Below are 52,500 nucleotides of genomic sequence, written 5' to 3' on the forward strand. Positions count from 1 at the left end.
CACAGAGTCAGAGGACAGAGAGTCACAGACAATCAAAGGACAGAGACTCAAAGAGAGTCACAGACACTGAGAGGACAGAGAGTCACAGAGACTCAGAGGAAAGAGAGTCAGAGGACAGAGAGTCATAGAGAGTTAGAGGACAGAGTTGTAGAGAGTCCAAGGACAGAGACTCCCAAAGACTCAGAGGACAGAGAGTCACTTACAGGACAGAGTGTCATGAGTCACCTCCCTATATTCTATGTGATGTATTCACAAGATGCTTTGCATCGACCATGTATGGTTTCATGTGGGCTGGTAGGGGGCGGAGTTAAAGGTGGTTTCAAGTGAAAACATTTCTAGGTGGCTTTGATTAATGTCGGCCTAAACCTAATCGTCCTGTTTGTCTGTTTCAGTGCTAAACTATGAGAATGTTCTGGAGACGAGCTCAGAGACCGACGAGGACGACAGGACGCTGCTCTCTGAGGACAGCAGCCTCACTAATGGAGGGGGGGCAGGAAGAGGTGTGGACCATGATGAGGTGGGCAGTCCAGCCGGCATTCCGGCTCCGGAGGCATCACCCCGGGTTGCTCACGCTCTACTATCCTATCAGGAGGCATCTGAGAGGAAGGAGAACCAGAACCATTGCTGGAGGCTGGGAGACACAAACAGTCACCTAAACGGCTCAGGTGAGAGGAGGAGGAGGTGTTTCGCTCCTTTGAAGGCTGAATGTAGTGTGACTCCTGTTAAGAACGAACACAATGAGCCTCAGTTTTTAGTCCTTATGTAGGAAAGAGGAGGAAGAGGAGCAGGAGGAGCAGAAGCAGGAGAAGCAGGAGGAGAATAACAGTGGTTTCTGTGGTTTTCTCTCACAGAGGACAGGAAGGAGGAGTATGACTCTGTGGGTCTGGAGGTGTCGCTGCACTCTTCTGTGGGAAACTCAGCAGGTGAGATCATTTTGTGTCCCTGAACTCATCACGTGTGTGTTTCCTGATGTCCCTGAACTCATCACGTGTGTGTTTCCTGATGTCCCTGAACTCATCACGTGTGTTTCCTGATGTCCCTGAACTCATCACGTGTGTTTACTGACGTCCCTGAACCCATTACATGTGTGTTTCCCGTTGTCCCTGAACTCATCACCTGCGTGTTTCCTGATGTCCCTGAACTCATCACTTGTTGTTTCCCGATGTCCCTGAATTCATCACGTGTGTTTCCTGACGTCCCTAAACTCATCACGTCTTTCCTGATGTCCCTGAACCCATCACATGTGTGTTTCCTGATGTCCCTGAACCCATCACATGTGTGTTTCCTGATGTCCCTGAACTCATCACGTGTGTTTACTGATGTCCCTGAACTCATCACGTGTGTTTCCTGATGTCCCTGAACCCATCACATGTGTGTTTCCTGACGTCCCTGAACTCATCACCTGTGTTTTTTTTACCCAGTGAAACGACTGGAAGGCGTCACCGAGCTGGATGAGTACTTCCTGAAACGCAAGCTGGAGGACGGCGACGGTCACCCGGCAACCATCGCCGAGTACCTGCAGCGCAGCGACACCGCCATTATTTATCCAGAAGCCCCTGAGGAGGTGACACGACTGGGTACGCCAGAGGCCGTGGGACAGGACGAGAGTGAAAATGGTGAGAGGCGGAGCCATGAGGAGGCGGAGACAAACACCTGCCATTAAAATCTGTGAAAAACAAAGAGAAAACAGAATAACTGCTGACATAGATTTTATAATATGATTTATTTCACATCATGACATTTCTCATTATCTGACAGTTTTAATGCATTCATGAAAATGTTTGGTTTGATTTTTTTATTTTTTATTTTATTTAACCTTTATTTATCCAGGAAAGTCCCATTAAGATTATTTTCAAGGGAGTCCTGGCACTTATTTAAAGTTTTTAAATGGATTTAAAATGGATGGATTTAAAATGATTCGATCATGAAAAGTGTTAGAATGAAAACAGCCAATGAAAGGGTTAAAGATGTTTAGATCGAAATAACTACATGGACAACAGTTAGTTAAAATCAGGTGCTTAGCTTATTATTATAATAAGCTAAGCACCAAGCTAAGACCTGCATAGCTTATTATTATAACGTTGAGTGTTTGCATGTCTGGGTGTTTTTTATTTAATATCATGCTTAATGAACCCTAATGATTCCATTGTGACTTGTTGAAGCGTTATGGGAGCCCGTCTGAAGACATGAACCAAACAGCATGTTTAAATGATCATCTCTGGATGAGCTTAAGCTTTAGTTCTGTACAAGTTCAGGATGTTGATCATATTTAGTGACAATTATTCCTTTTGGGTTTCTATGTTCCTAACACCTCTCCTGGTCACCTTTCTGGAAATCAGCTCCTTATTGATGAATATTTCTTTGTGTCTGTGAAGTTTAGACCAATGGATGATCACAACAAGACCTCTGCTCCCTCCATCTCAGGTGCTTAAAGATGGAGTGAGTTTGGGCTAACTTACTGTTGACCTTTTGACCTCTGTGTGTAGACCTGATGTCGGGCACACCTGACGACTTCGCCCAGCTGCTCACCTGTCCATACTGCGACCGCGGGTACAAACGTCTGACGTCTCTGAAGGAGCACATCAAATATCGACATGAGAAGAATGAGGAGAGCTTCAGCTGCCCGCTGTGTGCTGACACCTTCAGCCACCGCACACAGCTCGAGCGCCACATGACCACACACAAACCTGCCCCGGAACAGGTATGACACACCTTCAAAATAGTAATAATAAATAATTTAATTTGATTCAGACATGAAACATGTTTCTGACACTCCATTCTCTTATTATATCTTTTACTCTTAAATCTCATAATGTACACAAACTACAAAGACCCTAAGTCAGATAAACTCCCTGACTGAAACTGTATTGTATCAGAAAACAGCACCAGGTGCCGCTGTAATGTGATTGGTTGAAATGAGCAGCGTGTAAACACGGCTCAGTGTAATAGAATAATTATAATGATGTTAAATGTTTCCTGCACACTTCTGCTCACCGTCGCTCGGCATCCATCAGATGAAACCAGCAGAGAACCAATTAAACAGTAACACCCTGATCATACCTGCCTCCCCCCTCTGCCCCCCCCCCCCAAGCAGCAGATGGTCTGTTGTTGATCTAAAGAATCATAATCCTGTAAGGACCTTAAGTGCTTCATTATTCGTGTACTTCCTCTGAATTAAACTGTTAAAGAGAGACGAGCGGCTTCTAACCGACTGAGAGAAGAGGAACTAAATGTGTACCGTCATCAACACATACATACACTCACGCGCACACACACACACACACACACACACACACACACACACACACATACACACGGATAAACAAACACATGTACACACCAACACACACATAAACACACACACCACACAAATACACACACACACACACACACACACACACACACACGTGTGTTTGTTTGTTTATCCGTGTGTGTGTGTGTGTGTGTGTGTGTGTGTGTGTGTGTGTACGTACGTGTGTGTGTGTACATGTGTGTGTGTGTGTGTTTGTTTATCCGTGTGTGTGTGTGTGTGTGTGTGTGTGTGTGTGTGTGTGTGTGTGTACGTACGTGTGTGTGTGTACATGTGTGTGTGTGTGTGTTTGTTTATCTGTGTATTTGCATCTCTAACAGGGACCGTACCTTCACACAGACTGTTACCTCGGCTCAGCCCACTCTGTTTTCTTTTTTCTGAAAACTCTTGGATTCCCCGTCCACTCCTCTTCGCTCTCTAATCTGCTCTGAGACTCCCACTCGTCCTCACTCGCCTCATCTCTCTTTTTGGTTTCTGCCTGCAGGCGCCACTGCTCGGCGAATCAGCTGGAAACCGAAAGTTTAAATGCAGCGAGTGTGGAAAAGCCTTCAAATACAAACACCACCTGAAGGAGCATCTCCGGATCCACAGCGGTGAGTCGCCCCCCCAACACGCCATCTGACACATCTTTATCACTCATAACCTCCCGATCCACTCATGACTCATGACTCAAAGTGTCGAGTCAGTCAACCTGTTTAAGACGAGTCAACTCTGAAGTGAAACAACAAAAAGGAATCCTGTTTGTTTCTGATGATTCCTTCTCTCACTCTCATGCTGTTACAGAGCGTGTTGTGAGATTAACATTAAAGAGTCTTTAATCTAACTAATCTATACCAACGTGTGAGGAAACATCCTCGACACAAAGGAAAGCTGTGAAGTGTTCAGCCTCAGAGAGCTCACTGATTGGCCCTGCAGGAAACCGCTCACGCTTCAGGCTGCTTCAAGGAAAGAATTATAAGAAAGAGACGCATGGAGGTTCACATTAAATCAACTTTATCTAAAAAGTTTCTTCAATTATTCTCACTTTCATTTGAAAAACTCATCCAAGCACAAAGACATTCTGAAAGAGGCAGGAAGCTGACTGATGATGTCATGAAAAATATTGATTCAGAAACTTAGAAAAACCACAACATTTAGCAGAACGCCAACGTTAGCAGTAAACACAAAGGGCAGCTGAGGCTGTCGTTGTTGTATTGGACGCATTAATATGATGACCTGATGGTGGCGCTGTGTGAACAGTGGAGGATCACCATGTTCAAATCTTAAAAAAAAACATTATCACTGTGGACCTCACTCTGTTCACTCTGTAAAAAATTTAGGAACAGAAATGACAGATCAAAACTCACTCGAACAAACCCTCTGCTATCGGGTCTGGGGGTTTTTCAAGATGGGAGAGAGGTAGGCTTGGGGCGACCCCATTAGTCCCCCCCCGTCAAACAAACTGGACTTTAGGGTTGAAGCGTGCTTGGGCACGGTACGGATGGACAGTGTGACCGCGCCCTTGAACACACACACATGCACGCACGCTCGCACGCACGCACACGCACACACACACAGACACACAAAGACACACATTTACACACACGCATGCACGCACGCACGCACACACACACACACACACACACACACACACTCACTCACACACACAAACACACACACACACACACACACACACACACACACACACACACACACACACACTCACACACACACACACTCACACACACACTTAGCCCCCTCGTTTCCGCTCTTTTTCGTTTATGCCGTCTTAAATGTTAACACATATTATCACATCACATAGTATTGTTCTTGCCCTGTACTTTCCTGCATCACTAAATAAAAAAATGTGAAACAATCAAATAAAAGATAATTATAAAAAAAAACCTGACTGTGAGCTGACTTCCTGTCTGTGTTTGAGAAAATCAAATAATGGATACCTGACGTTGTGTTACAGGTGAGAAGCCGTACGAGTGCTCCAACTGTAAGAAGAGGTTCTCTCACTCCGGCTCCTACAGCTCTCACATCAGCAGCAAGAAATGCATCGGCCTGATCGCCGTCAATGGACGAGTACGCAATGGAAACAACGGCAAGCCTGGCTCCTCCCCCAACTCCACCACCTCATCGCCTGGAAGCCCCACCCTTGCCCAGCTCCGCCACAAACTGGAGAATGGGCGACCGCTCTGCCCTCCGGATCAGCAGGGTCAGTTGGACATCAAGGCTGAGCCAATGGACTTCAACGAGTACCGTCTGCTGATGGCCTCCCACCATGGCTTTGGAGGACCAGGGGTCTATCTGAACAGCCGTGGTGGGAGTCCTATGGGCCTCCATAGCTCCTCCCACAGCCCTGTCCAACACCTGGGGGCCCTGGGCCTGGATTTCCCCATGCTGGGCTATGCAGGAGCTCTCGGGAACAACCTGAGTGAGGTGCAGAAGGTGCTGCAGATCGTGGACAACACAGTGAGCAGGCAGAAGATGGACGGGAGCCCAGAGGAGATTTCCAAGCTCCGAGCCTACATGAAGGAGCTGGGGGCCCAGATGGAGGAGCAGAAACTGGTCCAGGCCAGCTTTCAGGTGGGGGGCCACGGTAGCCCAACAAAGAGCATCATTGACTACACACTGGAGAAGGTCAACGAGGCCAAGAATCTGATTGATGATTCAAAGAGGCAGGCAGACATCAAGAAGCAGAAGCCCAACCACTCGATGGACCTCAATGAGGAGAAATCTCACAACGGACAAAACCACTTCCTGTTCACCTGTCAGTTCTGTAAGGAGACCTTCACCGGGCCCATCCCCCTGCATCAGCATGAGCGCTATCTGTGCAAAATGAATGAGGAGATCAAAGCAGTCCTTCAGCCTGCTGAGACAAGTCCTGCCAGCCTCAGGGGGGCGCTGTCCTCTGATCTGTCCAGTACTGACCGGGCCACCAGCCCCTTGAACCCCTTCAAAGACCACGTGTCCGTGCTTAAGGCCTACTTTGCCATGAACACAGAGCCCAACTCAGAGGAACTGCTCAAGATTTCCATCGCTGTAGGACTTCCCCAAGATTTTGTGAAGGAGTGGTTCACCCAGTGGAAGAACCATAACCAACATGGAGGCAGTCTCAGGAAAAGGTCGCCCCCTCCTGACCACAGCTTGAGCCGGTCTCCGATGTCACTTCCTGCCTTAGATTTACACAGAGGATTCACTAATGGACTCACAAAGACCAACATGTTTACATCCAACAGGCAGATGATGGGGGACAAACCAATGGAGACCCTAGACCACCTGAGGAGCGACACTCCATCACCCCTGAACCTCTCCTCGACCTCCTCCAAAACCTCTCAGAGCAGCTCGTACACTCCAAACAGCCTGGCCTCAGAGGAGGCCCACGGGGACACACCTCTGGATCTGTCTCTGCCTAAACACATGGCTCAGAGGCTTGTCTCATTGGGAGAGAAGAGGCCCCGCCCCAATGGCTTTCTCATCCAGCATAACAGCGAGGCACAGGGGCGAGAACAGGTGTCTGCACCATTAGATCTAGTTAACATCAAGAAGGAGGTCCTGGCTCCTGAGGGTGGAGGAAACTCTGCCCACCAGCTGGAGAAAAGCACCAGTCCCATCTTTGGGATTAACCCCTTCGCTGGCGGTCCAGTCTACACCTCTCTGCCCCCTCACGGAGCATTCCCACCTCCCAGCTTCATGTCTCCGGCCCAGGCCTCCATCCCCGGTCTCAGGTCCTACCCAGGGCTCGACCCCATGAGCTTCCTGCCCCACATGGCCTACACCTATGCCACCGGGGCGGCCACGTTCGCCGAATTGCAGCAGAGGAGGAAGTATCAACGGAAACCATGTTTCCAGGTAAAACTACTCAACAATCCAGATTATCTGTGAAACTAAGTACAAAGATTAAAAATGACAAAATGTCAAATGGACTTCTTTGGTTTATGTTTGTGCACGGCTGGCGAGCCGAGTTCCCAGGCTGCAGATTTGATTCCAACTTGTCACCTGGGTGATCATAGAACCCCAATCAGCTGGTCTGGTGATGACAACATGGTTTTATTAAGACCAGCAATAATATCTTTAGCCCTTTAGTGTGTTTTGTGAACCAGACAGCGTCTTCCAGACTTGTTTACAGTGGGGCATCCTTTTGTGAATCTGGCCAGAACCCTGATTGAGGTTTTTTAAGTGTTCCAAACATCTGATTGGCCTTCCCTTTAGTTCCTTCCTCTTTTTTTCTCAGAGTAGTATCCTTTATTTGGTGGTGTCTTTGGTTCACCTGGTGTAAGTGTTTATCTGCAGAGACAATCCCAACACTTCATCCCAAACCTCCCCTCCCCATATGTCCCCCCATTTTTTTGACGTGTCTCCTGGATGAAGGGGACTTACCCAGGTCGGGCCTTAAGCCCTGTCCAGACGTGGGATCATGGGGCAGTGGGGGGTGGGAGCAGAAGGTGTGTCTGGTGGGGAAGTCGACAGGTGTGGGATTATCAGGCGTACTGAAGCAATGTGTTTGTGTTTCAGGGGGATCTGCTGGACGGGACAGCGGACTATCTGTCAGGCCTGGACGACCTGACAGACAGCGATTCGCTGCTCTGCAGGAAGAAGATGAAGAAGACTGAAAGTGGTATGTACGCGTGTGACTTGTGCGACAAAACATTCCAGAAGACCAGTTCCCTCCTAAGACACAAATATGAGCACACAGGTATATATCACATTTGGACACTTCTTTTTACCCCGCCCCCGATGCTTCTGTCCCCCCTCCCCCTTTTTTTTAATATGTCTACACAATTTGGTTTCATGCTCTCCTTATTATCTTTATTTTATCACGTAGCCCCCCCCCCCCTTCACTCGTAGTTTTTCTTTTCTCTGTTTTGTTCTCTGTAACCATGGCCTTAACGTGCTCCTTTCTTTTCAGCGGAGCGGGGGGGGGGGGTTCATATGCAGGATTACATAAACAGTCAGCGCCCCACATTCACCAAACACTCCCATTCAGACAATGTGTGTGTGTGTGTGTGTGTGTGTGTGTGTGTGTGTGTGTGTTTGTGTGTCTCTGTGTGTGTGTCTCACTGTACTGAAGATCAAACAGAAATATTAATGACAGCAGAGATATGATCCATTTCTTCCATTTCTGATGTGAACACAAACAGTTTGTGAATAAATCAGCAAACATGGAGCAGTTCATCTCTCTGTCACAAACACACACACACACACACACACTATTTCAGTCTCTACTCCCCGGTGTTCACATGGAAACTGTTTTTCTTTTGTTCTGACTATTTTCTCCGACCTTAGCAGGAAACGGGAGACTCTGATTGGTCTCCACACATTTCACTGTAACCATGTTTGTTTTGATGTGATCGTCATGTGTGGAACAACACTCCGTAACTCAAGACCAGTGACACATCAGAAAAGTGACGCTCATGTTAAGATCAGTGCGAGGGTTACCATGAGCCATAGACGCATATTAAAGACGTTTTTAAAGGGAGCAGGGAGTCCGAGACGCAGAGACTTCTTCTAATTTTCAAAGGAGCACATGACACTGAAATGTGGTTGGATGTTTTATTTTGGGTAAAGCCGTAATTGCACAAATTATTACAACATGTTCATCTCCATCTGCATTTGATTGAATCTGAAACAGACAGGATAACTCAGCAGCTGAATTCAGCGTGGCGACGTAACGAACATCATTTTTAGGTCAAATCCTTTTGCATCATCTTTTGGGGAATTTCTTTTCCTGGAAGCAGATCAGTGCGACACAAATCTTTGTGATGCAACATGAGATAAAACCTGCTTTCAAATCAGACCAAACTACAATTTGTGTTTTTGTCAATGGAGTTTGGTACAAACAGAACCAACTGACCTTTGACCTCCATCCTTTCACTGTGATGGAAACGTCTGCAGAATCAACCTGCTGTTGATTTGACGTTCCCATCCTGGCGCTGCTCGTTAATGAACATCTTGTTTCAGCGTTGTTGTCTCTTGACGGTCTTTTGTTGGCGGATCCTTCCAGAATTCATTGAAACTAAATATTGTGTTTGTGAGATTTGGAACAGAACTGAACTTTGACCTCTGCTTTTCCAGATAAACCCCAGGCAGACTTTAAGTCTCTCTGAAGACGTTGGTGTATTTGTTGACAGATTCATTAAGCGTCTTACTGTAGGCGTGTTCTGAACCGTAACACATAAACCTGCCGTTTAAAGCGGAGTGTTTTTCCAATGAGGTTTGGTGCAGAGAACACGCTGATGGTTTTACCTGAGACCTGCTCTACACCTTCATCGCTTTCACTCTGTTGCATCATGTCCCAGCCGTCGCTCCCAGCCCCAATCCGACGTCTCGGTTATTTTTGCCACACTGGTGGTGTGCGTGTGTGTGTGTGTGTGTGTGTGTGTGTGTGTGTGTGTGTGTGTTACAGAAAACTATGTCAGCTATGGTGAATGTTTCAGGCGTTCCAGGTCTATTTGTGGCCACGATCTCCCTGCATGTGTGTGTGTGTGTGTGTGTGTCTGTGTGCGTGGGTCGTGTGTTTGGACGGCATTCAGTCTGTGTGTTGGCAGCAGAGAGAAGCTTCCTGTTCAGTCAGATGGAAAAAAATTCAGCTCTATGGAGTCGTAGTAAACCAAAGTGTGTGTGTGTGTGTGTGTGTGTGTGTGTGTGTGTGTGTGTGTGTGTGTGTGTGTGTGTGTGTGTGTGTGTGTGTGTGTGTATCAGGTGGAGGTGTTAAGGCTCCTCGTCATGTTTAAATCAGGCGCTGTGATGTCATTGTTCGCCGCAGGTTCACGTTGCTTGCGGCGTCTCCGGCATCTCATCTCGTTTCACCGTCACCACGGCAACAGACGGACAGAGAAAGTGACCAGAGTCTTATTTTGGCGCTAACAGGCTGACCATGAGAGGGCAGAGTTTTAAAGTTTAAAGTTCAGAACAGTTAAAACATTTAAAACAGAGTCATCATGTAAGTCTGAAACAAACCAACCAATCACATCAGGCAAAATAACAGCCAATCAGCTGAGACATTAAGGCTGTGAATTTTTTTTTTTTTTAAACTCAGTGAATTGTCTTGATGAATAGTTGAGTATCTGAAGGTCAGCCTGTGAAACATGGAGGGATGTCTTTATATTTACCTGAATCTCTTAATCGAACTGAAACTTGAACGACGGTTTCATTATTGTATTCTTCTAAATCAGAACCTATGAAGGAATACAGAAAACTAAGAATGATGTCATCACTTCTTGTGATCATTGTAATAACTTCCTGTGATCATTATAATAACTTCCTGTGATCATTATGATTTCTTCCTGTGATCATTGTGATTACTTCCTTTGTCATTCAGAATGAAGAGAGACTTTTATAAAAAAAAAAACATAAATAAACCGTCCCTAAACAGGTGCTCTAACTCTCTCTGGTGTCTCTGACGAGTCTCTCCCTGTCTCTGGTATCTCTAACGTGTCTCTAATGTCTCTGGTGTCTCTGACGAGTCTCTCCCTGTCTCTGGTATCTCTAACGTCTCTCTAATGTCTCTGGTGTCTCTGATGGGTCTCTTCCTGTCCCTGGTGTCTCTCCCTGTCTCAGTTGTCTCTGATGTGTCTCTCTCTGTCTCTGGTGTCTCTGATGGGTCTCTTCCTGTCCCTGGTGTCTCTCCCTTTCTCTGGTGTGTCTGATGTTGTCTCTCCCTGTCTCTGGTGTCTTTCACTGTCTATGATGCGGTCTCTCCCTGTCTCTGTAGTGTCTGATGTCTCTGGTGTCTCTGATGTCTCTGGTGTCTTTGGTGTCTCTCCCTGTCTCTGATGTCTCTGGTGTCTCTCCCTGTCTCTGTTGTCTCTGGTGTCTCTCCCTGTCTCTGATGTGTCTCTGGTGTCTCTGATGTCTCTTGTGTGTCTGATGTCTCTGGTGTGTCTGATGTCTCTGATGTCTCTGATGTCTCTGATGTGTCTGATGTCTCTGGTGTCTCTCCCTGTCTCTGATGTCTCTGGTGTGTCTGATGTCTCTGGTGTGTCTGATGTGTCTGATGTCTCTGATGTGTCTGATGTCTCTGGTGTGTCTGATGTGTCTGATGTCTCTGGTGTGTCTGATGTCTCTGATGTGTCTGATGTCTCTGGTGTCTCTCCCTGTCTCTGATGTCTCTGGTGTGTCTGATGTCTCTGGTGTGTCTGATGTCTCTGGTGTCTCTCCCTGTCTCTGATGTCTCTGGTGTGTCTGATGTCTCTGGTGTGTCTGATGTGTCTGATGTCTCTGATGTGTCTGATGTCTCTGGTGTGTCTGATGTGTCTGATGTCTCTGGTGTGTCTGATGTGTCTGATGTCTCTGATGTGTCTGATGTCTCTGGTGTGTCTGATGTGTCTGATGTCTCTGGTGTCTCTGATGTGTCTGATGTGTCTGATGTCTCTGATGTGTCTGATGTCTCTGGTGTGTCTGATGTCTCTGGTGTCTCTGATGTGTCTGATGTCTCTGATGTGTCTGATGTCTCTTGTGTGTCTGATGTGTCTGATGTCTCTGGTGTGTCTGATGTGTCTGATGTCTCTGATGTGTCTGATGTCTCTGGTGTGTCTGATGTGTCTGATGTCTCTGGTGTCTCTGATGTGTCTGATGTCTCTGGTGTGTCTGATGTCTCTGGTGTGTCTGATGTGTCTGATGTCTCTGATGTGTCTGATGTCTCTGGTGTGTCTGATGTGTCTGATGTCTCTGGTGTCTCTGATGTGTCTGATGTCTCTGGTGTGTCTGATGTCTCTGGTGTGTCTGATGTGTCTGATGTCTCTGATGTGTCTGATGTCTCTGGTGTGTCTGATGTCTCTGGTGTCTCTGATGTGTCTGATGTCTCTGATGTGTCTGATGTCTCTTGTGTGTCTGATGTGTCTGATGTCTCTGGTGTCTCTGATGTGTCTGATGTCTCTGATGTCTCTGGTGTGTCTGATGAGTCTCTGATGTCTCTGGTGTGTCTGGTGTCTCTGAAGTGTCTGATGAATCTCTGATGTCTCTGGTGTCTCTGATGTCTCTGATGTGTCTGATGAGTCTCTGATGTCTCTGATGTTGTTTCTCCCTGTCTCTGGTGTCTTTCACTGTCTATGATGCAGTCTCTCCCTGTCTCTGGTGTCTTTCACTGTCTATGATGCGGTCTCTCCCTGTCTCTGAAGTGTCTGATGTCTCTGGTGTCTCTGATGTCTCTGGTGTCTCTCCCTGTCTCTGGTATCTCTCCCTGTCTCTGTTGTCTTTGATGAGTCTCTGGTGTCTCTCCCTGTCTCTGATGTGTCTCTGATGTCTCTGATGTCTCTGGTGTGTCTGATGTCTCTGATGTCTCTGGTGTCTCTGATGTCTCTGGTGTCTCTGATGTCTCTGGTGTGTCTGATGTCTCTGAAGTGTCTGATGTCTCTGGTGTGTCTGATGTCTCTGATGTCTCTGATGTGTCTGATGTGTCTGATGTCTCTGGTGTCTCTGATGTCTCTGGTGTGTCTGATGTGTCTGATGTCTCTGGTGTCTCTGATGTCTCTGATGTCTCTGGTGTGTCTGGTGTCTCTGATGTGTCTGATGAGTCTCTGATGTCTCTGGTGTCTCTGATGTCTTTCACTGTCTATGATGTTGTCTCTCCCTGTCTCTGGTGTCTTTCACTGTCTATGATGTTGTCTCTCCCTGTCTCTGAAGTGTCTGGTGTCTTTGGTGTCTCTCCCTGTCTCTGGTGTGTCTGATGTCTGATGTGATGTGTCTGATGTCTCTGATGTGTCTGATGTGTCTGATGTCTCTGATGTGTCTGATGTCTCTGGTGTCTCTGATGTGTCTGATGTGTCTCTGGTGTCTCTGATGTTTCTGATGTCTCTGATGTCTCTGGTGTCTCTGATGTGTCTGATGTGTCTGATGTCTCTGATGTGTCTGATGTCTCTGATGTGTCTGATGTCTCTGGTGTGTCTGATGTCTCTGGTGTCTCTGATGCGTCTGATGTGTCTCTGGTGTCTCTGATGTTTCTGATGTCTCTGATGTCTCTGGTGTCTCTGATGTGTCTCTGATGAGTCTCTCCCTGTCTTTTGTGTCTCCACAGGTAAGCGTCCCCATCAGTGTCAGATCTGTAAGAAGGCTTTCAAACACAAACATCACCTGATCGAACATTCACGTCTGCACTCGGGAGAGAAACCGTACCAGTGTGACAAGTGTGGGAAAAGATTCTCACATTCGGGCTCGTACTCACAGCACATGAACCACAGATACTCCTACTGCAAGAGGGAGGCGGAGGAGCGCGAGGCTGCCGAGAGGGAGGCCCGGGACAAGGGGGGAGGAGCAGGAGAACCAGAAGGAGGAGGAGGAGGCATGGAGCCCACAGAGCTGCTGATGAGAAGGGCTTACCTGCAAGGGCTCGCGCCGCTCGGGTACTCAGACCTTGAAGACCAGCAGGAGAATGGTACCATCCTGAGGGACAGCAGAGAGGGAGGAGGAGGACCAGGGGAGGAGAGAGAGCTGGAGGAGGTGACAGACAGACAAGAGGCAAGTTTGAGGGAAAGAGAGGAGGAAGAGGATGAGGAGGAGGGAGGCGACAGCATGAGGCAGATGGACTCCACGATGGATGAGAAGGTCAAAGACACGATGCGGCTGATGGACGAGAGTTTAGGAGGGAAGACCGACGGACGGCCGGAGGACGAATGATCAGTCAGAGAGGACAGATCAGAGACCTCTGATTGGCTGGCTTACTCGGACAGAGGAGACTTTTTTAAAAGGACTGTACACTTATTATCGGGGGGAGGGGGAGGGGTACAAATCAAACAATATTGACCTGTTTGACACCACAGAAACAACAACAGAAGTCCTAGACATCATGTGATTTATTGTCTGTAATTAAAAAAGGTGCAGCAAACTCCTGCACACGGTCTAAATTGTAGAAAAAGGTTGTGACGAGAGGGAGGGGCTGTAGAGGAGCGAGGGAAACTGTCAGCAGGTACGGAGACACGGAGAGACTCTGAGCCCTGATATGTTACAGAGTGCAGACGTCTTTACGTCTTATGCCCCCCACCCCCCAGATGATTTGGGTACAGTCCATGTGAGCGGAGGTGAAACTCGATGGCGGCCGACATCCCGTCATGAAGCTGGGTGGGATTGTTTAAAAATCCACATTATGCAAAAAAAAAAAAAGAAGAATAAATAAAGAAGTAATAATGATGCTCCTTGTAATGGAGCTGTGTTTAATGTACAGTATTATAAAGGCCTGAAAGCTGTGTGGTGCTATCATGTTCTTCACTTCCTGCGTCCGTGTGTTCCAAGACCCTCGTCAACATAATTGCACTTGACCCCCAAATCACTACGAACAAAAAAAGAGTTAAAAAAATAATGAAGAGGGGAGGACTCGGTGGCTTCCTGTCAGTGTTATTGTCGTGTTTGTGTCTCCTATCACTGTGACCTCTTTTGATTTGTCCTGTCCCATTCTACCTGCGGAGCGACCACACGGCGTTGGGCCTGGTGATGTTGGTCCTCTGTGAAGGAACATTTCTACATGTGATCTTTGATGAACGTGGACGAGAGTCTTAACGAGAGTACGAGGAATAAGGACAGAGCCTTTGTGTGTTCTCAAGAGAAAGCCTTATATGCAAACCTCTCACCTGTGCGTTTCTTAAAGTGCCATCCCTGTACAGTGATCACCTGTCCTCTGCTTCACTGTAAAGAACACCTTGTTTCACCTGTCAGTATTAGCTTATTAGCTCTCTGCTAGTTTACATCTGTTTGTGCACTTTTCACTATTTCCTCTTCCATGACAGTATTACTTTTTTGTTTTGTTGAATTTTCCAACACAAATGTCATTTTTTGTTCTTATTTGAGAATTGAGCGTTTTATTTATGTGACTCATTTTATATTTCTTAACTTTATTTATTTCATACTGTAGTGTACCATGTTAGACTTCCTGTCACTTAGTCCATGTTAGTGAAATGATTCTGTCACTAAACGAGCTAAACTATGAACACATGGCAACACCATCAGCTAAAGACTTTTTCATTTTCTGCTTTTCATTTGAAACTTCTGGAAAATTCAAAATTTAGGAAACTTTTGATACGATCCATGTTGTGAAACACGTGAAGAATCTGTTTTATTTACCCCGATGAAGAGCTGAGGATGATGATGGTGGAGATGATGGTGATGAAGATGATGATGATGATGATGATGATGATGATGATGAAGATGGTGGAGATGATGGTGATGGTGATGATGATGATGGTGATGAAGATGATGAAGGAATTCCTAAAATGTCTGAAGTATTATTATTGAATTTTTAATTTCGTGTTGAAATGACAATGCTCGAATAAATGTAGCCAAAATTAAATTTTAATAAACTGTGTAATTCTTCTTGTGACCCGTTTCCTTCATTTACACACACTCACTGATGAAGATGAATACATTAAAAGACAGAAGGAGGTACATCATGAAAGCAGCTCAGTGTTTAAATGAACCAAAAGAATAAGCATCAGATATAATCACACGCCGCCCCTCATACGAGACGTAGCTTAAGAGAAACAACCAATAAGGACGAAACACAAACAGGGTCATGTGATGGCGTCTTTAAACCATGCAGGAGTCAGCTGGATGTTCACCAGGCAGCTCCAAATACAAACAGCTGACTGAAAGCTTTTTTAGCTAGCAGGAAGAACAACCGCTGACTTAGTGGTTCTCCTCGTCTTTGAGCGCAGCGGCGCTAACTATCTGTTTACTGTTATAGCTTCAGCAACAACTACAAATCAGTCTGTACAGTTAGATTTATTACCTGAAAGAAGCAGAACATCAAGACTATATGTGTGGTGTTATAGTGAATATATTTACATACATTTCAAACTTCTATGAAACCTTTAAACTTCTATGCACCAATCAGGAGTGACTCTCTGAAACTCATCGTTTCCTGTTATTCAACGACAATAAAGGAAATATTAACGTGTCTAGGCCTACAGCTAATGCTAATGCTAATATGTCTAATGCTAGTAATGCTACAGCTTTTTAAAGATCTTTACAGTAAATACAACTACGGCTACTGCTAACATTGCTAATGCTAGTAATGGTCACACCTGTGTGTACTGTTGCTTAGCCCTGTAATGCTAATAGGCTACTACTGCTAGCTTATTCTTGTTTTGACAGCTCACACAGGTGCTGTCTGCTCTCTGACTAACTCCGTGATCACTTCCTTGAGTTCATACATTCAGACTCTTTATGAAATAACGCGTGTTGAATCAGAACTACAGCAGAGACTCACAGTCACTGTGTACACTGCTCCAATGGATGCTAATGAAAACAGGTGAAAAGTGTAAAGGCTGGTGGTGTTATAGAGGACGACACCATCAGTCCTCAGATCATCCTGCAGCAGGGATTCTGTTTGTAGTATTTATTCTATCAGTCCAATAAAAACAACAAGACAACAAGAACAGTTCGTGCTAATGCACTGCTAATGCTGCAATCAATCAACCAAATCCACTATGGAAAAAAGGAAAGGGATTTTTACTTCTGGAACCACATGTTTGAGCCCTATAGTCTGTGAGACACAATGCATTGTGGGACGGTTTAGTATAAGCAGTGTGCTCTCATTTCATACACATTTTGGCCGATCTAGAAAATCGAATTTCTCAGATAGGCCTAAAAAAAACTTTGGATAGGATCATACTAGAGTGACTAAGTATGAATGCTAACACTAAAGGTGCTAGCTGCTGATATCACTGCTGTAACACAAAGACTAAAACACAGCACAGTCTCAGTGATGTCTCTTAACTACGGTGGCTGGGAAGTGTAAAGCAAAATTACAATGTGAGACAAATTTACATTTTGAAAAACACATTCACAAGATGTGAAACACTTTTACAATCGATGAGACAAATTTACAAACGACAGAATCTTGACAAAATGGGAATGTACCGAATGTCGGAAGTGACCTGGAAGTGATCGAGTGAGGGGTCATTTTGCTTGTTTTGTTTTGTCACGGTACGATCCCATTCCGTCAAGATTCTGTTTGTAAATTTGTTTGGGGACTGGTAGAAGTGTTCTGCCTCTTGTAAATTTGTCTCAGCGATTGTAAAAGTGTTTCACATCTTGTAAATTTGTTTTGTCCTTTTTGGTTTTGTAATTTTGTTTCATAAAATGTAAAAATGTTTTTCGAAATGTAAATTTGTAACACATTTTGTAAAAGTGTTTAAAACTTTGTAATTTTGCTTTGCACATCCCAGCCACCGTACTTAACTGTTTAAACTTCTTCTAAATCAGACAACCTTAATATAACGTATTTATCCACGTATTATTTAAGTATGCTACCAGTGTTCACAGAGGAGGAGGCGGGACAAGGACCTCCCGACGTGATGACGCAGTATACTGTGCGTCAGCTGTGAACTGGCGCCGGGAAGATGCAGTCAGAGGTGAGTGTCCCACTGCTGTGAATGAACCGTCTCTGTGAGGGAACCCGGGCCGCCGTTTGTCCCCCACGGCGGCCACGGGTTTCCGGGTTAATACTGAGAATGGCCGGGACAGTTACCGGCTGAGAGATGAGAGTACGGAGGTTGTTAACGGGGAAAAGCTGGCGGTGTGTTTGCCTAACAGAGCTAACAGAGCTAACATGAGCTATCGGTGGTCCCAGTCTCTGGGCTGGGACGTCGGTCTTCTCTGCTTCTCACGCGTTTTCAGTTCGTAAAGTGTGGGTGTTGTAACAACAACAACAAAGAGTGTGGAAGCTACGAGAAGAAGAAGATGAAGAAGAAGAAGTGTGTCTCTGTTAACAGTTGTTTTTTGAGCTAAGAGTTGATGTGCAAAACGTGAAATCATAAAAAGTATCTTAACATCCGCAAAACATCTTTAGCCCCTCCCCATGTTGATGATGAATATGACGTCACGTCAACAAGTCTGGCACCTCATTCTTTCTGACAGCTGTTCTGTTCATGTAAACAGAGCGGGGCTGATGGGGACTTTAAATGGACTGTGTTTGATTGACAGCTGTGACGTGTCTTCTATTTGAAATGCTGTGTGTGTTTAACATTCAGAACAGCCCAGCTTTCTGTTTATCACTCAATCGCAGGTTTAGTCATCAGTCACTAAACATCAACAGACAGATCTACTGTCATGTCACTTGACGATGAGCAGCGGTCACATTTAGACGCTTTAAACCCTCACAGAGTGATAAAGTGAGGTGTGCTGCCGGACTGTTTCACAGAGAATCTGAAGCAGCGGTGCCTGAACACAGGTTATGAACTACTAAATATAGTCTATCAGTGATGTGAATCAGAGGAGATTTAGAAGTGTGTTTACTCTGTGGAGACTGAACAATGAGCGTGTTTACTCTGTTTACCTGCGCTGATCTAAAGCGTTAGAACCCAGGCCGCCTGCTTGGAGGACTGCAGCCTCTCTATGTGGGGCCACCTGTCCGTTAGGCCATCAGGCCGCTGATTTTTCTTATTATCAGGAGGTTAAGATTACATAAAAACATTTCCAGCCTCACACTTCAATAGATCTATAACAGACTGTATCGTTTAAAGACTGGTAACCGTACCGTGGGCCTGTAAACGGCGTGCAGCGTGGGCTGACATTAAAGGGATACTTCATGTGTTTGATCGTGGGGGTTGGTCTCAGGTACACTGACTCATCAGTTCGGCTGTATTAACCCCTTGTGCCTGGCCCGCTCACAGGGGACCCCCCCTCCCCTCGGGGAAATCATTGACATTAACCCTTCGTCTCCTGTTCCTCAGTGTCAGCTTCAGTGGGCAGGAAGGTGTGAAGGTGAGATGAGTGTGTGGAATCCCCCGACGTGGCTTTCTCAGGAAGTGTGTGTGTGTGTGTGTGTGTGTGTGTGTGTGTGTGTGTGTGTGTGTGTGTGTGTGTGTGTGTGTGTGTGTGTGTGTGTGTGTGTGTGTGTGTGTGTGTGTGTGTGTGTGTGTGTGTGTGTGTGTGTGTGTGTGTGTGTGTGTGTGTGTGTGTGTGTGTGTGTGTGTGTGTGTGTGTGTGTGTGTGTGTGTGTCTCTCTCTGTGTGTCTCTGTCGGTCACACTCTAACCCTTTTCACACATACGGAAACCTCCTGAAAAACTCTGGAGATTAGTCTACCAGGGGCCTGTACTACGGAGCAGGATTTGGGGATAGTGAGGTAACTTCAGGGTTAACCATGGGTATTCAATCCTATGAAGATCGTTCACTTCTTACCTGGGTATATCGCCATGGTAACTTTTGCTGCACGCCTAACCTGCTCCGGAAAAGGTTATGTTCGAGATATGAGATCAACCTGTGGAAATCTCAGCACACTGACCAATCAGATCTTTTGATGGTGGAGCTCCCGCAGCTGATGGAGATGGGGGAGGAGGGAGCAAGACCCTTCACGTGTCCCGTATAATAACATTATAGTCCATAAAGTGAATGATTATTTTAATTGATATCATCCTTAATCCTTCAACAGAGACTAAAAAAAGCACCGGAGCCGTTGAGTTGTGTTTCCAAGATGTTCATTTTTGAATATCTTCTTATGTATTTGAATGATATTTTCATATGAATGTTTAGTGTCTTCATGCCGCTCTGTTTGTTATCATCAGAGCTGAAATATAACTTCTCAAACTGTTATACTCTCCACATGAAAGAGTCAGAGACACATCCATTTCAGTGAACAAACAGGAGTTATTATTCTGTTCTAAGGTGAACTAACGATGGGACTGAAATATAATAATCTGTAGTTTGGACATTAATACTCTCTGATGTTTCTTTTTTCTGCCAGTTGTTCTTCCTGCATTTGTTCCTGCAGCTGTGTAACTTTAGTCTCTGGGAACCTGTTTGTCTTAAACGTCTTTATATTAATATAGTTTGTTAGATATGACGGTCTGCTGACAGGAGACGCAGTTATGCTTGTGATAGGTTATATGAAGCTAACTCCGCCCCTTTTATGTGAATGCGCTCTTGGAAACTCGGGGGTAATTTATCAGGTTGATAACCGGCTTCGTATGACTGTTAATCACGCTCTCTGATGTTAGGGTTAGTGTAGTCAGATAACCCAAAAATACCCTGGGTATGTTAATCTCACTTTGTAGTACAGACCCCAGGAGGGGCTTTCGGCTATATGTGAACACAAACAGCCGAATGTTTCTCTCTGACTTCACCCGGAGTTTCTCCTCCAGACCTCTCATATTTTTTCCGCAGAAAGTCAGAGTGAGCTGATGTGAGAACGCGGCAGCATATACTCCGGAGAATTCACCTCGAGCCATTAGGAAGAGAATGACGTTTATATACAGTGACTGACTAGTGTCTGCATGCGACCACTACGATCTCCGTGCTCTAATGAACCTGCTGCATTCTGTTTCTTCTTCCTCAGTATGTTGTTCTCTGCTCTTTTGTGGATTCAATTCAATTCAAACAACTTTATTAATCCCTCTTGGGGCAATTGGTGAGGAGAAGCTCGTACACATGAACAAAGACAAGTTGACGTACAAGCAACAGATTAGCCTACACAAGAAGTTAAAACATAGATAAGACCTAAAGGAGACACTGATATTGGACAGACTATATTGTCTTTAACTGAGAGCTTGTGAAACCAACAGATAAAAGAAAAACAAAGGAGTCTCTCAATAAAAGACTGGTAAAAGCGACAAAGTATCGCAGGACTGACTGAGAAAGAGTTCAGTTTCCTTAAAAGGTGAATTCTCTGTTGCCCCCTCTTTACAATAGCCTCAGTGTTGACGTCAAATTTGAGTTGGTCGTCCAAATTTGTGCCCATGTATTTGTATGACCTTACAATCTCTACATTTTTACTATGGATGCTGCACTCTGTGGCTGCCTCCCTCTTACGTCTAAAGTCGAAGACGAGTTCCTTGGTTTTTGAAATATTTAATTCCAAAAAGTTGTCGTCACACCACAAAATAAAATCAGGGAGAGCTGTCCCATGGTCCGACACTGGGCCCTGGAGGAGAGACAACAATGCTGTGTCATCAGAAAATGTTCTGCCCTCCTGAGGGCCCCCGCCATCATCAGTATACATAACGAAGAGGAGGGGGGAAAGGACACACCCTTGTGGCGAGCCAGTGGAAATGGTTAAGGAGTCTGATAAATGGCCATTTACAGGCACCCTCTGAGTTCTGTCAGTTAGAAAGTCCATAATCCACAGCACAAGCTAATGAGACAGTTTAAAATCACAGATCATTATTTCTATTAAAAGGTGAGGCTGCATGGTTTTAAAAGCTGATGAAAAATCAGCAAACTAGAGCCGAGCTTGTGGCTTCTCTAAATGTTTATACAAACTATTCAAGATATTGATGTTGTCATTCCAGTGGACTACACATAGCATTGATATAAAGACAAATATTCTCATTATAACGTTGTGTAGCGGACTCTGTTGCTTCGGCCGCTACTTCCGCGTTGTCTTTTTACGTCACTTCTTACCTCAGGAAATTCTCCCCCCCTCCCCTCTGACAGGGATAGTCCCCCGCTGTGAAGAGCATATGTGAACGACTAGGTCAGGAGAATCTCTGGATCAGTCCTCCTGAAATGATCTAGATATTATCCCGAGGGCAGATATCAAAACGGCTTCTGACGTCCAGGTGAAAGTACCTGAGGTTAACCCGGTCTGCTGAGGTCCAAGCTGAGTCCTGATCCCGAGTCCTCAGTTCAAAGTTGTCTGTAGGTCACAGAGCAGCCGTTAATCACGCCATCATACACGTCCACATTTTCATACCCACATTATTTAGGCAGCGGCGTTCAGAAATAGATTGGCCGTTCGGAGCACAATGAAGACATTATGTTTCCGTCTCCAATCAGATGGTGACACATTGACCCCGTGCTTCTCCCAGCGTGCACGGCGTGAGCTCATTTCCTGCAGCTGATGGGAGCAGATATTGCTGATGAGCGGTCTGCGGCCCGCTGAGTGCTGCTCTGCTCCCATTGTGGCCGATAAATGGACACACTGGAATCACTGGGAGGCTTCCTGCTGCACAGTAATGGACTGAGCTCTCAGTCATTGTGCTGCTCACACAAACATATTATTATTATTATTATTATCAGTGTGGTTAGTGCTGCTGCAAAGTTCACTTTCTGCTGGTACAACAGAAACATTCAGAAACACAAGACCTCCCTCAGGACGCTCCACACGTCCAATCAGCAGCCAGCATTTATACACCACCATTATGAATCTAAACAATGCTCACATACATACACATATATACATATGTACTGACTACCAGGGACTTGTCAGGGACTCAAGTCTTTTTCACATAGCGATATTTTTATTCAGCGTCAGACACGAAGTCGAGCGTTGGTGACCTTCACATGTAAACTGCAGTTTTTAACATGCAGTGTATGTTTGTGTTTGTGTGGTATTTTAATAAACAGTCAGAACTTGATGTGCTGCGTGACATCCGCTCCTCCGTGTATAGAAGGCTTTTATTGTGGTAGGGAACATCAGCGTGCACCGCCCGTCTTGTCCGGACTTATCTTTATTTACCCGACCAAAGTGAGATACCGGAGAGTGATCATTCGTAACATGACGGAGTTTACCGTCAGTCCAGTTTTATGACCTACAGGTCGCCGAGTGCTCCGCTACCGGACGCTAGCGCTGTCAGAGAATATTTCAAAATTCGAATATATAATTGAATTTCAAAATTAAACAGAACATTTGGATGTGGACATTAATATTTGTGGATAAATTAGCACTTGGACAAATGCAATCCTATCCTCATAATGACACATATTTAACACTACAGGTACTGGAGATTCTGACCCACAATTCTCACAAACTCTGTGCGCACCGCAGTCCGTCAGCGCCACGCACTACGCCGTAGTTCGCTACCAACCTAGTCAATCATTGTGTTCACACAGGGGGTGCCACGGCCCGTCTCCGGAGCGTGCCAGCAGCACCCCTATGCTCTGCTCCGTTTCAAATATGCTGTGATTTCAGTAGTACGCTGCAGGCACCTGGACAGAATATATCAACCGGGACAGGAAGTCAGACAAGGAAAGCGTCCGGTCTGTTTTCCAAATACAACACAACATACAGATCTCCTGTGATCTTGTAGTTCTCTTGTGATCTTGTAGTTCTCCTGTGATCTTGTAGTTCTCCTGGGATCTTGTAGTTCTCATGTGATCTTGTAGTTCTCATATGATCTTGTAGTTCTCTTGTGATCTTGTAGTTCTCCTGTGATCTTGTAGTTCTCCTGGGATCTTGTAGTTCTCATGTGATCTTGTAGTTCTCATATGATCTTGTAGTTCTCTTGTGATCTTGTAGTTCTCATGTGATCTTGTAGTTCTCCTGTGATCTTGTAGTTCTCTTGTGATCTTGTAGTTCTCCTGGGATCTTGTAGTTCTCCTGAGATCTTGTAGTTCTCCTGTGATCTTGTAGTTCTGATTCGTAATCAGCCTTCTTTCATATTTTAGGACAAAATGAGTTCATAAGTCTACAGTTCAAAACTGAAAGAGATGAATGCCAATCAATAATTAAAGCAATGTTTTTATACATAAGGCATTATTACTTTTCTCTGAACAGTAAGTCTCTTGATGATGGTGTGACATCCTAATGTATTACTCCTGTTTATCATGTTTCACTCTGTGGACAGGAAGTTGCCCTACTTCATGATCATCTCACTCTCAGACTGACACTATCGCCAGAAAGGAAAGGTCCATGTTAAAAGGACAAACAGCACAGTTAGAAGATAGCAGCATACAACATTTCCAACAGCCAACTGCATTCCAAACAGTCACAGCAAAATAAAAAGTTAAAAGAACATATCCAAACATACCAGCCATAAGGAGGCAAGACACGGTCATCACATGTACAACATACATACACTCACAACAGCAGCACAGCACACAACAACATAGATGTGTGGCATACACATGCAGTACACAGATAGGTAAACATCTAAAAGACAACATGCATGGGAGAGACAGTAATGAGCCAGCAGATAGAAGTTTGGCAAAAGTTAGTGCACTGAGAAACAGCTGCAATTGTCAGTGAGAATGTCCATGATAGAGTCCTTGAAAGCTGATTTAGGGATGAGAGTGTCCAGTTTGAGAGTTTTTTGTAAGTTGTTCCAGTCCGTGGCTGCAGCAGCCCTGAATGATGTTTGACCAATAACTGTATTTGTTTTGGGAATTTTTAGGAGAATGTGGTGGGCAGAACGGGTGTTGTAGGTAGCAGTTGTAGTTTGCACCAGGTGACGGCCGCGGGACCCTTCCTCCCGAACCACATGACCTTGGTTTTCCTGGTGTTAAGCTTGAGGTTCAGGGGGGAGAAGGCCCACTGGATCTTGTTGAAGCTATCTTGTAGTGATGAGAGTACTATATCTGGGGAGGGACCAACGGCATAAAGGCCTGTGTCATCGGCATAGAGGTGGATGGATGAGTCTGTGACAGATTTGGGGATATCATTAATATAGATGGTAGAGCTGTTGAAATTAATAATTTAATCGATGCATCGCGATGCAGACTAGACAGGACGTAATCGATGCTGACGAGGGTTAGAAGAAAGCATCTGCCAACCACTAAATGTGGTTGTTTTGCGCAGCGTTGAGTGAGTTTGTTTTACCTAAATACACACAGTGGTGTGTAATGAAAGTAACGTAGACTAACAGGGATTTGTGACAGAAAACAACGTAAATTGAGTCCCGCTCCTGTGCTTGCTGACTTTATGAGCAGAGTCAGCTGGTCCTGCAGGCTCAGACCATAGTGCTCCGCTGCAGGCTGAAACGGCTTGACTCGGTGTCTCTTTAGCTGACCGCAGCACGGGTTAGCATCTTCATTACAGCTAAAGTTGTGTTTAAACTGATGCCTTGCTGTCTTAAGTCCAGGATAACTAAAAGAAGGGGGCTGTGGCGGTGACTCATGATAAAGTGAGCGGCTGTAAACAACGTTGACTCCAGACACAGCGTCATCGAGAATCACCACTAATAAGTGCACTTCCGCTAAAGCTGCGTTCGTTCGGTGATAAACACATTCTATTTCTGACAAGTTCTTCAAAATAAAAGTCCTCGGCCTATCTGAAGTGCTTTTAATGTGAAACATCCATATCAGGAAATGGGGTGTTTACAGCAGTAGCAACTTAACACAACTCGTCTGAAATTAAAAGGACAGAAACAAAACTAACCCTGAACAAAGCTCACAGCTAAAGGCTACAACGTCCTGAGAAGAGAACACACAGTGACTTAAAAACATATTTCTCTCATATAATAAACTAAACACACAAACACTTATATTTTTTACCTATACTGTAGGCTACCTATATAATGTATTAATTTTAACTTACAATGTAAAGATATTGATAATGACATTGTTGTCTAAATCACTTTTTAAATTAAACAAAAGGAGTTCATATTTATAAGACTGTTTGTCTCTGTTTATGAAAAAGTAGCCATGTGCAGTAAAATAGAAAATTGAGGATGAATCATGATGCATCGTGATATCGAATCGAATCGTTGACTGGATAATCGTAATCGAATCGAATCATAAGACCAGTGAAGATGCACAGCTCTAATAGATGGAGAAGAGAGTGGGGGCTAGGATCGAACCCTGGGGTGCACCCTTAGTGACAGGGAGTGGCTGTGAGAGGAGATGTTCAGTTTTCACCCGTCGCTCCCTATTAGTGAGATAGTTTGAAAACCATGTCAGTGATTGCCCTGAAACTCCGATGCTGCCCAGTCTGCCGGTTAGGATGGAGTGATCAACAGTGTCGAATGCCTTTGCCAGGTCAATGAAGATTGCTGCACAGTGTTGTTTTGTTTCTAATGCAGAGGTTATGTCATTCAGGACTGACAGAGTAGCAGTTACACAGTCATAACCAGCTCGCAAACCAGATAAAGCATCAGACAAGATATTGTGCATTTCCATATGACTAGTTAGTTGCTTATTGACAAGTTTCTCCAACACTTTATATAGACAGGGCAGTATTGAGATGGGCCGGTAACAGTTAGGATCAGCCTGATCCCCTCCCCTGAAAAGGGGATGCACCACTGCTGCCTTCTAAGCATGTGGGAATTCAGCTGTGTGGGGGGTCAGGTTAAACATGTCAGTAATGGTAGCTGCAATGATGGGGGCCGCAATCTTCAAGAAGAAAGGGTCTAGCTCATCAGACCCAGCTGGCTTTTTTGGGTCCAGCCTAAGCAGTTCATCCAGGACCTTGTCCACCGAGACAACCTGTAAAGTGAAGCTGTGTACGGGAGCAGGGTGTCTGGTGGGGGAGGCGCGGTTCGGGAGGTTAGGGTGCCGAGCTACAAGAGAGTTGTTGGGTGGGTTTTGGGGAGAAGAACTACTGGTCTGGCAGGGGGGGCTGGCAGACTCGGTAATAAACCCAGATATAGTGAAGTGCTGGTTAAAAATGTTGACCATGCGCTCCATGATTGGCCTCATCAGCAACAACGATGACACGGCCTACAGGGAGTCTGGTTAAGAAGGCTCATCAACGCCTCTTTTTCCTGAGGACACTGAAGAGACACCACCTGTCTTCAGCTGTACTGATGAACTTCTACCGCTGTGTGATCGAGAGCATCCTGACCAGCAGTGTCTCAGTCTGGTACGGAAACTGCTCTGTCGCAGACCGTAAGGCGCTACAGCGGGTGGTAAAAACCGCCCAGCGCATCACAAGGTGTCCACTTCCTGCCATTGAGGATGTCCAAAGAAAACGCTGTCTGCGGCGAGCTCACGGCATCCTTAAAGACTCCTCCCACCCTGCCCACAGACTGTTTACCCTCCTGCCCTCCGGCAGGCGCTTCAGAAGCCTCCGGACCAGAACCAGCAGACTGAGGAACAGCTTTTTCCCCAGAGCTGTTTCTCTACTGAACTGTACCCCCCGAACTCTGAACTCTGTCTCTCTCTCTCTCTCCCTCTCTCTCTCCGCCCCCTGCTGACCCCCCCCTTTCCCCTGCATATCACCTCACACCCATCATCCCCCCACCACTCCTCCTGGTCACACACACACATCTCTCATCCATCTGTATTATTGTATTATAGTATGTTCATATTATGTCCATATTCTTTACATTATCTGTAAACTAGTATAACATGCTCACTGCATCTTAATCTGTAAATTATTAGTATAGCATGCTCACTGCACCTTAATCTGTATATTATTAGTATAGCATGCTCACTGCACCTTAATCTGTATATTATTAGTATAGCATGCTCACTGCACCTTAATCTGTATATTATTAGTATAGCATGCTCACTGCACCTTAATCTGTATATTATAATCCTAAGAATACACTTATTTTGTAGCATTACTTATTTATAGCATTTATTTATATTTATAGCATCCCATTAATCCAGCCATCCATATATACCTAATAATTCACTTTTTTTTGTCTACATCTGTAAAATTTGTAATTACTGTACATAGCACAGACTCTTGCACTTTCAGCTTATTTGCACTTCTGATGAGATGCCAAACCTCATTTCGTTACTCTATACTTGTATATGTGTAATGACAATAAAGTTGAATCTCATCTCATCTCATCTCATCAGACACTATGATATTGTCCACTTTAAGTGACAGAGTGGTAGTTGAGTAGGGGGTTTGTTTTCAAGCTCTCTCACTGTTTTCCAGAGTTGTTGGGGGTCAGAACCACAGCGGGAGAATTGTTCTTTATGTATAATTAATATCCTGATGTCAAAGGTCACGTCGTCTGTGCATTTCAAGTAAAATTAATGTTTAAAAGCCAGTGCCAAGATTCAAAGGTTAATTTGCGTGTCTTCAGTTGTTAGCTAGATGCTAACACATAATGGAATATGCTGTTATCAGGCTAACATATTTAGCATCCCATCGCAGCAACTTAAAGTAAAAAAAGGAGCTAATTACAGAATCAACAGATCATTCTTACGTGCCGAGATTTTAGCTTGTTATCTGATCATCATCATCTCTCTGTGTTTCAGAGGTGTGATTCTCCCAGCGTCCTGTTGGTGGAGCCATTTTATGGAGGCTCTCACAAACAGCTGATCGAACTGCTAAAGGAAAACATCGCCGACGTCTCCGTCTTCACGCTACCCGCCAAGAAATGGCACTGGAGGGCGAGAACAGCCGCGCTGCACTTCAGCCAGAACATCCCCATCTGTCACTCATACAGGTGAGAACACTCAGATGATGTCACACTGCTGATGTCACACAGATGATGTCACACAGGTGAGAACACTGTTTTACTGTGCAGGTATCTGACTCCAGGTTTCTGTTGCTGTTCTCTCTGTTTTTATTTATTATAAATATTAAAGGAGCAGTATGTAACTCTGACCCTTACTGTTTAAAATGGGTACTGCAGTCTAAATTTTAAACATTGCAGAGTGCTTTCCCGCCCGCCCCCTCCTCTCTAGAGTCGATGCTCACACAGGCTGCCATGTGGTGGACACTGAAGCTTCAGTGTTTATCCAGCTCTGCATCAGTCTGTAAACCTTTCTGTGTTCTAACCTCTCTCCATTTTTCAAAATCATCTCCAATATTGATCCTAGTTTGAGCACGTTTCTGCTCGTGGAGCTTATTAGAAACATGCAGAGGCTTTTTAGGTCGGGTACAATCACTTCTATCTGAACCAGTTCTCTTGCCCGCTTCCATCGCTGTAACACCTGTTGGTTTGACCTGATAACTGCTCTCATATCTGGCAAACCGAGGGGCGTCCAAAACGGCCGTGTGGAGGTGCCTTAAAATGGCCTACCTTCTCTGGTCCAAACAAATCCAGAGCATTCAGGAGCAGAATCTAAAGTTAGAAGGAGGACATACTGGCTGCTGCATTGTTGTCAGAGAAGCCAGCACTTCAACATAGCATGTTTCCTTAATGTCTGATCATATAGTAAGCTACCTTTATCATTTCACTCACTACTAGTGCTGGGCGATATATCGTGAAGCTCGATTCGATCGATATTTAATTAATGCTTGATATTGAAAAGGGAACATCGATTTTATTTTTTAAACTACTTCAAAGTTTTCTCGCAAGATTTCATTGCTCCGCGAGATTTCCGCAGCAGCGCTTGTTGCGCGGAGATGAAAAGGCGGAGGAGACTCCACTCCTGCCGCTGAGTAGACTCGCTCTTGTAAGCGACCAACACGGAGGAGAAAGAGAAAGATGCGAGCGAGGCCGAATTACTTCCAAAAAAGGCACATAACGCAGAGCTCGACATTATAAATGGCCCGCTGGCCCGGATGAATGATTGACAGAGTCCAGCTGCTTGCACGTTCAGCTGGCGGCTTCACTGCTGTCACTCCCACGAGCGCGCTCGCTACACTCGAGTTGTACACTCGCACACAGATTTTAGCACAGGTTTTCTCTACCAAAACACATGTTTGGTAAAACGGTTTTAAAACCATCATATCCCGACAAAAGCCGAGCTTAAATCAGCATTCAAAGAAAACAAATCACCGGAAAAGTTGAGAGTGAGAGCAGGGCATGACGAAAACAGAAGGGAGAAACGTTTCAGCCACAGTGACAGACAGCTGGAGGAACTGGAACACGCTGCAGCTAAATTTCCCCTTAAAGTTAAAGACTTGATCCTGGTGAAGATGAAAGTTATTCACAAAGCATCTTAGCCCTCAAGAGAGCTCCTAAAGTAAAGATCTAAGGATGAAGAGTTTCTCACAGAGAAGAAAGAAGGAGAGATTCCAGCTCTATCACAGCCTCATATTAATATCAGTCAGACTAAATAGACTCTTACAGTTACCAGTATGGTGAATAAACAGGAGCACATAAATATAAGAAAAATACACAATATTTTTATAATTAGAGCTCAATTAATGAAATAAAAGTTGTAATTTACTTTTGCATCAGAATGGTTCAAGAGTAAATTGGTGACTGTTATTCTTCAAATCAAAAGTAAAGTTCCTGGGCCAGCGGTTACAATGGTCGGGCCAGTGATATATTTTTTTATATATAGAGTTTCAGTTTTGTAGGCTACATTTATAAACTTTAATACGATAAATATCGAGTCATATCAAGTCATATCGAATATCGACATTAGGCAAAAAAATATCAATTTAGGCCATATCGCCCAGCACTACTCACTACACATCTCAATGATTGATCCTTTAACTTTATATATCTGTGGTTATTTCTCTCCTTCAGAGTTCTCTTCAGCAGCTCGGTCCTGAACCTGTGTGAGCTGGTGGCTCTCAGACCTGATCTGTCCCGCCTAAAGAAGGTTCTGTACTTCCACGAGAACCAGCTGGTGTACCCGGTCCGTAAAGACCAGGACAGAGACTTCCAGTACGGATACAACCAGGTTCTCTCATGGTAAACAATCTCAGCTGTTCTTTATTAATACACTGATTTATTATTAGCGTGTTTGATCTAACAACCAATAAAACCAGACTGGCATTAGAACTACAAAGGACCTTAGGTAATTCAGTAGAAACGCTTCTCCCTCACTGACCAATCAAAATCAAGAAGGGGCGGGGCTTCTGATATCAGCTTTGTCAACAACAAATGAGGAGAAACATCTGACTCGTATTTTAGAGGGAACAGTTTCAGGTGTAGAGTTTCTGCTGATGTCGGGACCTGACGGTGGTTACCGAGGGCAGCGGAGGTGCTCTGAAGTGAAGGTCTCATCTCTAAAAACATGTCGTCTGAGGACCTAAAGAGGCTCTCTAACAGCAAACATGTTAGCGTGTAGCAGCAAATAAACAAACGTGTTAGAATACACGAGTGATGGCTGCACCGTGTGGTCTTTGTTCAGGCAGCAGGACGATGATGAAACATCTGACCCTACATCACTCATTGGTTCTATCAAATATAAAGTGATGTTTGTTAAACACAGACGCTTGATTAAAGTCAGGGAATCTCTGATCCAAGAAGAAGTCACCAACATGAAGAATGGAAATGGTCCAGCTCTAAATCCTAAACCGTCCTGAGGTTTGATGGAACTCTGAGTGTCATGTGATGTTATTAATATTAATGTTAGACTGAAACACGTCATCTTATATCTGATGAAGTGTAACCAGTTTCTGTATGTTGTCTGACCTCGTTAGAGCAAACGTTAAAGAAGTGATGGAGCGTAAACTGTTTATGTGACACAATCTGAGCTTTAATGGATAAATTATCATAAATCATCATCAAATAACTGAACATGTCGTCTTTTATAAACGACAACCAATCTATGAAACTTAAGTCGTGACTTTAAATATGTTAATCAGCTTCTCCCTGCACACATCTGACATGCGTCAGCCCCTTTAAAGGTCTCATATTCTGTAAAATCCACTTCACTATGTTTCTCTAACACTAATATGTGTCTCTAGTCTGTCTTCAAACCCCCCAATGATGAGAAAAGTCCATCCTCTCCATCTTCTGCCTGCTCCACTTTTCATAAAATGTGTGCTCAAACAGGCCGTTTGGAGATTTTCCCTTCATGACATCACAAAGGGCAGTAACCCCTCCCCCAGATGGGTGACACTCCCACAGCTAGGTGTTTGTTCTGCCCTCTGAGTCTGCCTTCTCACGGTAAACAATAGAACATGGAGCGAGAAAGTCCGTTGTTTCCTTTCAGCTGGGACAGTTTGTCATTTGATTGGTTAACGAGCTGCTGTGACATGATTGGTTAACGAGCTGCTGTGACATGATTGGTTAATGAGCTGCTGTGACATGATGTGTGTGTGTAATTGAAGTGTGTATGTCATTAATCAGCTGTGTGACAGTAAAAACAGATTGTTGTTGATCTGCAGGGCAGCGAGTCGATAACAGAGTCTGCTAACGTCGTTACAGCAGCTTCAGATCAGTGATCGTTAGGAGCCTCTGATTGGATGAGAGCCACATTACTCCACTCAGTTTAATTATGAAGCAGCTCAGATCTTCATGGAGACACGTCAGCCTCAGACACAGCATCAGGGTTCGTAACAGAACTATAGATAAAGGAGCAGTCTGTAAGATATCAGCAGCCTATTAGGTGATGAATGTCCCACATTAAATAAAGTAATCCACGTTGTTGTCCCTCTGCGTGTCTGCAGCCTGGTGTCAGACGTGGTGGTGTTTAACTCCACCTTCAACATGGAGTCCTTTCTGTCCTCCATCTCCTCCTTCATGAAGAAGATCCCTGACCACAGACCCAAAGACCTGGACCTCCTGATCCGGCCCAAGTGTATGGTCCTGTACTACCCACTGCAGTTCCCTGATGTGAGCAGGTCAGATTAAACGCATTACTCGTCATCAGTCAGCAGCAGCAGCAATAGTAAATAGCAGCAGCAAGAGCAGTGTAGTAACAGCCCAGCAGCAGCAGCACTCATTAGCAGTGCAGCAGCAAAGCAGCAACAGTTATTTGCAGCAGCAGCAATCATTAGCAGCAGTGGCGTAGCAGCAACAGTAAGTAGCAGCAGCAGCAGCAGTGTGGCAGCAGCCCAGCAGCAGCAGCAGCACTCATTAGCAGCAGCAGCATAGCAGCAGCAGTAATTAGCAGCAGATGCTGTCATTAGCAGCAGACGCCGTAATTAGAAGCAGCAGCAACATTAGCAGCATCAGCAGCAGTTATTAGCAGCAGCTGAAACAAAAATAAAATAAATGAATAATGTTGATCAGCTGTTTTTGATCATCAGCAGATGTTTTTTTTATCAAAGCATTAAAATGTTCTTCTATCATTAATCAATATCAGACACACAACAGAGAGGCAAAATATTACGGAGGAAAGCAGCTACTACATATTTACGGACTCGGGACTAATATGAAGAAGTGTGTGTGTGTGTGTGTGTGTGTGTGTGTGTGTGTGTGTGTGTGTGTGTGTGTGTGTGTGTGTGTGTGTGTGTGTGTGTGTGTGTGTGTGTGTGTGTGTGTGTGTGTGTGTGTGTGTGTGTGTGTGTGTGTGTGTGTGTGTGTGTGTGTGTGTGTGTGTGTGTGTGTGTGTGTGTGTGTAATTGATAGAGTAAAATGAATAAACATATGAAGGCGTTTTCTCTCAGAGGAGAAGATGAAAGCAGTTATGTGACATTGGTGTGTTTCAGCTCATTATTTAACCCCCCACAGACCCCCCCGAGGAGCCCTCCCTACCCCCGCGCCAGATAAACTTTATTGTCACGGTCACAGCTGACAGTGTGTGTTTGTGTGTGTGTTTGTCTGGGTTACATGGGGTCAGTTAGAGGCCTTAGAATGTCCTAGTTAACACTTCTATACATCTATATTTAAAGTTATTTTTAATGATCATAAAATGATTTCAAAACTGCTTCTTAATATCTTTAAGAAGATTAATGTCTCTGAGTCTAACTCTCAAAGCATATAACTCTGACTCCAATGACGGAGCTGCACTCTCACACTGACGGAGCTGCACTCTCACGCTGATGGAGCTGCACTCTCACGCTGACAGAGCTGAACTCTCACACTGACGGAGCTGCACTCTCACGCTGACAGAGCTGAACTCTCACACTGACGGAGCTGCACTCTCACGCTGACAGAGCTGAACTCTCACACTGACGGAGCTGCACTCTCACGCTGACAGAGCTGAACTCTCACACTGATGGAGCTGCACTCTCACGCTGACAGAGCTGAACTCTCACACTGACGGAGCTGCACTCTCAAGCTGCACTCTCACACTGACGGAGCTGCACTCTCACACTGATGGAGCTGCACTCTCACACTGACGGAGCTGCACTCTCACACTGATGGAGCTGCACTCTCACACTGATGGAGCTGCACTCTCACACTGACGGAGCTGCACTCTCACACTGATGGAGCTGCACTCTCACACTGACGGAGCTGCACTCTCAAGCTGCACTCTCACACTGACGGAGCTGCACTCTCACACTGACGGAGCTGCACTCTCACACTGATGGAGCTGCACTCTCACACTGACGGAGCTGCACTCTCACACTGATGGAGCTGCACTCTCACGATGAAGGACTCGAAGACAACAGTTCCCTGGCAGCTGTGGCTCAGTTGGTAGAGTAGGTCTTCTCTTAACCGGAAGGTTGGGGGTTCAGTTCCCAGCACAGTCTCATGTCCGATGTTTCCTTGGGTAAGACACTTAACCTCAACTTAGTTATTTAGACAAAGCTCACATCATTGTCATGGTAACAGCTCCAGAGCGTTTCCACACAAGTGGATGAAGGGTGGAGCCGCTGTCAGCCCAGACTAATTTAACCCCTGGTAATATTAATAAAAGTCATGTCAGTCATATTTACAGACTTGATTTACAGAGCTTTTATTTTGAAGACACACAGAGGTGGATGTGTTTTCCTGTTCACTCGAAAGTTTGAGCATTGCATCTTTCACTGCGGTGCAGTTACCACCAACTCAGCAGACTCATGACTTCACTCTTAACTGTGCATGGCTGTTTGCGCCCCCTGTTGGTGAGTGAGACACTTAATACATGTTTAAAATCTTAATTTCACCTAAATTAGCATTGGCTTCTTAATAGCAAACATAGAGAGCAGGTGATGTTGACCTGATGATGGCGCTAAAGATAAATTCAGATTGTCACAAAGGTTATTAAAGTTCACCATAAACATCTGAACAACATGAAATATTAAAGTATGTTACAGAGATTTATGTTTGCTCTCAGTATAAGTCAGCACATATAAATATATAAATCTATATAAATCTAAACTGTATGTGTTTGATATCGTGGCAGAGCTTTATCCCGTGCATGCACACAGGCTGTGTTAATGTGTCAGTGATGCTGAGCTGCAGGATGACTCGGCCTCTCGCCTGCAGTGTTTCTCAGCTCATTTTCACACGCTAATGTGTGTGTGTGTGATCCAAACTCACAGAGTGTAAGTAAGTGATGATATGCATGGCCGACAATCCCTCCACACGCCCGGGGTCCTCCACCAAACACTGCCAGTCCCGCTCTTTGAAAATATGAAACGCTCTCAGAAACAAACGACTTGGGGGGGATTCCTCTGCAGAGGTATTAATGTGATGCGTTCAGATCGAGGAGGAAAAGCACCGCCGGCCCAGAGGAGGAGGATGGGGAGGGTTGTGTTTGTGAGGGGGACGTCTGACTGTTGGAGCTCACTGTGATCACTTTAATAATCACTCCGATATTAACGGATTATTCTGAGGAATCTGATTGAGCTTCAATCTGCAGCTCGTGATTCTTTTCAGAATTCAGTGGAAGATATTTCAGTGTCCTTCAGTCCTGCCTGTAAAATTCATACTGACTTACTAAGGACATTTCTCCTTCCCTTTATAAAATGTGTTGACATCAAATGGAACATCCTTCATCCCAGAGGCTGAGTGACGCTCGAATAAAATCAGACGTTTCCCTACAAAATAAAGCACAGAGGATCTATTGGTTATTAAATGTAATCTGAGCGCGTTTCCACTCCTCTCAATCAAACCCTGGTGCGGATCAAACATCTGTACAGAGAACAGGTCTCAGTCCGCTCTCTTTTAGACTCTGGTGTGGATCGTTTATCCTCATGAAACACTTCATGAGATATTGTAGTTAGTTTACTGCATGTGTTACTGTGACTGTGACAGTGTGTGTGTGACTGTGTGTGTGTGTGGTTTCATCCATCAACCTCTGAGTGGGCGACTTGTCTAATTGAATAGCGATTGACTTGGGTCAGCAGAGTCCTGCAGAGGGAAACAAAGACATCACATCCATCACAGTACGACCAGACCCCTCCAACACCATCAACAAATCCCATCAATGAGGACGCCACCTGACCCGCCACGTGACCAGCAGGTTTCACCGCCAAGTGACTAGCAGGTGTCACAGCCAAGTTCTTCTTTTATGGTTTGTTGTGGGTCTCTGAGCTGCTGTGGTCCACAAAGAGGTACATTTCCCGTTTTTGTGGACCTGAAGTTGACCTCTCTGGACCTGAAGTTGACCTCTCTCTGGACCTGAAGTTGACCTCTCTCTGGACCTGAAGTTGACCTCTCTATGGACCTGAAGTTGACCTCTCTATGGACCTGAAGTTGACCTCTCTCTGGACCTGAAGTTGACCTCTCTATGGACCTGAAGTTGACCTCTCTATGGACCTGAAGTTGACCTCTCTATGGACCTGAAGTTGACCTCTCTCTGGATCTGAAGTTGACCTCACTGTGGAGCTGAAGTTGACCTCACTGTGGAGCTGAAGTTGATCTCTCTGTGGACCTGAAGTTGATCTCTCTGTGGACCTGAAGTTGATCTCTCTGTGGACCTGAAGTTGACCTCTCTCTGGACCTGAAGTTGACCTCTCTCTGGACCTGAAGTTGACCTCTCTCTGGACCTGAAGTTGACCTCTCTCTGGACCTGAAGTTGACCTCTCTCTGGACCTGAAGTTGACCTCTCTGTAGATCTGAAGTTGATCTCTCTGTAGACCTGAAGTTGACCTCTCTCTGGACCTGAAGTTGACCTCTCTCTGGACCTGAAGTTGATCTCTCTGTGGATCTGAAGTTGACCTCACTGTGGAGCTGAAGTTGATCTCTCTGTGGACCTGAAGTTGACCTCTCTGGACCTGAAGTTGATCTCTCTCTGGACATGAAGTTGACCTCTCTCTGGACCTGAAGTTGACCTCTCTCTGGACCTGAAGTTGACCTCTCTCTGGACCTGAAGTTGACCTCTCTCTGGACCTGAAGTTGACCTCTCTCTGGACCTGAAGTTGATCTCTCTGTGGACCTGAAGTTGACCTCTCTATAGATCTGAAGTTGACCTCTCTCTGGACCTGAAGTTGACCTCTCTCTGGACCTGAAGTTGACCTCTCTCTGGACCTGAAGTTGACCTCTCTCTGGACCTGAAGTTGATCTCTCTCTGGACCTGAAGTTGATCTCTCTCTGGACCTGAAGTTTCCTCGTCCTTCTCTCCTCTGCTTCGTTTCCTTGTTCCTCTCTCCTCTGCTTTGTTTTCTTTCCTCTCTCCTCTGCTTCGTTTCCTCGTTCTTCTCTCCTCTGCTTCGTTACCTCGTTTCCTCTCTCCTCTGCTTCATTTCCTCGTTTCCTCTCTCCTCTGCTTCGTTTCCTTGCGTCTCTCTATGCATCTCTAGTGGGAGGGGCTAAGACGCAAGTGAAGGAAAGGTGGATGCAGTTTAAGAGACATGAGAAGTACCCAACGACAAACCTCAATCCAAACGCTGCCCCTCCTAACCCCCACCCCCTTAGTCCTCTGTAGCTCCTCCCTCTGGTCCAAATATTTACGACCTATTTGTGCAGGTGTTTGTCTGCATGTTTTATTTATTAACTTAAATTACTCCATGTTGGTTCTCTAAGACTTCTATTCTTGTTGCTGTGTTAACAAACAGGTATCAGTAATGTTTGAGTTTTACTAGACTCAGACTGAAGTCTAAAACTCTGGGATGGTGACGACCTTCTTAGCGACATCATCAACATAAAAGAACAAATGATGAAAAGTAAGAAACGTCTTTAGGAAAGTTTATTATTTCTGATTCGTCTCATCACTGTCGGCTACTATTAGTCCAAACGTTCCGCGTTACAAGCAGCTGTTCCACATCATCATTACCTGAGGTCACGTGTTTATAAATAATGTTTAAAGACGGGTAAAGACCTGGGAGGCTCATTGAAAATGGACCAGTGGAATAGAGGCTGACGGTAGCTGCCTGTCTGCCTGCTGATTGGTCAGACCTCTTTGACCAATCAGAGGTGAGCTGGACCCTGTTCAGTGTGATGGTTTCCCATCAGTTGTTTTGGGGATTTGATAGATTTATGACAGATGCTTCTTCTCTGGTCTGAAATAATCCCCCCCCCCCCCCCCCATGTCACACACTTCCCTCCATATGAGCATTACATCACTTCCTGTTGTGCTGAAAACATGGTCAGGATGTGGGTCAGGATCCCTCTGGTCATGTGACCCTCAGAGCACACATTCCAGACTCTGATTGGTTGTGACCGGCGTCTTGTCTCATAATGACTGTAATGTGGATCTTAATGCGCGCTAACAACCTGCAAACACTGACTCCGCCCCCTCACATCATAGCTTCCTGATTTTAAAGTGACAGGACCTCAGAGCTGTTGACCCTCAGAATGACTCGACTGATTCCAGGTCAGAGTCTGACCCCAGGGCTCTGAGATGATCAGGATCCTCGGGTCTGATCTGAAAGCAGCTCCTCTCACACACTCACAGCTCTTCTTCTCTTCTTCTGAGCCACTCAAAGGTTGCTCCGCCACTGAAAATAATCCCTAATTTAGGTCGTCGTGACACCAGGTTTTTTGACTTTGATAAGATTCCAGGTGAAATCAAACGATGGTGATGTTTTGAATATTTCCAGCTGTCTGTTCGAGGGCTACCAGAAGTGCTCCTATTGTCTCTTTTTCAATACCTGTTTGACCGGCAACTAAAATAGAAGTGCTAGACGCTGAACATTGGATCATTTCTACACTCTGTCGGTCTGTGTTTTGATCTATGACATGGAGATAAAGTTGTTTTTGGGCTGCATCAGATAATGATTTAGGTGTTTGGTTGTTTACTTGCAGGGGGGACTGAAGGCTGGCAGTGCTAGCAACGCTAACATTAACCACACTTGTTTACCTGCAGGGAGGGCTGAAGGCTGGCAGTGCTAGCAACGCTAACATTAGCCACACTTGTTTACCTGCAGAGTATGGACCGTCACTTTAGCCTTGATTCTCTCCAGCTCCTCCCACTTTTCCAAATATGGTCACCTCCTTAGACAAAATGTTCTTAATGAAAACAGAACAGTTGTCTCCTCATAATGTCTTTTAATACAACCAAACAATGAACAAGACCTGTTTCATGTTGCCATTGTAGTGGCCTGTCAATCTCAGATAGCTCCGCCCTAACTCCTCCCCCTCTGGTTCCTGTGACTCTGAATGGACTAAAATGAACATGGAGACTTGAAAGTAGAGACCATGAAGTCATTAAGAAATTGTTTAGCGAGGGAATAAATGAACATTTTATCATAGAGCCGGGGTGTACATCAGGCTTGGCTCTGCAGCGCCCCCTGTGGTGACTCTACTGAAATGGTTGTTGACCTTGATGTTGAATGAGCCTCAGTGAGGTGAGGTCATCACACAGATTACAGTTGATTTATCAATAACATAATGCCCCCTCCTCTGGTTTTATAGCCTGCAGTCACAGATGTAATTAGTCAGATGGATTATTGAACGAAGGGGAAGGTTTGTGTGAGAGGAGCCGACTTCAGACTGATCCACACACACACACGCACACACACACACACACACACACACACACACACACATTCACACGCGCGCCACACACACACACGCCCCACACACACACATACACACACACACACACACACACACACCCCACACACACACACGCCCCACACACACACATACACACACACACACACACACACACCCCACACACACACACACACACACACACACACACACACGCCACACACACACACGCCCCACACACACACATACACACACACACACACACACATACATACACACACACAGACACACGCACACATGCACACAGACATGCACACAGACACGCACACAGGCACACATGCACGCGCACACACACACTGTCATAATCCGTTTTGAATGATCTTTGTTATAATTGTTGATTCTTTAATTTGAGACTCTTCAGGTTCAAACATCTTAAAGTCGAAATCTTTGAATGATATCATCTTAAACGTCTCTATGATTTATTCAGTGTTTTCTGACCTGAGGCATCTCTCTGATCTGATAACAGCTGATGGAATGGACCCGTGTGTGTGTGTGTGTGTGTGTGTGTGTGTGTGTGTGTGTGTGTGTGTGTGTGTGTGTGTGTGTGTGTGTGTGTGTGTGTGTGTGTGTGTGTGTGTGTGTGTGTGTGTGTGTGTGTGTGTGTGTGTGTGTGTGTGTGTGTGTGTGTGTGTGTGTGTGTGTGTGTGTGTGTGTGTGTGTGTGTGTGTGTGTGTGTGTGTGTGTGTGTGTGTGTGTGTGTGTGTGTGTGTGTGTGTGTGTGTGTGTGTGTGTGTGTGTGTGTGTGTGTGTGTGTGTGTGTGTGTGTGTGTGTGTGTGTAAATTGTGCCTCAGGTGATCAGAGCAGATTATCATAATGAGCTGTTTATCTGGCTCACATTAACACTGTGTGTAAATTAGACGTTTTATTGTGAAGGGGAGGAGGTGTTTTATTGTGAAAGTGTGTTAATTGTGTTAATGCTTCCTGACAGACTGAGACAGAAACCATCATGAAACCTGCTGCTTGGTGTTCACCTGAAATATAAACGGTTACCTGCAGCAAAGAACAAAAGGATTTATTTCTAAATCCCTCCGGTGCATAAAACTTTATTTAATCCCACGACTGTAAACGATACAGTCTGTTATTGAAATGATCTATCAAGAAGTACCAAAGCTTCGATAGACAGGTGAGCAGGAGAGGAACAAGAGTAAGACGATGAAGTGAAATCCTGCAGTTCCTCACGTGTCCACTAAAGGGTTGGCTGCAGAAACACAGGAAGTCACATACACACCCATTCTAAAAAGCCTGTTTTTTTCTAGGCCTGATTAGCTCATGTCTCGATAGACACACACTGTACGGGAGGGTGAATGTTTTGATGACTCATCCGTTTTGATTTGATGAAGGATAAGAGTTATTCACAATAAGGCGTGTAGCTGACATGATTGACAGGCGGGCGCGGTGTAATGGTTTCTCAGGAGGCTTAAAACCATCCTGATCTGGTTCAGACCCAGTTGAGGTTTTGGTTCTGTGGATTCAGATTAAATCATGGACATGATGTCTCTCTGCTGATCTGATGATGCGTTCACTGACTCTCCTGCTGCTGGTTTTTCAGACTGCTGCCCAAACACAAACTAAACCGCAGACCCACAGAGCTATCTCATGTTGATGACACCATCACAGAGCAGGACGAGCAGCAGCCTCCACGGTAATGTAAACTGTTAAGACTCTGAAACTTTAACAGGAATAAAAGAAAGACTCATTAATGACGTGTTGTTGTTGGGTCTCTGGTTCTCAGGTTGGATCAGGAGGATCCACATGAGTCCAGATCAGAGCACAGACCCCAGCCAGAGGAGGACCAGGTGAGACCTCTGCACATCGTGTGGCCCCACAGGTGGTGAGTTAACTTTATTCATCATACCACGACTTTAACAACGATCTGTTTATCTTAATAATCGACAGAATCCAAAAGTACCAACGCTTTATAAAAACTCCAGATCAGTTAGAGAGAGGAAGAGGAAGAGGGGGAGAGAGAGAGAGAGAGAGGGGGAGAGAGAGAGAGGGAGAGGGAGAGGGAGACTCTCTAACTTTCTCTCTCTCCCTCTTCTTCTCTCTTCCTCTCCCTCCCCCTCTCTCTCTATCTCCCCCTCTCTCTCTATCTCTCCCTCTCTCTCTCTCTCTCTCTCTCTCTCTCTCCCTCTCCCTCTCTCACCTCGTCAGTTGTATCGGTGACAGCAGCAGCCGGCCTGTAATCTGCTCAAACTGACAAAAACTCTGCAGGATTATGTTCAGTGATGTTTTATTCTGTGAGGAGGATTTCTGTTAATCTCTGATTGAAGCTCGTCTGTTTGTTTAATCTGTGTGTGGCCCCGATCCTCAGATTACAGCTCCGTCTTATTGCTGCTGGGGGGGGGGTGGGTGGTAACAGCTGTTTCAGGTGAAGAAGCTGCAGCTTCGATTGGGGGGGGGTTAACAGCTGTTTCAGGTGAAGCAGCTGCAGCACCGATGGGTGGGGTGTAAACCTGATCAAACTGTTCTTACTAAGGTCATGAGGTCAAAACAACGAGCTGTGTGTAACAGAATGTTATTAAAGGTCTTCTCAGCTTCACATGAAGAAGAATATTCAATGACATCATTGCTGCTCTCCACTGAGCATGCTCAGTAACACACAATGCAGCTGCTGAAAAATTAGTAAACAAGGACAACACACACACACACACACACACACACAGCTGTTAGACAACACACACACACACACACACACACACACACACACACACACACATACAGGTTAGACAACCCACACACACGTCGTCCTCGTCCTCCTCCTGTGTTCATATCTGAGGTTAATCCAGAATCTGTTGCTGGAGCACCGATACCCTAGTGGTTATGTCACACGCTCCATGTACAGAGGCTGCAGTCCTCATCGCAGCAGCTCTGGGTTTGAATCCGTCCTTGGCCCTTTTGCTGCACGTCATCCTCCGAACATTTCATGTCTCTCTTCAGCTGTCCGATCCAATAAAGGCAAAAAGGTCCAAAAACAACTTCAGGAAAACAACAACAAATCCGTTCCTGGCTATGGAGTCTGTTGGGGCCCAAAGCAGAAATTCCCCTTAGGGAGGTTTCCCTAAGGCCTTGCCTGATTGACCTCGCTGTTGACCAACTGTGTGTGTGTGTGTGTGTGTGTGTGTGTGTGTGTGTGTGTGTGTGTGTGTGTGTGTGTGTGTGTGTGTGTGTGTGTGTGTGTGTGTGTGTGTGTGTGTGTGTGTGTGTGTGTGTGTGTGTGTGTGTGTGTGTGTGTGTGTGTGTGTGTGTGTGTGTGTGTGTGTGTGTGTGTGTGTGTGTAGGGAGCATGATAAACACCCTGAGCTGTTCTTCTCCACTCTGATCAAACTGAAGGATAGAAAATTGAACTTCCAGCTGTCAGTGCTCGGAGAGACCTTCACTGACGTACCAGGTACACACACAAACACACTGACACACACACACACACACAGACACACCTCTCCTGAACGAGTTGACCGTGTGTGTGTGATGAACACACTCTGAGATATTGAAATGTAAAGTTTCACTGCGGCACAAACAGCTGACCGTAAATCCAGCTTCATAAACTCTGCTGAGCTTTATGAGCGCAGGAAGGCAATCCCATTAGGACAGTTTTAATGTCTTTGATTTTGTTAATAGGGTCGGAGTATCGATCCAGTTCACCTGTTTGTCTTTCTGCTCGTGTGTCGTAAACGTCAACATTCATAAACATGGGGCTGATTTAAAAACCTCTTTTTCCCTCGTTTTCTTTCTTTCATCGTCTGCAGACACAAACTCACATTTCATCCTTTTTATGATCAGCTCATAACTTTAGCTCTAATCTCATTTGTCTCCTTCTTTACTTAGTTAGAAAAGTTCTCATGTCAGTCTGCCGTCTCTTTCTTTCTCATTCATTAAAGCAGACAGTTCTTGACTTTATTAAAGCACGTAAGGCTGTCAAATGATTCTTTACTCCTGATTAATCCAAAAGAGTTAGGCTTTTATTTTGAAATGTTTGTCCTGTCTTAAGCTGAGAGTACTTTACTTCCTGTGTGCTTTTATTTTGAAGTAAGGCCCTTCTGGTAGAGTGAAGGTTAAGCCCAGAAACATGAAGTGGTTAGGGATCCCAAACTGAGGTCAAACGGCTCAAAGGAGCGGTAACAAAGGTCAATGTGTGATGTCACAAGGTGGACTCGTCAGCTGAGCTGTCTTGAGAGTTTGTGAAAGTGAAACATTCAAAGATGCAGCAGTGTGAAATCTGTCTCGTGTCTGCAGAGATCTTCTGTGAGGCGAGGCGGCAGCTGGACGCTCACATCCTGAACTGGGGTTACCTGTCAGGTAAAGAGGAGTACCTGAGGGTTCTGTGTGAGGCCGACGTGGTCGTCTCCACCGCCAAACACGAGTTCTTCGGAGTCGCCATGTGAGTTAATACACAGAAGTCATCTCTAACACACACAAACATGTGACCTTCACCCTGCTGAGTACGGAGGCCCTGAAGGGACATGCAGCTGTCCTTTTTGTTTCCCTCACTCTGATCTCAACTTTCTTATCTCGTTATCTCACCGTCGGTTCCTGATTGATTCTTCACAAAACACATGAACTCCATTAAGGGAATAATAAAATGTATGAATGTATGTAGGAAAATAATCATGACGCAAACTTTAAGGGAGCCACTAACGTCTCCATGTGCCGTTAGCGTGTGTGTGTGTGTAGTGAACTCAGCGATGCCTCAGAGTGAAGGCACTTTAAGATCAGGTGTTTCATCACATCAAGGTGTCCTCTCAGAGACCTGCCACACACCTGCAGCAGTGTGTGTGTGTGTGTGTGTGTGTGTGTGTGTGTGTGTGTGTGTGTGTGTGTGTGTGTGTGTGTGTGTGTGTGTGTGTGTGTGTGTGTGTGTGTGTGTGTGTGTGTGTGTGTGTGTGTGTGTGTGTGTGTGTGTGTGTGTGTGTGTGTGTGTGTGTGTGTGTGTGTGTGTGTGTGTGTGTGTGCTCTCAGATCTCAGTCAGGTGGATGTGACCTGCAGGCTCAACATCAACAGCCAATCAGACGCTGGGCTCTGAAGCTTAGCCAATCAAACGTGTATGTGAGCCTGCAGTCCTGACGTCTGATCTTGTTTCAAGTCTGAGCTCCGTTTGAAGCATGTTTTTATTTATTTATTTATAACTGAATCAAACCAGTCACGACGACAGTCCTGAGACAGCTCGCACACACACAGGAGACACCTGTTATCACCTGTAATCACCTGTTATCACCTGTTATCACCTGTTATCACCTGTTATCACCTGTAATCACCTGTTATCACCTGTTATCACCTGTTATCACCTGTAATCACCTGTTATCACCTGTTATCACCTGTAATCACCTGTTATCACCTGTTATCACCTGTAATCACCTGTTATCACCTGTTATCACCTGTAATCACCTGTAATCACCTGTTATCACCTGTTATCACCTGTAATCACCTGTTATCACCTGTTATAACAAACCAGTGTTTGACCCCCTCAGCATGCAGGGTGTTCACTTAGCAGAGTATGAGACTTCCTCAGACCCCCTCTGTACTCCTCTGACCTAACACTTAACTAATGTGAAATGTTCTGGAGTACGGGAGATTAACGTTAAAAATGACATCAGAGCTCCATGGCATGGTGAAAGTCCTAAGAGATAAAGACTTCTGGTAGGTATGAAGTTCCATTGTATTAGCTTCATGGTGCTGGAGGGGCCGGGGCATCCACTCTCTCTCACTGGCCCTCATTTATCAAACGTACATACGGCAGAAAAATGGGTGTACGGTCATTTCCACGCAAAGTTTGGCACATCAGTTTGGACGTGAGCGGAGGGTACGGTCAAATCCCACACCAGGTCTCAGTTTGTGTACGCACGTTTTCAACTCAGTGTGGACTTGCGCTGCAGCGAATCTGTCTGTGTCGGAGAATAATTTGATCATACTATAACAGTGCTTGTTAAGACGGATAGATAGAGTTTCACAAATTTACTGTTAGATAATATATCTCAAATGTATTTTATATTACGCTCCACCTCAAACGATCTCTGTAGGCTACATTGCGTTTTAAATGATGTGGAGCAGCGCGAGCTGTCAGGTGATTTCTTTAGTTGTGTGTTTTATTTGATAATCTTTTGTTTGTTTAATCGATTTACTTTAAAGATTAGAGAGGCTGCTTTCAGTAAATACATGTTAAACATTCAGCGCACAGGAATATCGCTACAGAAAATACCGAGACAAATTAAAACAGAAAACCTAAAAACATTTACTTTAAAAGGACAGACAAACTTCCAAAGGATACTAAATACAACTTTTAGCCTCTGAAATATGAAATATTTAGGAATACAGAACATCAACATTAGATCGTAACTAATTGGTATGTCCGGAGATTAAAATAATAAATACGCTGATGTGCCACATGTGTAATTGCACACAGCAGACGCACGTAGGCCAGACTACATGTGACATAATAACAAATAAAGAAATCTGGTGGCTCTAAGACGGAGTCAGGACCTTCTTTTATGTAAGTTTTAAATTCTTATGTTTGGAAAGTAGGCTAATCGGATGAGAAGTGCACATTACACAGCGTTTGATCGAACACTTTATTCATGTGATGCAGGACGTTTCAGGTTTCCATGCAGGCGTATTTCTTCTGAAGGTCTTTAATCCTACATTTCAGGCTACCAAACAACACAATGTTATTCCTCTTTACTTCTCTCTGTTATGGTGTCACTCAGGTCATATATCGTTTCTCTTCTTGCCATCTCCATTCCGTAAACTCTGGGGGCGAGGACAGCTGAGCCGTGAATAAATAGGGGCGTGGTATTTAAATGACGATCGTTTCCAGCCGCCACACTTACCAACACCCGGTCTTGTGTACGCTGTGATCAGCCAGATACGCACGTTTCATAGGTCCCACGTGGACCCTGTCGTACGATGATTTCTACACCCAAATCTGCGCTGGTTTCTACACCAGATTGATAAGTGAGGGCCAATGCGACCACGTGAAATGAATAGTTGCTCACTCGCAGGAGCCGTGTTTGAGGGGGCGGGGCTGAAACAGACGGATAGGCACGTCTGTCTGTCATTATGCTCCCCTTTACTCAGAGGTGTGTTCATTGACCTGATATCTAGCGTCCGTAGCACAAAATACTATGAAGTTATTTCTCCTCTCCTTTCGTTTCCCCATTCCTCTCTCTCAAAAAAAAAGTCAGCAGCAGTGGCCGCTGCTAGATGCATATAGGGAAAATACTGACCTGTAATCACTTTGTTATCACCTGTAATCACTTTGTTATCACCTGTAATTACTTTATCACCTGTAATCACTTTGTTATCACCTGTAATCACCTGCTCGCACTGGGTTAGGGTGCAGAGCAGGGCAAGAAGGAGCACACACGCACAAATCCTCTGTGCCAGTTGCTAGGTGACTGAAATGATGGTCCTGAATATAGCTCCTGTTTGGATGCACAGTATGTTTATATGTGTCGAAATTGGGTAGATTTTTTCGAAATTTCGAAAATGTGTAGAAAGCTCTGACCTTTCTTCTGCTGAGGACGAGATGACCGGCAGCAGAGAAGAAGAAGAGCGTGTAGATTCATTGAAGCTCGTTGAAGCTTACAGCAGGCGGGCAGCTGCTCACTGACGTCCATGTTGAAGCTAACAGCAGGCGGGCAGCTGCTCAGTGACATCCATGTTGAAGCTAACAGCAGGCGGGCAGCTGCTCACTGACGTCCATGTTGAAGCTAACAGCAGGCGGGCAGCTGCTCACTGACGTCCATGTTGAAGCTAACAGCAGGCGGGCAGCTGCTCAGTGACATCCATGTTGAAGCTAACAGCAGGCGGGCAGCTGCTCACTGACGTCCATGTTGAAGCTAACAGCAGGCGGGCAGCTGCTCACTGACGTCCATGTTGAAGCTAACAGCAGGCGGGTAGCTGCTCACTGACGTCCATGTTGAAGCTTACAGCAGGAGGGTAGCTGCTCACTGACGTCCATGTTGAAGCTAACAGCAGGAGGGCAGCTGCTCAGTGACATCCATGTTGAAGCTAACAGCAGGCGGGCAGCTGCTCAGTGACTTCCATGTTGAAGCTAACAGCAGGCGGGCAGCTGCTCACTGACGTCCATGTTGAAGCTAACAGCAGGAGGGTAGCTGCTCACTGACGTCCATGTTGAAGCTTACAGCAGGCGGGCAGCTGCTCACTGATGTTTTTTTGATGATAATGAATGTGTGAGTGTAATCAGTGTAATGAGTGCAGACGCACACTGTGATAATGAAGTTATGAGCTAATTATGGCACACAGAACAGGAAGTGAAGTCCCTGAGGGGGGAAATGATGTTTGTGTTTGTCTTTGATCCAATCTCAGGAGGGACAAAGACCCTCGCACCCCCCACGGTGCTTTGCTCAAACGGTGCTCTGCCACGTTCAAACAAACACACTGGGAAATTTTACAGATGGGTTAATATTTGCATGGTGTTCTGTGAGAGCTCAAGTCAGCCGGAGAAAACGTTACAATATGACTCCAGTTCTTCTAATATGTGCTCCACCGATCTACATCCTGTGGAGAACGAGCGGCACTTCGTCATATTTTTTTTCGCCTGTTTTCTAATTAAACAAGATTTGCTTTTCAAAGTGGTGTTGTAGTTATTGAAGAGGGGGGTCGTCTTATAATCAGAACAATAGAACAAACAGTCTTTGGTCCCTGAGTCGAGCATGCTGGTGTCAGCTGAGAGCTTCATCCTTGTTAGTGGAGATAATGTGATTAATGAAGATGAAGAGCAGACGCCTGCAGTCAGCGTGAAGTCACCCACTGCAACATTAATCCTCTCTGATATGAACCCCGACAGTCACAGCAGAGAGAGACAGACTGACATCCATGATCAATAATGCACATTGGAACCCCCATCAGAACCCCAAACAGAAATCTTATCAGAACCCCCACCAGAACCCTTATCAGGACCTTCATCAGAACCCCAAACAGAAACCTTAAAAGAACCCCAAACAGAAATCCCATCAGAACCCCAAAACAGAAACCTCATCAGAACCCCAAACAGAAACCTTATCAGGACCTTCATCAAATGATGTGCTGTGTTAGTCAGAGAGCCCGGCTAGCAGTTTCCAGATGTTGTTGCTAAGCTAGCTGTTGTTTTGAACACACAGCATCTCCTCTGACTGATCTTCTGGAGGACGTTTGCCGTGTCAGTGTTTCCTGCTGCGTGTTCTCACATGTTTTAACATGTTTCAGGTTGGAGGCGGTTCACTGCGGCTGTTACCCTCTGTGTCCGAAGGCTCTGGTGTATCCGGAAATATTTCCAGGTAATGAAAACATGATGTAATCTTGAAATGCGCAAGATTAGACGACTAAGTCAGAGGTCGTCACCCTCGCTAGCCTGTACCAGAATTGCCAATCAGTTAAACTGGTTATCAATATTTTTATTGATCCAGGCCCACAGTGCCTAAATACTGTGTCTAAGCTGTAACGCAGCCTCCCACCTCTAGCTGGGGCTGTAGCGCTGGTTATGGGACTTCTCTCCTCGTTCTACTTCCTGGATGTAAGCCAGCACTATGGACAGATAGCATGTGGTAGGAGCAGAGCGGTTTGTCAATGTTTTGATCTTTAAAAAGTAGATAAAGTAGTTTGTAGGCTGTCAGGTTAAACCAGGAAATGGAACGGAGGGATGAGTGCCCACGTTCAGATCAGACGTGTGGACGTTAATCTGGGGGAGGACTGAAGGCTGCAGGTGTTAACTCTGCTAACACTATGTGGAATAGGTTGTGCTCAGTTGTATCTGTTTTCTGAGTTTTAACTTTAGTCTGCAGTGAGATTGGAGTTTAGTCGACTTTGAAAGTAGTCTGCAGTAACATCGCTAATTAAGCTGACTCCTGATGCGTCATGTGTGGAGTTTAAGTCTCTTCTTCTCTGCTCTGATTTGCAGCAGAGTACCTGTACTCCACACCTGAGCAGCTCTGTAAACGTCTGCAAGGACTCTGCAGGAGGCCGGACGTCGCCCGCAGACACGTCGTCAAGGTAACCAACCGGCAAAAACTAGAGCCGTTTGAGTCAGAGTAGTAGAGATCCATATCTGCTGACTTTCAGTCTAAAAACACTACATTACCCATAATGCACATGCAGATAGCCTTTACTTATCTGTCTAATCTAGGCCATAGGATACCGTAGTCCTGTACCTACTCAGAGGTCTACCTGCGTTTCCTGACCTGCACCTCCTTTACGACGGTAAACAAGCAGAGTGCAGCCCTTTGATTGGTCCCCCAGGTAGCATTGCATTTTCTGCATTTACAACATTTCCAGTACCATGCTGGTGCCATATTTAATATTCTGCAGAGTGTGGCGGAAGTAGAAGATGGAGATTTAACTGGCATATAAATCCCACTGCCAACTAGTGTTTGCGTGCAGTACTGCAGAGCTTCGCAGACATCAACACACACGTATGTAGTAGAGCTCACAACGCCGTGGATTCAACTCAGAAGTAAAAATACGACTTCAGAACAGTGAAAGGTTCGGTCCAGTTCACTGTATGTCAGCGTTAAACCAATCATCAGGTAGATGAAGTCGTGTACTGCTCCTTTAATCCTGAAATAAAACAAGTCTGTGTGACGTTCTTATCTTCAGGTGGACACCTCCGCCTTCTCCTGGTCTGCTCTCAAGGAGCGATATGACACTCTGCTGGCAGCTGAGGGTCAGGGTCTCTGAACACACCATTGACACTCTCTCAGCTGAGGGTCCCTGAACACACCACCTCTACTCTCATAGCTGAGGGTCCCTGAACACACCACCTCTACTCTCACAGCTGAGGGTCCCTGAACACACCACCTCTACTCTCACAGCTGAGGGTCCCTGAACACACCACCTCTACTCTCACAGCTGAGGGTCCCTGAACACACCACTTGTGCTCTCACAGCTCAGTGACTTGCGACTGCTACACTCAACTAGCTCGGCTGGTTCTAAGGGAGTCACGCAGCGTCTGCCAGGTCGTGGTAAGACAGCGACGCTGACTCTCAGGTAGCCCGAGCTCGAAATGAAAGCAGGCAGGAGGACTGGAGACGCAGAGTCTGGACCTGTAAACGTCACGGTCCTCTCAGGCTGGAGGAGAAATCAGTTTTATGTGTGTGGTTTGGGAGGAGGTGGAGGGGGTGTAATAGCTTTCATGTTTCCACAGGCTGGCGAGGCGGTGCCACTTCTTGTATCCAGCTGAATCAATTTTTTTATTTTGCGCTGAGTCGGTCGCTCACCACAGAGACAGCGTCAGCCAGCTCGCCGTCTGAGTCGGCTCCACCTGAGCTGCCAGGTCTCAGAGCAGAAACCAGTCTGAAGTGGATCTGCAGACCCCTGAGACCACATCAGGGTCTGAGCGATCTGAAACACAAAACTCATTACCCAACATCAGAAACCGAATATACAACTAAATGTGAGACCTTAAACTAAGAGGTCAAGAAAGGTCACTGTAGTTTTACTAACAGCTGATGAGGGGAGGATAAATAAAAACATTTAAAGAAGAATTCTAGAATCAACAGGAAGTGAAAGAAGGCGAGTAACGGCGTGCTCCTGTTCACTTTTAAACATCCTGCAGACGTGAGGTGGACGACTGACTCCCGTATAGACAGACTTACAGGAGTCCAGGTTCTGAAAACAAAACATTTCAGGTGAGTCACCTGAAGGTCACCTCATGCTCCTGATGATATCACTGCTGCTGGGGTCACGACCTGATGACATCATGAACCATGTGAACACCTCCATACTAATAAAGTTTATACAGCAGAGTTTACGCTTTTCATTGGCCTGTTAATACAAGTGTGTGTTTGTATACACTCTCTCTCTCCTCTCTCTCTCTCTCTCTCTCTCTCTCCTCTCTCTCTCTCTCTCTCTCTCTCTCTCTCCCTCTCCCTCTCTCTCTCTCTCCCCCCTCTCTCTCTCTCCCTCTCTCTCTCCCCCCCCTCTCTCTGCCCCCCTCTCTCTCTCTCCCTCTCTCTCCCCCTCTCTCTGCCCCCCTATTTCTCTCCTGTGGGGAGGTTGAGTTAACCCCTCGGTCTCTGCAGTCAGTTTGAATCTGTCACTTGAACATCGTTTTGTGCGGCTGCCAAACCTCAGATGTCTGATTTCAGGAATAATAAAAAGAGAGAAACGACTTCTCCATAATTACAGAGCGTTATCTCAGCCCGAGAAGAAAAGAGAGGGAGACACGCTGCAGACTTTTAATAGACCTAATGAGACGATCACAGAGTTTCAGAAAGATTCCAACCTCATGTTCAAGTCGGCACGAGAAAATCATCATGTTATAATGAACAGTTTCAGACTGACACAGTTAAAGGACCAATCAGTGAGATGTGTAGTGAGTGAAATGATAAAGGTATGTTACTATATGAGACATTAAGGAAACATGCTATGTTGAAGTGCTGGCTTCTCTGACAACGATGCAGCAGCCAGTATGTCCTCCTTCTAACTTTAGATTCTGGTCCTGAATGCTCTGGATTTGTTTGGACCAGAGAAGGTGGGCGCTTTTAAGGCACCCCCACACAGTTGTTTTGGACGCCCCTCGGTTTGCCAGATATGAGAGCAGTTATCAGGTCAAACCAACAGGTGTTGCAGCGAGCTTCCTCTGTGACAGCGTTCTCAAAGTTAGCATGTCCCCTCAGGACCGCTTCTGAAACCTCCGAGTGTTAAAGAGACCTGATGTTCTTCTGTTTCTCTTCCTGTTCCAACTTTATTTCAAACCTTCTCATCTCCTGTTTCCCTCTGGCCGAGCTGCTCCAGGTTCAAACCCCGCCTCCTCGCCACAGAGGAGCAGCGTTCAGGGCGTTCAGGATTTGAGCTGTGGACTCTAGCAGCGCTCAGAAACCACAGGGATTCTGACAGGGAGCGCAGAAGCGTCCTGGAGGACCTGTGGTTATCTGCAGCCTGTGTTTCTCTCCGTTGAGAACAATGTGGGCGTGTTCCTACGTCCTCGACCACGCTCTGCACCGAGGTGTGATGCTGAGCTGAGGCTTGGCTGTATACCAGAGGGGGGGCGGAGAGGGGTTCTGGTCTCTGTGGCTCCTGACCTGGAACAAAAGGTAAGAGTGCTAGCAGGGGGCGGAGCTAAAAGGTGAGGGGGGGAAGTGCAGATCAAAATGTATCCCGACTCCTCCGAGTTTCTTTAAGACGTTGCAATCTCTGTTAGCCCCGCCCCTCTCTCTGATTGGACCATAAATGACTAGGTGAACATCCTGCTGTGATGGAGACAACAGAGACTCATTAGGAGAATG

At 45.5% G+C, this 52,500-nt stretch overlaps 2 protein-coding genes across 6 annotated transcripts in view; both read left to right on the plus strand.

Annotated features, from left to right (window-relative positions):
• zeb2a (zinc finger E-box binding homeobox 2a) overlaps positions 1 to 15,595 on the plus strand; it is a 44,881-nt gene extending 29,286 nt beyond the window's left edge. The window contains exons 3-10 of one of the 4 annotated variants that reach the window (XM_065961947.1): positions 390 to 665; positions 852 to 923; positions 1,422 to 1,616; positions 2,487 to 2,701; positions 3,795 to 3,903; positions 5,265 to 7,147; positions 7,811 to 7,991; positions 13,311 to 15,595. In XM_065961947.1, the coding sequence (XP_065818019.1) occupies positions 390 to 665; positions 852 to 923; positions 1,422 to 1,616; positions 2,487 to 2,701; positions 3,795 to 3,903; positions 5,265 to 7,147; positions 7,811 to 7,991; positions 13,311 to 13,909 (3,530 nt within the window). In that variant the 3' untranslated portion in view covers positions 13,910 to 15,595. The remainder of the gene's footprint in view (positions 1 to 389; positions 666 to 851; positions 924 to 1,421; positions 1,617 to 2,486; positions 2,702 to 3,794; positions 3,904 to 5,264; positions 7,148 to 7,810; positions 7,992 to 13,310) is intronic. The other 3 variants (XM_065961949.1, XM_065961948.1, XM_065961950.1) reach the window with 3 other exon arrangements.
• Positions 15,596 to 17,571: 1,976 nt separating this feature from the next.
• Positions 17,572 to 51,018, plus strand: gtdc1 (glycosyltransferase-like domain containing 1). 2 transcript variants are annotated; one of them, XM_020641066.3, is made up of 11 exons: positions 17,572 to 17,637; positions 28,096 to 28,286; positions 30,267 to 30,434; positions 32,141 to 32,314; positions 40,832 to 40,924; positions 41,015 to 41,113; positions 42,564 to 42,673; positions 43,516 to 43,660; positions 48,485 to 48,555; positions 49,176 to 49,267; positions 49,871 to 51,018. In XM_020641066.3, exons 1-11 carry the CDS (start codon positions 17,626 to 17,628, stop codon positions 49,949 to 49,951), a joined length of 1,236 nt encoding a protein of 411 aa, XP_020496722.1. In that variant the 5' UTR covers positions 17,572 to 17,625; the 3' UTR covers positions 49,952 to 51,018. The 2 variants fall into 2 exon arrangements, with proteins under 2 accessions (XP_020496722.1, XP_020496724.2); XM_020641068.3 differs by lacking the exon at positions 49,871 to 51,018 and adding an exon at positions 49,401 to 49,864.
• The last annotated feature ends 1,482 nt before the right edge of the window (positions 51,019 to 52,500 follow it).

Source organism: Labrus bergylta, chromosome 13 (genome assembly GCF_963930695.1).
Source record: "Labrus bergylta chromosome 13, fLabBer1.1, whole genome shotgun sequence".
In the NCBI taxonomy this organism is placed as follows: domain Eukaryota; kingdom Metazoa; phylum Chordata; class Actinopteri; order Labriformes; family Labridae; genus Labrus; species Labrus bergylta.

Excerpts from the sequence above, each read along its gene's own strand:
- gtdc1 (XM_020641066.3), top strand. Across the intron at positions 30,435-32,140 it reads TACAACCAGGTTCTCTCATG|CCTGGTGTCAGACGTGGTGG; the intron begins GTAAACAATCTC and ends GCGTGTCTGCAG. Across the intron at positions 42,674-43,515 it reads GACCTTCACTGACGTACCAG|AGATCTTCTGTGAGGCGAGG; the intron begins GTACACACACAA and ends TCGTGTCTGCAG.